Source organism: Euleptes europaea, chromosome 1 (assembly GCF_029931775.1).
Source record: "Euleptes europaea isolate rEulEur1 chromosome 1, rEulEur1.hap1, whole genome shotgun sequence".
Lineage (NCBI taxonomy): Eukaryota > Metazoa > Chordata > Lepidosauria > Squamata > Sphaerodactylidae > Euleptes > Euleptes europaea.
The window spans coordinates 9349779-9420248 of record NC_079312.1 but is presented as its reverse complement, the minus strand read 5'-3'; the positions used below and the strand labels follow the sequence as shown (position 1 = coordinate 9420248).

At 46.2% G+C, this 70470-nt stretch overlaps 4 protein-coding genes across 4 annotated transcripts; all 4 read right to left on the bottom strand.

The window, feature by feature from the left end:
• Positions 1–13021: 13021 nt before the first annotated feature.
• On the bottom strand, positions 13022–18149 carry LOC130486019 (zinc finger protein 232-like). Its single transcript, XM_056859220.1, has 4 exons — positions 17806–18149; positions 15463–16300; positions 14646–14772; positions 13022–13847 (listed from the first exon to the last, which is right to left on the bottom strand). Exons 1-4 carry the CDS (start codon positions 18147–18149, stop codon positions 13024–13026), a joined length of 2133 nt encoding a protein of 710 aa, XP_056715198.1. The 3' UTR covers positions 13022–13023.
• A 6487-nt stretch (positions 18150–24636) lies between these two features.
• Positions 24637–30298, bottom strand: LOC130485924 (zinc finger protein 397-like). Its single transcript, XM_056859101.1, has 4 exons — positions 29558–30298; positions 28689–28815; positions 27510–27770; positions 24637–25787 (listed from the first exon to the last, which is right to left on the bottom strand). The coding sequence occupies exons 1-4, from the start codon at positions 30296–30298 to the stop codon at positions 24637–24639; spliced, it is 2280 nt and encodes a 759-aa protein (XP_056715079.1).
• A 7552-nt stretch (positions 30299–37850) lies between these two features.
• Positions 37851–39153, bottom strand: LOC130485819 (zinc finger protein OZF-like). Its single transcript, XM_056859000.1, has one exon. It carries the CDS (start codon positions 39151–39153, stop codon positions 37876–37878), a length of 1278 nt encoding a protein of 425 aa, XP_056714978.1. The 3' UTR covers positions 37851–37875.
• Positions 39154–57282: 18129 nt separating this feature from the next.
• On the bottom strand, positions 57283–64560 carry LOC130485683 (zinc finger protein 501-like). The gene is made up of 4 exons (XM_056858936.1): positions 63729–64560; positions 61862–61997; positions 58360–58409; positions 57283–57288 (listed from the first exon to the last, which is right to left on the bottom strand). Exons 1-4 carry the CDS (start codon positions 64548–64550, stop codon positions 57283–57285), a joined length of 1014 nt encoding a protein of 337 aa, XP_056714914.1. The 5' UTR covers positions 64551–64560.
• Between the last annotated feature and the right edge of the window lie 5910 nt (positions 64561–70470).

Genomic DNA, 70470 nt, shown 5'->3' with positions numbered 1-70470 from the left:
TAGTTCCTCCTCTTGTGGCAACCATTTTGTGGTTGCCCCATCACTCTGTGGCAGAATTCCCAGTACCCACAGGTTCAAGAAGGTTGGGGATCCCTGCTCTAACAACTAATTTTGGAGTAGTAGTTATCCCCACATAGCCATATATAAAAAAACTGCTTATATCTCGTTTTTCCTCTTGGTTCATTTTTATCCCACTTTTCACCCAATGAGAACCCCAGAGTGCTTCCATGTCAGAGTTGGCAGCATCTGAAATTGCATCTCCCAATTCCTATTCCGATGCTCTAACCACTACACATTGCTGTGAGGATAAAATGGGATAGGGGGAAATGGAGAACTGTATATGCCATGCTGAGCTCCTTGGAAGAAAGGCAAGGGAGGAAAAGTGTTAGATACCTAGCATATAATTCCAAAACAAACTGTATTTATAAAAGAGGCATAATCCAAGTTCACATTTTGACAGAGTGATGGATAAACAACAGAAGTGGTTGAAACATTTCATACCCTCCTGGGTATGCTCTGCTTTCTATTCAGGTTTTCTCACAGGGAAGGCAGAATACATCAGGCCTGATTTATTGCAGAGAGGCAGAGTGTTTATATGATTTCTCCGTTGTAAACCTGTGTTATAAGATGTCATCCATGATTGCTTTGAATGGGGAAAGTTTCGTTTTTAGGACTTCTCTCTGTTGTGAATACTTTGATGTGAACTAAGCTCTGTGTTCTTGCAGAACCTCATTCCACATTCTAAACAACTGAATGCCTTTCTCGCATCATGGATTCTCCGATGCGCATTGAGCCCTGACTGTTCACCAAAGGTCATGCTACAGTCTAAGCAGTTATATGGTTTATCACTGGAATGGATTCTTTTGTGTGAATTGAGATGTGTGCTCTGACTGAAGCGCCTCCCACATACAAAACAGTTATAAGGTTTCTCTCCGGTATGCATTCGTTGGTGGGAAATGAGGCTTACTTTCTGCCGGAAGCTCTTTCCACACTCTGAGCACACATAGGGTTTCTCCCCTGTGTGAATTCTTTGATGTGTAACAAGGTACGATTTTGAACTGAAGCTCTTGTTGCACTCTGAGCATTTGTATGGTTTCTCCCCAGTGTGTAGCATGTTGTGTTTAAGGAGGCTTGCTTGATCTTTAAAACTCTTGCTGCAGTTCAAGCATTTAAATGGTCTCTCCTTTTTATGGGTTCTCTGGTGTGTGATAAGATTTGTGCTCCGGCTGAAACTCTTTCCACACTCGAAACATGTGTAAGGTTTCTCACCTGTGTGAATTCTCCGGTGTAAAGTGAGGCAAGTGTTCTGTCTGAAGCTTTTCCCACACTCCAAGCATTTGAATGGTTTCTCTCCAGTGTGGATCGTTTGGTGTGTAGCCAGGTTGGTGCTGGCGGCAAAGCTCTTCCCACATTCGAAGCATTTAAACGGTTTCTCTTCTGTGTGGATTCTTCGGTGGGAAGAGAGGCCTGTGCTTCTACTGAAGCTCTTTCCGCACTCCAGGCATTTATATGGTTTCTCCCCTGTGTGGATTCTTTGATGGGAAGTAAGGCTGGAGCTTTGATTGAAACTATTTCCACACTCAAGACATTTATATGGTTTCTCCCCAGTGTGAATTCTAAAATGCTGAGCAAGGTTCCTTTGATAACGAAAACTTTTATTACACTCTGAGCATTTATACGGTCTCTCGCCTGTGTGGGTTCTTAAGTGCTGAACAAGATTCCTCTGATAGCAAAAGCTTTTGGTACAGCCAGAACATTGATAAGGTCTCTCCCCTGTGTGGATTCTTTCGTGTGTTTTAAGGTTTGATTCATAGCTAAAAGTTTTCCCACAGATGAGGCACTGGTTCCTTTTCTTTTCTTGCTGTATTTTTTGATGGACCAGCATTTTATGGGAATTCCTACCCCAGAGGGCAACAGACTTCTTCCTCCCTTTCTGTTTCCCTCTCTCCCCCTTTCTTTTCTGCTTCTTTGATCCGATTTCAATCCGAACATTCTCTTCCGACTCTAGGCATTTGAGTCCTTCTGCAGACAGCTCTCCTGGTTCGTTTTCACTCTTCCAAACAAATTCTGTTGGAATAAAACAAATTACCCGATAAGAACCCAAGGGGAAACAATAACCAGTTAAATAAATTATTGATAGGAACCCTACTGAATTTCACAATGTGAGAGCGTGTTGTGTTATGTGTCTTGAATCACTTCAAATTTATGGTGACTCTATGAATTAATGACCTCAAAAAAATCATATCAGTAACAGCCTTGCTCAGGTCTTGCAAACTGAAGGCTGTGGCTTCCTTGACTGAGTCAATCCATCTCATGTTGGGTCTTCCTCTTTTCCTGATGCCTTCAACTTTTCCTAGCGTTATTATATTTTCCAATGAGTCTCGTCTTCTCATAATGTGACTAAAGCACAATAGCCTCAGTTCAGTCATCTGAGCTTCTAGGGAGAGTTCAGGCTTGATTTGATCCAGCTCACTTGAAAAAAAGTCACATTTAATTTTGGTTTCTCCCTTGTATGAATCTGAACTGTATGTCTTTATTTACACACCATTTTCTGTTTCCTTGACAATTCCCTCCCATTAAATATATGCCATTAACATTATTTTTGTGTCAACAGCATATCGTATAAAATGGTATAAAAGTACCAGGATGGGGAATGGATTGGGAACATGCAGCAATGAAAATAGAAAAAATACCCCTCAACGACAACATGAAAAACCAAAAAGAAATTTAAAAGAATATATCCATCTATCCCTGGCTGATTAGCAGATGCCTGTTTTTCCATCCAGAGCTGCGGTCCAGAAAGTTTCTGCAGCATATCACTACAAGAGTGGCCATTCTGGGTGGGGGCAAAGAGGGGCTCTAAGCTGTGAGCTACTAAAACATCAAGCAGAGGGTGGAAGAGGATGTGTGGCCTTTTCCCAGTTGCTAGCAATTGGTTCCCAGTTCTCAAAAAAAAAAGCACAGCTGGTTGATAAAGATTACACTTTGTTTCTTTACCCTTTACAATACAAGAAGGGAGACAGAAGGACCACACTATTTGGTGCTTCCTACTATTCTGTAGGCAGAAACGTTTTCTTTGCAGGCAAAGGGTAATGTGTGAAACTGACCCTTTTTATTTACAACCTTGAGGTCTTCAGTGATTTGCCCCTTTCCTTCCCCACTCCCACTTCCAAACCATTTTCAAATCCTACTGCTTCTCCCATCTTTGTTTGGTGTGTTTTAGTTGTGGCCAAGAAAGAGGAGCTCTCAGGGATATCCCTGAGAGCTCCTCTTTCTTGGCCACAACTAAAACACACCAAACAAAGAGAGTTCCATGGCAACTTGAAAACTAGCCAGTGTGGTGTAGTGGTTAAGAGCAGTGGACTCTAATCTGGAGAACCGGGTTTGATTCCCCATTCCTCTACATGAAGCCTGATGGGTGACCTTGGGCTAGTCATAGTTCTCTCAGAACTCTCTCAGCCTCATCTATCTCACAAGGTGTCTGTTGTGGGGAGGGGAAGAGAAGGTGATTGTAAGCCGCTTTGAGTCTCCTTAAAGGTAGAGAAAGATGGGGTATAAAAACCAACTCTTCTTCTTCTACTACTATGGCATCAGCTTTCATGGAGTCAAATTCTGCAGGGGTCCCAGAACCTTCGGACAACAGAGGGCTTGGCTACCAACCTAGGAACTTACCTGTCGACATCTCCCCTTCCTTGGAGCATGGGACAAAAAAATCATCCTCTTCTTCCAGCCAGGAGACAAGGTCTGGTTTGTGGATCTGAGACCTTTCTGGAAAGGAAAGAATCTGTTATTTCTGGGTCACCTAACTAGAAGAGACCCTAGATCTGTGCCAGGCCAGCAGGAGAGGATGTGGAGTGACAAAGCACAGCAGTTGCAACCAAGACACACCACCCAGCCACCCACTTGCCTATCCTGTCAACAACAATGGGAGCAATTCATACCTTTGGCATTTATGAAATAAGGACAAAGAGATCCTTACCCAGAGAGGCCACGTTCCCATAGTTCTCCAGCATGACTTCCCGGTAGAGAGCTCTTTGGCCTGGATCCAGCAGGGCCCACTCTGCCTCGGTGAAATACACAGCCACCTCCTCAAAGGAAAATGAATGCTGAAAGAAACAGAAACATTCAAGCATGATGGATTGAGCTACATTTTGTGGCTTGGTGGCCCCTAGTGATAGATCTTTGGGTTCTACAATTCCTCTGCTTCCATTCAGTGTTTCTTTAGTTTTTAAAAATTGATCTCCCCCTCTCCAGTTTGGTCTGTTACATATAATTTCTACTCTCTTCATAGTCTATTTCGTGAAGTACATCCTGGGATGTGCCTCAATTAATGTATTCATCTTTGGGGTGTCATGGGACTCTTTGTTGGAGCCAAATGACACATAATTTTTTTAATCAAATCCAGTTTGGGGAATTTGACCCGACTTGTTTTCACAGCACCAGTGGAGGAATGTTTTTTAAAGAAACACAGTGGACCTATTCTGCTCAGCACCAGAACTTTGAGGCAGGGAGGCTCCAGCCCCCCCGCACCATTTTTCCAAGCTGAAACAGCCCCACCAGGGAATTATTTGCCCCAGTTTAGAGCAGCACAGGCATGATATCCCCGGCCCTGACTCGTTACAAAACATAACATCTAGTTTGGCTCTCGGTGTAGCTGAGATGGGGATGGAAGGAAGGAGAAAGGGGAAAGACTGAACTAGGGGTATATACCAGGAATTGAAATTTGGCTGAATGGGGTCAGGTGTTATAATAATAAGTGGCACCAAGTTGCAACTGACTTACAGTAACCCCTAATGGGGTATTCAAGTCAAAGGATTAGCAGAGGTAGTTTGCTATTGCCTTCCTCTTCAGAGCTTGGAGGGTAAGTAGTGACAACCCTGGTCAGTACTTGGATGGGAGACCACCAAGGAAGACCAGGGTTGTTACACAGAGGCAGACAACAGGAAACCATATCTGCTCATTTCATGCCTGCAAAACCCCATGAAGGGGGCGCCAAAACTCAGTTGTGACTTGACAGAACTTAAAATATTATTATTATTATTATTATTATTATTATTATTATTCTACTACATTGACACATATATTATTATTATTATATAATAATATATACTACTACTACACTGACATATATATTAAAAATATACATTTTTAAAGGAAATGCGATTTGTTCTTATCTTGGAAGACAAAAGCATCTTCTGGCATCATTCATTTATTGTAGCCAAGAGCCTAGTCCATAAGAAAGTGGACAGAATTAACCACCTCAGTTCACAGTCAAGGACAAAGAGGCAAGAGGGCCATCAGTCTCAGTCTGTAGCTCCCTGTCTCTGTCCAGATTTCAGCCTTTGCTCCACCATGGGCACACAACCACATAAAAATTTAAGAGACCTGGATCAGACTGGTGGTCCATCTAGTCCAGCATCCTGTCTCAGTGGCCAATCAATTCTTCTGGAGAGTCAACAGACAGGGCATAGAAGCTGAGGCCTTCCCCTGATGTTTCCTCCTAGCATTGGACATAAGAGGCCGAGGCTTTCCCCTGATGTTGCCTTCTGGCGCAAGGCATTAGGGTTCCAAGCTACAAATGGGGAAACACCTGGAGATTTGGGGGGTGGAGCCTGGAGAGGGAAGGATTTGGGGAGGGGAGGGACTTCAATGGGATAAAATGCCATAGAGTCTACCTTCTGAAGCAGCCATTTTCTCCAGGTGAACTGAGCTCTGTTGCCTGAAGATCAGTTGAAATAACGGGAGATCTCCAGCCACCACCTGGGACTGGCAACCCTACGGGGCATGGATACTAAGGCCTTTCCCTGATGTTGCCTCCTAGCACTTGGTTTTGAGGTTTTCTGCCTCTAAATATTAACATTTCTAGTAGCCACCATGGCGAGTAGCCACCATGAATCTAATTCCCTACAATGAATTGAGTCTCACCTCTTTCTCCTGTCTCTGGGCCTCTCGCTGTCTCAGCAGGAACTCCTCTGCCAGGACCACTGCCTGGGACAGGGTCTTGGGTCCACATTCTTTGACCCAGCTCTGGATCTCAGATGGAAGGCTGTTCAGGAACTTCTCCAGGATCATCTGCTCCAGGATCTCCTCCTTCATGGATCTCTCACCCATCATCCACTGGTGACAAAGTTCCTGGAGCCCGCTTGCAGTCCCTCTCGGGCCCTTGTGATTTTCCTCCATGGTGCTCCCTTGCAAGATTGCTGCCTTTGCTTTCCCATGATCCTCTCTGCCTCTGGCCTCTTGGCTACTAAAGGCCCACTCAGCTTCTCCACTGAGGGCCGGCTCGAGTTGGCTCACCCACCCTTCCTGGGGCCACTGGCAGGCCTTGGCCACTTGCTCGAAGGAAGCCAGAAAGGTTTTTGCATCATCCCAGGGGGTCAACTCCTTTGGCAGTTTTGAAACTTTCCCATCTGGTGCAGGGAACTCAGTCTTTAGAGGGTGCAAAAGTGGGGTCTCACCTGGTTCTTGTTCCAGCTCTTCCTGGAGTTTCCTTTGCAGAAATTCTTGGATCTTGCCAGTCTGGAGGCCCTGAAGGACGTTCCTTGGTCCTTCGGACTCCTCCCCAATGACCAGGCCTACCAGGTGTTGCCCCTCCATCTTCTTCCTTGAGGAAACACACCAAAACAGTGTTGCGCTATCTAATGAATTGCAGCCACTTAAACTGGCATTGTAAACTTTTGTCAGGGGTGAGGGACAGACTGCGTGTGCTAAGTGTCGTCAAGTCGCTTCCGACTCATGGCAACCCTATGAATCAATGTCCTCCACAAAGTCCTATCGTTAACAGCCTTGCTCAGGTCTTGCAAACTGAGGGCCGTGGCTTCGAGGGAGAGATGACACCAGGAAAAAGTGAAAAGAGTCCTTTGATATGGTGGTTCCCCTTTGTAGAAATACCAGCCAAATGTCAAATAGCTGCAGAAGAAGAAGAGTTGGTTAGCCTACCTCACTTTTCTCTACTTTTAAGGAGTATCAAAGTGACTTACGATCACCTTCCCCTCCCCACAGCAGACACCTTGTGAGGTAGGTGGGGTTGAGAGAGTTCTGAATAAGCTGTGACTGGCCCAAGTTCACCCAGTTGGCTTCATGAAGGGGAGCAGGGAATCCAACCCAGCTCTCCAGATTAGAGTCCACTGGCAGGGTCAAGGGTTCTACCCACTTAGCTCATGGCGTGCACCATCCTAAGTAGAGTTTCACTCTTCTGTGCTAATTGAAGCAAATGGGCTTCGAAGGGTGTGACTCTATTTAGGATGGCTGTGAAATTCTCGCAGGCGCCAAGGAGATACCACAATACAGAAAGAGAGCCGAAGGGGTGAGGGGCAGGGGTTTCTCTCTCGGGGGCTCTGGCGTGGGGCAGTTTCAAATGGGTAGCCGTGTTGGTCAGTGGGGCAAGAGCAAGATGTGGGGCAGTAGATCTGCTGCCTTGTAGGTCTGCCTCTTCCCCTCTAGGGCTGTACTAATTGTCTATTTGGCAATTATCTTACAAAAATGCCGGGGCTGCTCCATCCAGAGGAAACCAGCCTGTGCAATTTCTCGCTGCTCAAGGAGCACGGAACAATACGAATCTGTCCAGAGCATAAAGGGGGTGGTGGATGAACGGGTGTGTCTCCGGGCAGTATTTTCCCCTCTGTTACTGCTTACCAGGGAAATCTCATTTGCAATGGGAGTATTTCAGGAGGGCAAATAGCAAAGCCTTTCTTTTGCCTAGGGGATTCCTCTTGAGATCCAGGCTTTCTCTGCATCTGCCAAAAAGCAGGCGCTCAGAGCGGACGGGGCGCTCAGATGGGGAGCCCCCCAATTGGACCAGCTTCCCCCTCCCCCACCAAGTGCAAAGCCTGACATCCTATAAGCAGACCTTCCAATTTCTTCACCTGCTTGAAGGGTTGCCAATTCTGCTATGGGCAATTCCAGGAGATTTGGGGTGGTGCCTGGGGAGAGAGTCAAGTGGGGATGTCACACCAAAGAGCCCTCCTCTGAAGCTGCCATTTCCTCCAGGGGAACAGACCTCTGTAGGCTGGAAATGAGTTGTAATTCCAGGGGAACAGAAGTGACTCTCTGAATCCCAGCGCCAGGGGACAGTATCAGGAGACCGTCTTGGCCTCTGTGCCCTGTGGTTGGCCCTCTAGGTAGGGCAACTGGTTGGCCACTGTGTGAGGCAGGATGCTGGACTAGATGGGCCACTGGTCTGATCCAGCTGGCATCTTCTAATCTACTTGCTCTGAAGCGAGACCTGCAGTTGCCTTGAGCAGAGAAGGGGGCACGGTGGGACAATGCAAGCTCCTTGGGGCAGAGACCTGTCCTCTTAACTCCACCCTGTCCAGCTCCATCAGCATAGATTGTGCGATACCAGTGGTTATTTTCGGATTGTGGGAAGAGCTGGAGGAGAGGGAACGCAGGTCCTGCTGGGGACAGGACGATGGCTCTCTTTTAAGTATTTGAAGGGCTGTCACTTAGAGGAGGGCAGGGAGCTGTTCCTGTTGGCAGCAGAGGATAGGACAGGCAATGGGTTTAAATTGCGGGAGGAAAGGTACCAGCTGGATATTAGGGGAAATTTTTTTTACAGTAAGAGTTGTTCCACGGTGGAATCAGCTCCCTAGGGAAGTGGTGAGCTCCCCCTCACTGGCAATCTTTAAGCAGAGGATGGACAAGCACTTGTCAGGGATGCTCTAGGCTGATTCTGCATTGAGAAGGGGGTTGCACTAGATGGCCCATATAGCCCCTTCCAACTCTATAAGGGGGAATGTGGGGGCTTCCATCTCCCCCAATTTCTGCCTCCCCAATGCTCTCCACCATTGGAGAACCCCCCCCCCACTCCCCGCATGCTCCAAGCACCTCCCCATTCAGATCTAGAAGGCTAGTAGGGCCTGCTAAAAGCATCCCCTTATTGTTACTTGGGGATCCCTTCCCCATACCTGCAATTTCAATCTCCTTAGGCAAGCCGCTCTCCAGCCTCCCTTTCTGCCGCTGCAGAAAAATGCCAAGCCGACCCACCCTCCCCTTGGCAGAAAGTGGGGGGTGGGGGGCCTCAGCAGTCCATTCTCTAGGAAACGAGACTCTGTGGATTTAACCCTCCGTTTTGCACAATGCAAATGGAAAGACTGAGGACGTTCCTTTGGATCTCTGCAGGGAAAGTCCCAGCCAGACGGCTGGAGGAGGGAGTTCAGGGAGCAGACATACCCAGTGCCGGATTTACATATAAGCTAAACAAGCTATAGCTTAGGGCCCCACTCTCTTGGGCCCCCCAAAAAAATTTAAAGGAAAAAAAACCTGGATGTACATTTCCAAAATATAAGATAAAAAAAACAAATAAAATAAAACCTACATACAGCAACAGTGTTTGCATTATTAAGTTGGTTATGAATAAAAATCATTTAAAGTTAGAGCTTAATAATTATTTCACTATTAATATACTTCTTCTTAATTGTATTTCAGTTCAACAACTACTTTGCTAAAATATATATTTTGTTGTGTGCAAATGGCTTTAGATACCTATTAGGTCCATAAATTACCATATAGCGTATATTCAACACACAAAAAACAGCGACAATTTGTTGTTGACAAAGGACAGCTGGACACATAAAGGGCCCCATTACCTTCAATAGCTTAGGGCCTCATCAAACCTAAATCCGGCCCTGGACATACCGTATTGGAAAGCCAATAGCTAGCAAAGACGGTAGGCTGATGGTCCATACGTGGAATCCCAGTGAGGTTGCCAACTCTGGCTTGGGAAATCCCTGGATATTTGAGGACAGTGCCCAGGGAAGGCGCTCAGAGGGGATGTTATGCCATAGTGTCCACCCTCCAAAGTTGCCATTTCCTCCAGGGGAACTGATCTTTGTAGTCTGGAGATCAGCTGTAATTCTGGGAGAGCCCCAGGGCCCTCCTGGAGTCTGGAAAGCCTAAATCCCGGCCTTCCGACCCTGCAAATCTCTGCAGTTTTGGAAAGTGATAACCATCCCCGCTCGGGGGAAAAAATGACACCTCGTTAATGGAGGGCCAGTAGCCACCATCAGATCACTGAAAATAGCTTTTAATTTAGGAAGAAGGAACAGTGTTTTGGGGAGGTGTAAACGCGTTGTAGGTAGGGGTGCCAACTTTGAGTTAGGAAATTCTTGGGAGATTTGGGGGTGGAATCTGGGATGGGTGTGGTTTGGGGAAGGGAGGAACCTCAGCCGGGCATAATGCCATAGAGTCCACCCTCCAAAGCAGCCATTTTCACCAGGGGAACTGATCTGTGTAGTCTGGAGATCAGTGGTGAGTATGAGAGATCTCCAGACCCCCATCTGGAGGCTGGCAACCCTAGCTGTAGGTAAAGCACCAGAGGCCAACCACAGGAGAAAGTCTTCTGATAGTGCATAACCACCTCTCTCCACCCATCAGAGCTTGTAACCCACTGAATTCCCAGTGGAAAGACTGGCTAAAAATAATGTAAATAAATACACGTAAACATAAGAACATAAGAAAGGCCCTGCTGGATCAGACCATCAAGTCCAGCAGTCTGTTCCCACAGGGGCCAACCAGGTGCCTCTAGGAAAACACTAAAAAGTGCCGCAGCACCATCCTGCCTGTGTTCCACCGCACCCAAAATAATAGGCATGCTCCTCTGATACTAGAGAGCATAGGTATGCAGCATGACTAGCATCCATTCTAACTAACAGCCATAAATACCCCTCTCCTCCATAAATATGTCCACTCCCCTCTTAAAGCCCTCCAAGCTGGCAGCCATCACCACATCCTGGGGCAGGGAGTTCCACAATTTAACTATGCGTTGTGTGAAAAAATACTTCCTTTTATCTGTTTTGAATCTCTCACCCTCCAGCTTTAGCAGATGACCCCGTGTTCTAGTAGTATGGTTCCCTTTCAACACAGGAAGGGAACAGAGTAACAGATAGGCACACTTTTTGGTTAGAAGGGAGTTTTTTTTTTTTTTTAAACTGCCAGCTGACATGAGATGTCATGTCATCTTGGGTGCGCCAGCTCTCTCGGGGGATCTGTTCCCTCCTGAATTAGGTTCTCCTCTTGTTCACGTACACTGTCTTTGTATATCTGAAAATAAATCTGGTATCACAAAGACATCCTAAGTCTCCAGTGTTCTTCTATACACAGGAAAGGGGGCTATGAAATTCTCTCCCCAGACATTCTTTCTGCTCAGAAGGAGGAACATGTGTAAAGATTTATTTTATTTTGCTTCATTTATACTCCACTTTACTCCCCAATGGGGACCCAGAGTGGCTTGCGGCATTCTCCCTCTGTTTTGTCCTCACAACAACCTTGTGAGGTAAGTTAGGCTGAAAGTGCATGACTGGCCCAAGGGCACCCAGTGAGCTTCAGTGGCATTCAGTTAAGATTCGAATCTGAGTCTCCCAGATCCTTGTCCAACACCCTATCTGGATCTCAAGATAGATAATATGCCACTTCTGTCATACTCATACTCTCTTGTGAACACCCCGTTGACTGAATTCTCAAGAGCTACCCGCTCCGAACCAAGTCTGCCAACTTGAGCCCAATCTGGAATGGTGCATAAGTGCAGCTGCCCTTTATTTATTACAATTTTACCCCATCTGTCTGAGGAACTACTTACATGGCTCCGTCTGCTTCTGTTTTGTCCTCACAACAACCCTGTGTGGTAGGCTACGCTGAGAAGGAAAACTGGCTCAAAGGCATCTGCTGAGTTTTGCAGCCAAGTGGGGATTTGAACCAGGGTCTCCCTGATCTGAGTCCAATACTCTAATCACCACAACATGCTGGCTGTCATTTATCCCAGTGAGTGTGGCAGAGGAAAGCATTATGGGCAATGGTGAGGTAAAGATCCTCCTGTTTCTATACTGGGAAACCCAGGCTTCCCTTGACAGGTTACGTGGAGTGTGTGTCTGGTACAGGTTTCTGTGCAGCCAGTACCTACTTAAGTGTCCCTGCGATGTATAGGCCTTCAATTACACACACACACACCTCTCTCTCTTTCTCTCCCCAACCTTACATGGCAACTTGATGGTGGAAAGTGCTGTCAAGTCACAGTTGACTTACTGAGACCCCGTAAGGTTTTCAAGGCAAGAGACATTGGGAGGTGCTTTGCCATTTGCCTGCCTCCGTATGGGCTGAGCGAGTTCTGAGAGAACTGTGACTGGCCCAAGATCACCCAGCAGGCTTCATGTGCAAGAGTGGGGAAATCGAACCTGGTTCTCCAGATTAGTCTGCTGCTCTTAATCACTACGCCATGAATTGACATTAACAAATACATTTAAAACAGGAAAATGTGAGCACATCTTGGTCACTGGTGATTCTTTCCCTTTGTTTACAGCTTGAGTATGTACAAAAACTCACTGGATCAGACCCAATTCCTCCCATACCCAGGTTCCCACCAGAGGCCAGCCAAAGGGAAGTCTGCCAGCTTGTCTCAAGAACGGTCAGCGTTTGCCATATTCGATCTGGCTGATGACCTGTAGGAACAGAACTCCGAAAATCACAAATCTGTTCACAACTGAGGCCTGCCCAGTGGGATTTCTGACCTACAACCACGTCCGCACCTGGCGTCACTGTTGATGTGGGTAGAGATTTCCAGCCCTATACAATGCACATCTTGCCTGGCTTAGAGTTTGTGTGTGTATTTACATAATAAAACACTGAATCCATCGTTTTCTCAAGTACCGGAACGTCCTCTCCTCTGGACACAGCGGTTACTGGGGGAAGGGGGGGAGAAAGAGTTGTGAATTTCCTGACTCTTGAGGCCCTTTCCAGTTCTATGTTTCTACGATACCTTCTGGGCGAATGGGTCAGCAAACTCAGAGGGCAGGACCCACATCAGGTGAACGGTCTTGATCTGTTGAAGAACAGGAGGAAGGAAACACAAACAGGACATCAATACAAGTGATGAATCCTGTATGAGGGCTGTTCTTTCCCAATCCCCCAAAAGCTCTTTTAACTACGAGGTGAAAAATTGCATGGATTCAGACAGAGGGCAGCGGCTTCTCTTTCCTTCCTCTTCTGTTTCACAGGTTTTTCGAAGGAAGTGTTTCCCTCAGAGCAGGATCCTCAGGTGCTGACCTTGTCATCACTGTGAACACTCTGGTGTCGAATGAGGTGAGCTTTCCGGATAAAATCTCGCCCGCAGGCCAGACATTTGTAAGGCTTCACCCCGGCATGGATCCGCTTGTGGTTGATCAGGCCAGAGCCAGAGTGGAAGCGGCTCCCACACTGGGAGCACTTGTAGGGCTTCTCCCCCGTGTGGGTTCTCTCGTGGATAGTGAGAAGGGAGTTGCGGCTGAAGCACTTCCCACAGGATGGGCACTTGAAGGGCTTTTCCCCCGTGTGGCTTCTCTTGTGGACGAGGAGGTGCGAACTCTGGCTGAAGGTCTTCCCGCAGAAAGAGCACTTGTACGGCTTTTCCCCTGCGTGGCTTCGCTGGTGGTAAATAAGGCCTTGGCGTGAGTGGAAACTGCTTCCGCACTGTGTACATTTGTAGGGTTTCTCCACATCATGGGTCCTCTGGTGGAAATTCAGGTGGGAACTCTGGCTGAAGGTTTTGCCGCAGGTGGAACATTTATTGTAGAGCTTCTCCTGACTGGGGATGCTGTCTCCTTTGGAAAGGGCCGAGTTTTCCACTGAGGCCCCACTTGGGTTTTGCGTCTGCAGCGACGAAGTTTCACTGAGCATCTTCTGGTTTGTCATGGAAGAAATGGAGACCAGCAGTCTGTTTCTGACATGGTTCCCTGGCTGAATCTTTGGTCTGTGCTGATTCTGAGAAACGGTTCCCGGCTCAGGACCATGCAAACTGCTCCCAGTAGTTCTTCTTTGGCATGCCAAGGCTGCTTCCATTTGGCCAGGTCTTTCCTGCCAATCATTCACTTGGCTGTAATCTGCAGAATGAAAAGGAAGAAAAGGAATCTTGATGCAAGTCAGTAATGAGAGAGGGGCCGTGGCTCAGCAACAGAGCATCTGCTTGGCATGCGGAAGGTCCCAGGTTCAATCTCTGGCATCCCCAGCTGAAAAAAAGGAGGGAGACCCAGGGTCAAACTTAGTAAAAGATAGGTTCATTTAAGGAGGGGGCAACGGTTAGTGGTAGAGCATCTGCTTGGCATGCAGAAGGTCCCAGGTTCAACCTCCAGCATCTCCAGTTAAAAGCATAAGGCAGGCCAAGGGTATAGCTCAAGAAAAGGCAGGTTCATTTAGGGTCAGTGGTAGATAATCTGCTTGGCATGCAGTAGGTCCTAGGCTCAATCCCGAGCATCTCCAGTTACAGGACCTCAGGTGCTGGTAAGGACCCTTCTGTGCCTAAGATTCCAGAGTAGACAATCCACATCCACTCTTCTGGTTTAAAAACAGAGGCTAGTGCATAAACCTGCCCAATATTACACCATTGCTGACTCGAGCAAGAGCCTAGGGGTTATACTGGATTAATGCTGGAGATTCCTCTACAAAAAGCCCTTTCTTCCAATTCATGGCCTGAAAGATGACCCTCTACTTTGACATAGCCAATCTGAACACTTGAATCCGCATCACAGTAACATTGGGACTAGATTACTGGTCTCCCCTCGAAGTCAACTGGGCGACTCCAGTTGGTGTACAATGCCGTGGCTCAGTTATTACCGGGAGGTAGGCAAAGCATGCATATTACTCCCATTCTGCCATCAATCCATTGGCTGCCCATCAGTTACCTAAGAGGCTGCCATCGCTGTCTCTCTCCTCCTTGGCTTCCCTGCAGGGCTGGCCCTGGCTGGGATCCAACGGAGCAGTCTCCGCCTCTGGAAAGCGCCCGGCTCCCTCCTCCAATGGCATCAGCTCCTGAAAACAGCCATGAAGGTCCATTTTTAGCAAGAGGAGGACAAAACGCCAGCCTCTACAAATCAAAATAATCGACCATAAATATAGGCTTGATTGATGCAATGTGCTCCACTTTAGCCTAGAACCTTCTACACTGCACAAGTTTATTGAATTTATGGCTTCATTGTCTTATACTGTAAGTTTTTAAATTGGGTTTGAGAGATTTTCCATTTTGTTTTCATGTGTTTTCGTTTACTAATTGTTCTGTACTTTTTCACTCATTAGAGACCTATATTCCGATGACAGCTATACAGTAAGTCCCATGTAACCCGGTTGTAAACAAGTTATATGTAATAATTGTGTGATATTTGTATTAGTTATACTTCTGCTTGTTTTTGAATTCCAAGGTTACAGTCTGAAGAAGAAATACCAAAATGGGATACTAGCTGGCAGACCCTGTCACTGTTGTCATTTTGTGCTATATTATCTATACTTTTGTTTTTACTTATAGACTGCAATACATGTTTTGCTTATAGACTGCAATTTTGTTGTACCTTTGTTACTACTATTTTGTATAATTTTGTAGTAGCTACAAGTTGTTAGATAAACACCTTGCAACCTCTATTGCTCAGCATTTTTTTCCTGTCACCTGGAGGTTGGCAACCGCATTTACTCCATGGCATTCCCTGTGCATCACAAAATCCAACTTACCTGATGCTCCCACCTCTCAGTTTCTTGTTTCCTCTGCAGGAACTCCTCAGCCAGGGCCACCGCCTGGGAACAGGTATCTGGTCCACTTTCCCTCACCCAGCTCTGGATCTCAGATGGCAGGATAGTCAGGAACTGCTCCAGGATCAGCAGCTCCAGGATCTGCTCCTTGGTGTGCCGCTCAACCTTCAGCCACCGACAGCAGAGCTCCTGGAGACGGCTGTGAGCCCCTCTCGGCCCGTCGGCCTCCTGGTAGCAGTAACGCCGGAAGTGCTGGCGCTGCTTCTCCCTGCTGAGGGCATCCCCTCGCAAGATGGCTGCCTTCACCTTCCCGTAGTCTCCCTTGTCCCCCACATTCAAGCCACTGAAGGCCCACTCAGCCTGCCCACTGAGTGCCGGCAGGAGGCGGGCCACCCACTCTCCTCTGGGCCACTGGCATGCTTCGGCCACTTGCTCGAAGGAGGCCAAGAAAGCCTTGGCATCGTCCCAGGGTGTTGGCTCCTCTGGCAGTTGCGGGATTCCCCATCCTGAGTGAGGGGACTCTACTTCCTTCAGGAACTGCTGCCACTGAGCCTCCCAACACTGGAGTAGGCCTTCACTGGGTTCCTGTTTCACCTTTTGCTGAGCTGGTGTCCTTTTGGAGAATTTCCTGAGGCTCCCAGTTTGGAGGACATGAGGGGTCTTGCCTGGTCCTTCCAACACGTCCACTGGTTTGAGGACTAGCATTTCATCCATTTCCAAGCCAGCGATGCCTTCGTAGCCTCTCACGGTCTCTCTCAGCTCAGGAGGAAAATACAGGAGAGGCCATGGGACTTGGAGGCCGGAGCAGTAGTCTTTCTCCCTGGTGGAAAGAGATGGGAAAGAGAACAGAAGGGAATGAACGTCAGAAAACATGAACACACGAAGCTGCCTTATCCAGAGTCAAGGTTGTCAACTTTCAGGTGGGCCCTGGAGATCTCCTTTCCTAAAACCCACTACCAAGATTCCCAGTTCAACTGGTGACTGAACCTGGGACCTTCATCATATAAAGTGGGTGCTCAACCATGGAGTTCTCCAAAGTTCTGATCTTCTGCCTTACCAACCCACACCCTCTCAAGCGCATACAGCTTGAAAACGCCTGGTTCCTACTCCCACAAGGTTCATTCACTTTTTCCAGCTTGTGTTGATGGGAACTCCTGGCTCCTGCTTACCATATCCCAACCTTAGAGCATGTGGCAAAGACACCCACCCCACTGAGCTTACTGGATAAAGGGTTGGGATAGGGTTGCTAGTTGTGGCTTAGGAAATTCCTGGAGATTTGGGGATGGAGCCTGGGGAAGGTGGTTTGAAAACGTTATAAAAAATACTGTTCGCACTTTCTATGTATTCCCACCGATGTATTAAGAGTTTGAAAACGTTATAAAAAATACTGTTCGCACTTTCTATGTATTCCCACGGATATATTAAGAGTTTGAAAACGTTATAAAAAATACTGCTCGCGCTTTGTTTGGCCCCTTTAGCTGTGAAGTCTTCTTCCAACCATTTAGAAGCCGTGGCATCCAAAAACCCTTTTAAAGCGATGTTTTTTTACAACATTTTCAAACTCTTAATACATCGCTGGGAATACAAAGTGCGGTAACCCCCAGATAGAAAGAACGAGCGCGCCCTATTAACCACTACCAAGATTATCTTTCACAGCCTCTGAAGAAGTGAGCTGTGGCTCACGAAAGCTCATACCCTACCATGGAGATGGCGAAACTTACTGCTTATATTAATCAGACTGACAATGTACAATTTTGGGGGGAGTGGGAGGTGTGGAGAATTTATTGTGAAAAATATTTTTCAATGGGTCATTTTAAAGGATACTCTTTGACTTAATCCCTCACATTTATTTGGTATAGTGAAAATATTAGGATGATTACAGCTATATTAATTAGATAAAATTAGATACTTATAAAGCAACTGAGCAGGGGGATTAAACTGTTAGCGGAAGTACATACAATTTAATTATGGACAGAAGAGAGTGAAGGGGAAGTCAATTATGTTTTGTTATTTTTTAGATTAGGAACTTTTATAGATTCAACTTTATATTGTTAAGTATTAACGGAAAGTGATTTATGATGTATAAAATGAGAAAACAATAAAAAATTTATTAAAAAAGAAAGAAAAGAAAGAAATTGGTTCTCGTAGGTTATCTGGGCTGTATACATAAAAGAAAGAAAGCTCATACCCTACCAGAAAATATTTTTGCTACTGGACTCTGGCCCTTTTCTACGATTATCTTTAAAAGCAAGGGGAGAAAAGGGGAGGTTTTGACAGCAGGAATTCTGAGCCTTCCCTGCAAACTCCCGGGGGGGGGGGGGTTGCTGGCGTCTCGCGGCCGCTTCGCGTTGCTTGGACGGGCAGAGCCCCAAGCGCCAAGGACGCGCGGCTGCGGCGGCTGCAGCACGGCTTTGCAGCGACCCCCGGGCTCTGCAGGCTGCAAATCCCGAGGGCTGCTGCGGTCGTTCCGCGCGGCCGCGGCGCGCTGTGGCCTCGGCCCGCCCAACAATGCAAAGCAGCCGCCTGCAAGCCGCTTGCAGCAAAGCCCCGGGGGTTGCTGCAAAGCCCCGGGGGTTGCTGCAAAGCCGCTTTGCAGCTGCGGGCGCTTGGCGCGCGCTGTTTGCACCTGCCCCCGCCCCGAGGGCGAAGCAGCGGCGGCTTTGCAGCATCCCCCTGGGTTGCGGGGCGGCCCTTCTGTTTGGGCTTGCTGAGCCGGACAGCCAGTGAAAATACTGGCCCGTCCGGGTGAATGCTGGTCACCCTACATGATGTCGCAGTTAGGACCCATCTCACTTTTTTATATATATATAAATTTTTATTATAATTTTTTTATAATAATAAAAAAAAGAAGAAGAAAACAGGAGGAAAAAAATCATAATATACATAGTTGGACCCATCTCCCTGACACATTACCTTTCTACGCGCAGGGAATCTGGCAGGAGTACCAACCTTCAGTACGCAGTCCAGACACAGGCCGATCACCTCTTTTTTTATATATATATAATTTTTTTTAATTCTTTTCTTCATTTAGAATAACAACGTATACATCCTCATCTATTCCTAAAAGTTAATAAAAATAATATCAAACTATTAATAATAGTAATTGAAACTTATAATGACTCCCCCCTCACTCCCTTCCATCTAAAAATAAATTGTATATACTTTGGCTAACCAGATTAATCCTCGTATTATTTAATTAATGTATAGGTATCGTGGTAAAAATGTATTAATCAACTACCTTAATATGACCATGGGACAAAATATATATAAAGATTAAATCAAAGAATATCCTTTAAATGGACCCATTACAAATTGATCACCTCTGACCAGCTGGAGGTGGTGCAAACTTTCGCCTTGATCCAGTTTCCCCTCCTCCTTTTTAACTCACCCAATTTCCTAGAATCAGGATTGTCCCCCTGCAGCCCCAACGCAAAACTCTGTATAATAGCAGCAGAATAAGTGCCCCAAAAATACAGTCCAAAATGGGAAAAATCCAATTTCCGGCAGGAGTGGGGGGAAAGATTGCAGAACAGGAAGAGGGGGTTTCACGGTTTACATCCCGGATGGGCTCTGACTACTTCCCATCTCCCCTCTCAAGGAATTAAGTCCTCCGTGGAGATCTATAGGTTTAACCACTGAAAGCCCAATCAGCGGAAAACTCACACATTAACAAAATAAAATTGTTTCACATCTTATTGCCAACATTTGTACAACCCTTTATTTCGCAAATGGCCTCTCCAAGAGACCTGCTGGAGGTGGCTCATCAAGTAAAAACGACACGACCAAACCAAACAACATAAGTACCACCGATATTAAACAATTCAGGTGTTCAAAAGGTGTGCGTGATATTGTTGTGATCCTTCCAAAGAGCCCTATCGGTAGAAATTCATCAGACAATTCGCTCTATATAGACTCTTATTTTTATTTTAGCATATATTTTATGGTTTATTTTAACATAGATTTTAAATCAGTGCATACAGATGGCAGAAGAAGTAGATTTAATGGAGAGATGTAAGGCTGCCAACTTTTAAACATTTTTTACTGATGCCTCAAATAGCTGCTTAATCTGCAGAATCTGGAGGAGAGGTTTATCAGTGGCTATTAGTGATGGTGACTAAAGAGAGCCTCCACCTTCAGAGGCAGTCAACCTCTGAATACCATTACCCAGAGGCAACATCAGAGAAAGGTCTCGGGTTCTATGCCCTGCTTGTTGGCCCTGGAGAGCAGCTGGTTGGCCGCTGTGTGAAACAGGATGCTGGACTAGTTGGGACCACCGGTCTGATCCAACAAGGCTCTTCTTATGTTCTTATGTGGTGGGAATGGTGATCATGTGTTACTATTGAATATTTCTCCAAGGAACTCAGCAGAGTGTCTATAGTCCCTCCTCCTCCGCTTTATCCTCACAACAGCCCTGAGAGGAAAGCCAGGCTGAGAGTGACTGGCCCAAGGTCGCCCAGTTAGTTTCTTGACTGAGTGGGAATTTGAACCCAGGCCCTTCCTCAGCTCAATAGCTCTAACCACTACCCCACACTGGTGCCACTGTCAACTCCATTGAGATTACGGATTCCCACCTCATAGATTCATGGATCATTTGGCCAACTAGATTCCTGAAGAAGCCAATTCACACATAATTCACACAGCCAATGTGATGCAACAGTTGGGAGTGTTGGGCTAGGACAGTGGTTCCCAACCTTTTTTTGACCAGGGACCACTAGGACTTTTTTGTTCGGTGCAGGGACCCCAAGGTTCAAAATAAAAAAATCAGAGAATTTGAAAATAAACTTTAATCATAACTGTTAGTTAAACATTAAACTTAGAATAATATTTGAATATATATTTTTATAATAGAGAACTTTTAATTGAAAATATTAATTTATTATGGGTTTAGAACTTTGTTTCGCGGACCTTAATTTAGTTCTCGCGGACCCCTGGGGGTCCACGGACCCCTGGTTGGGAACCAGTGGGCTAGGATGTGGGAGAAACCCAAGTTCGAATCCCCACTCTGCCATGGAAGCTTGGGCCTGTCATACCCTCTTCAGCCTAACCTCCCTCACAGGGTTGTTGTGAGAATAAAGCAGAGAAAAGAATGATGTAAACTACTTTGGATCCCTGGGGGAGAGAAAAGCAGGGTATGACAGAAGTAAATAAATAAACTTTTTGATATGGTGAAAGCAACATGTCAATCTCACATGGTCAGTTCATACGGACTTGACCTCCCCACACACCTGGCTACTGCTGGGGATGACTGCATCAGGAAAGGGCTACCCCCCCCCAAAAAAAGGTTACTCTTAACCCCAGTGTTGACAGATTTCACATCTAAAATCTGTTAGGTTTGAGAATGGCTATCTCAGCTTCCAAAACAGAAACCAAAGCAGGCTTCATTCCTGTCAGTAATGTCACTAGACCCCATCACCATAGAAGGCATCAGAAGCCTACAGGGTCACCCATGACCACCTTTGCAAAGTGAAACCTCAACAGACCCTAGGCCTGATTTGCTACAACTACCCCCAAAGTCCAAACCATCAAAAAATCCAGTTCAAACCAGGTTTGGGTGCTGTTTCTTGAAATGTGTAATAAATTCTACTTTGTGCCCCCCGTGAAGGCACGTTCATATGAAATATTCATTGTGTGAAAATGAATTTAAAGGAATTAACTAATGGCATAGTCTAAGATCTCTGAGGCATGTTTTCAAAGTCCTGTCCGTCAGTCTAGGTTTAGGATCAAAAATTTCAGACTATCTTTCGCAAAGCCAGTCTCACAAAGCCACTGAGGATATATTCCATACCTGAATCCAAAAGGGCTTTTATTAAGTCATCCAAACAATACTTTGAACCATGTCAGAACATTAAATGTAATGGTCTTTTTGTTAACTAAATGGGGGCATCCACCAACTCAAATAGGAACTGTGCAAGATTCACAGATCCCCTGTACCCACAACACACTATTTCCCATCCAGACCTAATAACGCTATAAGAATCCATAGAGACCTGATGTTTATTTGCTCATTGTAATCTGCTCACAGACATGCTCAGCTCTGACAGAGACAATCACTATGGAACACACACAATAAGAGATCCTCTCCTTTATGGAAGGAGGAATTAGTCGTCTTCTTTGAAGGAGCCGCCTGCACATACATAAAAAAGCATGTTTTTTTTAAAAAAAATCCTGCTACCCTGTTCATAGGTGATTAAAAAGGTTCATAGGACCTTTCTAATCAATCCAAAGTTTGGTAATCAATTAATCTAAAGCATCTTGAGTTTGGCTCAAGGAACTGGCCCAAGAAACCTGCCCCTGTCTTGTTAGATTGGTTTCTCCCTGTGCCATGCCTGTTTCAAAAAAGTTTCATTGCCAGTTCAGAAAGGAAATTTCCCCCACTTTCCTTTTTTGGGTCTAAATTTAGATTATTTGATTTTTACATCATTTGATTATTTGATTTTTACCCAGCCCTTTCCTGACTAAAGTCAGGCTCAGGATGGCTATAACTTGCTAAGTTAGAATAGGAAAAAACCTGTGGTTTGAAGACCTGTTGCAGGATCTAAATTAGCATTTGCAGTTCACCCAGGACAACCACACTGAGTCCCAATTAAAGTAATCTCAGTGAATTCATCATTTTTGGAAAGCAACTCTAAGTAAGGTTTGAGTCTGATAGCACCTTAAAGACCAACAGGATTTCCAGAGCATCAAGTTTCAAGAGTCAAAGCTCCCTTCGTCATCTGAAAGCTTGTATTTATACAGCAAAAGCTTATGTTTGTGGGTTAACTACCATCAAGTCGCTTCCGACTCAGGGCAACTCTATGAATCAATGTCCTCCAAAACATCCTATCGTTAGTTAACAACCTTGCTCAGGTCTTGCAAACTGAGGGCCATGGATTCCTCTACAGAGTCAATCCATCTCATGTTAGGTCTTCCTCTTTTCCTGCTGCCTTCAACTTTTCCTAGCATTATTTCATTACTTCCTAACATTATTTCATACAGGTGGGTATTTCATAATGTGACCAAAGTACGATAGCCCAGTTTAGTCATTTTAGCTTCTAGGGACAGTTCAAAAGTTTACACCCCGGAAATCTTGTTGGTCATTAAGGTTTTACCGCACTTGAATCTTGCTCTTCTACTGCAGACCAACACAGCTACCCACCTGTAAAAATTCTAAGCAGAGTTGCATCCTTCCAAGCCTCTGGCCTCTTTTTTAGGATTGCAAGGTCATCCGTTAATTTAACAAGAGGTGAAGAAGTTGGTTTTTATATCCGTCTTTTTTCTACCATACGGAGTCTCAAAGCAACTTACAATCGCCTTACCTTCCCCTCCCCACAACAGACACTTTGTGAGGCAGGTGGGGCTGAGTTTTTTGAGAGAAGTGTGATTAGCCCAAGGTCACCCAGCAGGCTGCATGTGGAGGAGTGGGGAATCAAACCTGGTTCTCCAGATAAGGGTTGTCCAGATTAAGAGTTGGGTGCTCTTAACCACTACACCACACCTGCTCTGCAGAATCGGTAATCAAATAAAGCAGTCACTCTAAACGGGGAGGGGAGGATTTGTTCTTTTCTGCATCCCTGTGACATGGCAGACGTCTTCTTAGAAGAGACATTCTCCCATGCAAAAAAAAAAAAGTGGGGGGGTGGATGGATCTCCAAAGAGATAGCCTGCCACCCTTACCTTTCAAAAGTGCTTGGATTCAATCTATTCATTTTTCTCTAAATAATCTGCTGCCCAACTGAGGGCTCTTTTAATTAATCAGGTGGTCTCAGGAAATTGGAAATCAGTGCTGAAATACCGACCGATGTGGTTTCTCTTCTGTTCTCATTTGAAAGGAATTCTGAAAAAAGTTTTCAAGGATCATTGTAGTTCCCTACAAGTTTTCTGCTTCCTAATCTCCTGCACTATGTGGGCATATAGATTTCCATAAAAACAAGAGACACCCTGTTTTGGAAAGGACTCACATGATGTTGCTGTGATGCGCACCACCTTCTCTTGAGGATCAAACTCAGGAGCATCAAATTCTAGTCGTATGAAGCAGAAGGAAGACGCACAGTGCTCGCTGACCAGTGTCTGCAAGGTCAAGACACACCCTCTGTCTTGCCATAATTTTGCAGTGTAAAAATGAACATAAAATCATTTTTGTTTCAAAAAATCAAGTGCTATGAGATAATTTAAATGCATAACCCAGGGGTCTCCAACCTTTTTGACCCTGTGTGCTTGTTTGGAATTCTGACACAGCCATAAAATGGCTGCTACAAGAGGTGGAGGCAGCTCCAAAATGGTTGCTCCAGCTCACCTTCAGTCACACAGTGAAGATTCCTTGTGCTATGGTGGCAGCTACTGCCAAAGCAACATTTTTAAAAGTCTGTATGGCCAATCAAATCTTCACTGGCCCATCAGAAACCTTGCTGGGGGAAAAAAGACCCAACTAGCCCCATCCACTTTCTAATAACACCTGGCGGGCACCAGAAAAGAGTCAGTGGGTCCCACTGCATCCACAGACACAACGTTGGGGACACTGACTGGAAACAGTGCTTTGCCCAAACAAGTCACCTGAAGCATTGGGAGGGGGTGAAAAATGACCAGGAAATCAGCATTTGCTGTGAGCACACGTTAGTGGAAGAGGAAAAGCAGAGGGAAGATGGAAACACTGGCAGTGATTTTGATGGAAATGCCTGGATATGGCCAGAAGACTAACGTTTCTTTTCCAACACACAAACCTTGCCTTTTTTATTTGGGCTTTGATTTTTTTTAAAAACCTTTTGCTCAGCAAGTGTAAGTGAATTTTACATACAAATTTACAAGCCCAGTGGCTGGCAGATACCATTTTACAAAAGGCATTCTTCTTCTTTCTTGCATGTTTGGGGAATACCTCTCCCAGAGGCACTGTGACAATTGGCGAAAGACAAGGAACCAATGCTTCTTCTTTTTTTTGTCCTTCTGTAAACGAATGCTGACCTGGATGGCCCTGGCACATTAGATCTCGGAAGGTTGACCTTGGCCAGCATTTGAATGGCAAACCAACTCTGAATGTCTCTTGCCTTGAAAACTTCACATAGTCGCCATAAGTCAGCTGCAATTTTATGGCACTTTGCACCACCGCCAAACAGATGGGGCTTTAATTAATCAACTCATGTGATTAATCAACTAGGGTTTCTTCAAGCGGGATACGGTGCCAGTTCATGCGGTTTCCACTATGTGGGTTTTTTCATGTCTAACAAGATGCGAATTCAGACTGAAGCTTTCCCCGCATGTCGCGCACTGAAACAGTTTCTCCCCCAGGTGCAAGCGACTGTGCATGATCAGGAGCCGTTTCCGACTGAAGCTCTTCCCGCACGTCGAGCAACGGTACTGTTTTTCCCCAGTGTGGGTTCTCTGGTGGGAGGTCAGGCCTGCGCTCCAGCTGAAGGTCTTCCCGCATTCGAAGCACTGATACGGTTTCTCCCCGGTGTGGGTCCTTTGGTGCGAAGACAGCTCCGAGTTCCGCCGGAAGGTCTTCCCGCAGTCTGGGCATTTGTACGGCTTGTCCCGCCCGTGGATCCGTTCATGCTGAATCAAGTACGACATGCAACTGAACTTCTTCCCGCAGATGGGGCACTGATAGTGCTTCTCGCCCGTGTGGCTCCTCTTGTGCTGAATCAGCTGGGCGTTGCGGCCAAAGCTCTTCCCGCATGCCAAGCACTTGAACGGCTTCTCTTTGGTGTGGATCCTCTCATGGAAAATCAGGTGGGACCTCTGGCGGAAGGTCTTGGCACAAGCGGAACACTTGTACGGCCTCTCTCCAGTGTGGGTCCTTTTGTGCAAAATCAAATTGGAATTGCAAGTGAACCTCTTCCCGCAGACAGGGCATTTGTACGGCCTGTCCCCTGTGTGCATTCTCTTATGCCGGAGGAGGTAGGAATTGCAGCTGAAGCTCTTCCCGCACACAGCACACTTGTACGGCTTCTCCCCCGTGTGGATCCTTTCATGAACAATGAGGTACGAGTTGCAGCTGAAGCTTTTCCCGCAGACGGAACAACTAAAGGGTTTCTCCCCCGTGTGGATTCTCTCATGCCGGATAAGGTGGGACTTGTCCCGAAAGGTTTTCAGGCAGGAAGAGCATTGGTGGGGCTTCTTTTTCCCAGCGTGCATCTGCTGGTGTCTCGTCAGGTTGTCTTTACGGCTGAGGCTTTTCCCGCACTCCGTGCACTGGTACGGCGTCTTCTGGGCTCTTTCCCGATGGAGGAGGGAAAAGTCTCTCGAGCTCTCCGGATACATCTCATACCAGCTTATTTGCTCCAGGCTTTCTCGTTGAGCGTCATTCTCTTCAAAGGTTCTCATCTGCCTGTACTCTGTTGGGAGGGAGAAGAGAACGGACCCTCATGAGGGACACAGGAACACAGGAAGCTGCCTTACACTGAATCAGATGTTTTGGTCCATCAGAGTCTGTATTGTCTACTCAGACTGGCAGCAGCTCTTCAGGCTCTCAGGCAGAGGTCTTTCCTATCACCCACTGCCTGTTCCCTTTCACTGGAAATGCCGGGGATTGAAAGTGGGATCTTCTGCTTGCCAAGCTGGTGGTCTACCACAGAGCCATGGCCTCTCCTGGACTCTGCCTCATATCAGATCTGATCATTTGCCCACTGAACCTAGGAATCTCTATTCTGACCTTTAGTTCCCATTTTTCAGTCTCACATATGGAAAGATCTTTTTCCAGCATCTGCTGCCTTAGACACTATAGCTAAAGTAGGGCACACATGGTACTCTCTCTGCCATTTATTTGTCTATTTCATTTCTTTATTTTATTTCTTTATACCCATAGTGGGGACCCAAAGTGGCTTACATTGTCCTCCCCTTGTTCATTTTATCCTCACAACATCCCTATGAGGTAGGCTAGGCTGAGTCTGTGATTGTCACCCACACAAGGACATTCAGTGAGCTTCAATGGCAGAGAGGATTTGAACCTAGATCTCCCAGATCGTAGTCTGACAATGTAACCACTACACTGCACTGGCTCTCACAACAACTCTGTAGGGTGAGTTGGATGAGAGAATAACTGGCCTAAGGCCATTCAGTGAGTGTCATGGCTGAGTGGGGATTTGAACCCGGGTCACACTGCTCCTAGATGGACACTGACTCCAGGTGTTTTGTTAAGTTAGACCATGCTTGGTGCCAAAGAGATTTCCGATTGCACCAAGGACAGAGAAGTGAGGAATGACTATTCTTCCTTCGAAAACAAACACCATCAGTAATTTGGAACTGAATTACTACTTTGTGGGTGTTTGTCAGTCTGACAATTTTTTTCCTGAATCCAGGGTAACTAAATTTTACATCCCTTTCGGAAATCACAGAACAGGATGTAATTTTTTTTTAAGTGAATTCATTTCACTAACAGTATCTTTGTGCCCCAGTCACCAGCATAACTAACAACATACTGTGTGTTTACCCCGATTTCTATTTATAGTATCTCCTACCCTATCAATTGTTGTATAGGTGTCTTTATTTATTTAAAATATTTATTAGCTTTTCTTCCTTACAGAACTCAAGGCAGCTTATAATATAGATAAAATACATAATATAAAATACTTAAAAACTTAATTTTTAAATCACAATTTAGAACTGCTAGTAACTGAATCAAATGTGGTCCTATATAAAACCATCTTCAACGGCTTCCAAAAGATAGACAGTGAGGGGGTAAGGCGTACCTCCCTGGAGAGGTTGTTCCTCAACAGTGGGACTGCTACTGAAAAGGCCCTCTCTCATGTACCCACCAAACAAGCATCTTTGATTGATGGAACAGTCAGGAGAGCCTCTCCCTGTGATCATAGGCAGGAGCATATGGAAGAAGACAGTTTTTCAGATACCCTGGTCACAAACCATGTAGTTAGAATATTAACTAACAATGAGTAGAAATCAAAGAATCTCCACTAATGGGGAACCACAGACTAAATCTCTCTCCTCTTTTATATCCCAGTGTAAAACACCTATCATGTGTGGTGCCCTGAGAGAAGTTTCCCCAAAGTTTTGACAGAAGATTTCCCCCACCAACACTGCCTACCTGCTTTTCCTCTTACCATTGTGAATTTTTTGCTGAACTATGGATTCACCAGCCATCCTGTGACTTTCCATACAAGGATCCAATTGACATACTCTCTTCTCTGAATGGCTTTCCTGGAACTCCCGTCTGTGGCACTTCTGAGGGAAGCTTTCCTGCTTGCTATAGGGAGAGATATTCTCCTCTGCTCTTCCTATAGATGTCCCATAGGGTCTCCCTGGCTCTGAGCCATCCGAGGTATATTTTTGCTCAGCGCTTATGTTTAGGTAGCCTTTCACAGCTGCGGTAAAGAAAACACATACCTGCGTCAAAGAAGAGCCAACATTTAGGGTTGAAAATGCATGATGTTACAAACAAGGTGAGTGAAATGAGAAACAGTTTAATGAGATGTATGGAAGGTTCCAGAACTTAATGGTCCCACGAAGGAAAGAAAATAATGAAGACTTAAAAACTGTTTTGAATCGGGTGGAGAACTTGATAGGTTTTTCCCCACAAACTTGTTTGGACAGCTTAAAGAAAACCCTTAAATTCTCTCTTTTTAAATGATTAGCAAATGTTCCTTATAATGTATCTCTTAGAGTAAAACAAAACCTTTTCCTACAATCTACAATAACATTGCTCCTTTCCACCTGATTCATCTGACATTTGCATAGCTCGCACACCTCAAAGAGATTCTGTGGGTCAAACTTCATACTGACAGGGCAAATTGTATGGATTTGACAAGGAACAGTTGTGCTTTATGGAGGAAAAGTCCTGAAAGGGCATTCCAGTCAACTCCAGGTTAGGAAATTCCTGGAGATGGAGCCAGAGGAGGGTGAGGTTTGGGGAGGGGAGAGATATCAGCAGATACCACAGAGTCCATCCTCCAACACAGCCCTTTTCTCCAGAGTAACTGATATCTGTAGTATGGAGATGAGTTGTAATTCTGGGAGATCTCCAGGCCCCATCCTTGAGGCTAGCAACCCTACTCCAATTTCACAAGACAGACATTCCTGTAGCTCTGTGTTGTTTTCCAGCCATCCCAAGGCATCGATTTGGAACATTCGAACTTGATGTCTTTCTTTGCTGGTTCCAGTCATTAATCCCGTGTCTGTCTGCTTCCTGTGACCACCTCTCGGACCCAGACAAGATGACCAAAGATTTCTAATGTTTGTTCCTCCAAGGATCATCTGAGATTTTAGGCCCCAGTAATCCTTACCAAGCAAGCTGGCCTCCTCGTCATCTTCCTTCTTGGTTTCCAAGCACAGTTGCTTCTGGCCAGAATGACCCGGAGCCTGGCCCACCTCAGAAAAACTCACAGCTGCTTCTGCAAGTAGAGTCAGTACCTAAATAGAAGAGAGAAACCATTTTAAGGATGACGGATGTGGCTAGGAGGCCCTGTTGCAGGTAAAGACTCACCTACTCTGATGGGGCCTTGCTGATGATGTAGTGAGGTCACTGGTGCCATGATGGTGGGGTGACTGGAAGTGACATCACAGTACCATGAGTGCGCTAGCATTTGGCAAAATCTCTATAGTTTTAACCACAGTTTTCGCCAGAATCCCTGGTGCTGTGATGATGTCACTTCCGGCTGCCCCAGAAGTGATGTCATCATGACCCTGGCGATGCCAGTGGCTGCACTCCCCATTTTCCCCCGCCACCCAATTGATCAGTGGCAGTGGGGTTGCCAACCTTCAGGTGGGGCCTGGCTATTTCCTGGAATTATAACTGATCTCCTGAGTATAGAGATCAGTTCCCCTAGAGAAAATGGCTGCTTTGGAGGGTCAACTCAATTGCATTTTCCCCACTGAGGTCACTTCCCCCCTAGGCTCCACCCTCAAATCTCCAGGATTTTGCCAACCCTGAGGTGGCACCTGAGGTAGAAGGAAGGGGCGGTGGAGGACAAAAGGCTGCCCTCTGAAGTGGGAGATCTGGCAAGCCTGGTTGACATTGAACAGGGAGAAATTGCGTAGGGGGAGACTCTAGACATAGGCCGTTGCTAGGAGGCCCCTCCACAGGGATGGAGAGAGACCCCCCTTCCCCTTACAAGTGGCCTTCTCAGGATCACTCGCGTAAAGCCCCTATCACCTGTTTTTCCATTCTCTCTGCATCTCTCTGCAGGAAATCCTCAGCCAAGACCACTGCCTGGGAGCAGGTCTCCGGGCTGTGTTCCCGCACCCGGCTCTGGATCTCTGCTGGGAGGATGCTCAGGAACTGCTCCAGGATCAACATCTCCAGGATTTCCTCCTTGGTGTGCCTCTCGACTTTCAGCCAGCCGTGGCAAAGCTCCCGGAGCTGGAGCCATGTCCCTCTTGGCCCCTCGGCCTCCTGGTAGCGAAAACGCCGGAAGTGTTGGCGCTGCTTCTCCCTCTTCAGGGCATCGCCTTTCAAGATGGCTGCCTTCACCGTCCCGTAATCCTCTCTGTCTCTGACCTTCAGCCGGCGAAAGGCCTGCTCAGCTTCCCCGCAGAGAGCCGGCAGGAGCCGGGTCGCCCATTCTTCTCTAGGCCACCGGCAGGCTTCGGCCACTAGCTCAAAGGTGGCCAGAAAGGCCTTTGGGTTGCCCCACGGCGTGGTGGGCTCCTCTGGCGCCCGTGGGATGGGCCAGTGTGGCTGAGGGGACTCCACCGTCTTCAGGAACTCCTGCCACTGGGCCTCCCAGTGCTGAAGTAGCCCTTCACACGGCTCCTGTTTCACCGGCTGCGCTCCGGGGCTCTTGCGCAGGCCTTCTCCGAGACCTCCACCCTGGAGGACACGGGGATCCTTCCCGGCACTCTCCAGCCCTTCCCCTTGTAGACGCCGCGCTGGGGCTTGCGGCTCCATTTTCATGCTGGCTCTCCTCAAAGGGATGGTCTCTTGTGGGATCAGAGGCGCACGATTAAAAAGATGCGAGGGATGCGGTAGCCATCTGAGACAGCATGGGGGGACGTCTCCCTGTGAGGAATGAGGGGGGACATAACACAATCAGAACATTGGTCCTGGCAACACAGATCAAAAGTAGCGCTGAGAGGGAAGACCCGGGGCAACCTATCTGAGAAGGGGACCCATAGTTTAGTTAGAAGAGCACAGGCTTGGTACCCGGAAGGTACCAGGTTCAATCTCCACCTTCTCCAGTTTCCGTTCAGTTTTGTTCTGAAAGGATTTCAGACCCTGGAGGGCCCCCGTCAGCCATAGCTGATGATACCAGGCTAGATAGATCGATGATCCTTTATTTTTTTTAAGACAGCTTTAGGAGCCCATCTGAGGGGAAGAGGCCTCTCCTCTATTGGCAAGCTTATTTCTTGTTGGCCAGACCAAAACAGGAGCTGCGGGGGAGAATGACCTGCGCAACGTTCCCTTTTCCCTGGAAAAAAAATCCAGTTATGATCTCCTCAACTGGGAAATGAGAACGGTTTGCCCTTCCAGCAGTCTTAAACCAATGGGGACCCAAAGAAGCTTTCATCCTACTCCTCTTCTCCATTTTATCCTCACAACAACCCTGCGAGGTAGAGTAGGCTGAGAGTATGTGACTGGCCCAACGGTACCCAGCGAGATTCCACAGCAGAACAGGGATTCTAACTGGTTCTCCAAAGTCCTACTCCAACTCCCTAGCTACTACACCGCACTGTCTGTCTCTCTTTTTTTTTTAACTAGTTCTTTTTATTCAGGTTTTTGATATATGTTACTTATTGTTTTTATCCCGTACATTTCATATTTCCTTTTAACCCCTTCCACCCCCCTCCCTTCCCCCTCCTTCTCCTTGTAGTTTTTAATCTTTTAGTCCCAGCCACAGGCACAAAGTCTGAATCTTCCACTGAGTCTTTTCTTCCTTCTGTTGATATCCACTCCAGGTAGGTCTTCCATCTCCTCCCGATTTCTGCAATCTTGTCTTCCCATGTAGTCTTCTGGCGCAGCCTCTCGACTATACCCGACTGTATAAATTCAAACAAATAATTGCCACACTGTCTCTTTTAATCCAGCGGTTGTCAACGCATCTTGTGGCAGCGAGTTCCGCACGCTCGGGCGAGAAGAGGAATTCTTTTGTTGGCTTTGAATCAACCCAGCAGGATGAAAGAGGCAGGAAAATGCGTCCCTGTGATGCCATGTGTAATTGCGCATCTTCCCCCTGCCCTCCTGGTGGTTGAGAACCGCTTTGCTTTAAGTCACTGGTTCCCAACCAGGGGTCCATGGACCCCCAGGGGTCCGCGAGAACTAAATTAAGGTCCGCGAAACAAAGTTATAAACCCATAATAAATTAATATTTTCAATTAAAAGTTCTCTATCATAAAAATATATATTCAAATATTATTCTAAGTTTAATGTTTAACGAACAGTTATGATTGAAGTTTATTTTCAAATTCTCTGAATTTTTATTTTGAGCCTTGGGGTCCCTGCACCGAACAAAAAAGTCCTAGTGGTCCCTGGTCAAAAAAAGGTTGAGAACCACTGGACTGTATAAATTCAAACAAATAATTGCCGCACTGTCTCTTTTAATCCAGCGGTTGTCAACGCATCTCGTGGCGGTGAGTTCCGCACGCTCGGGCGAGAAGAGGAATTCTTTTGTTGGCTTCGAATCAACCCAGCAGGATGAAAAAGGCAGGAAAATGCGTCCCTGTGATCCCATGCGTAACTGTGCATCTTCCCCCTGCCCTCCTGGTGGGTGAGAACCGCTTTGCTTTAAGTGAAAGAGGAGAGGAGCTTGTCCCCATTCTGACCCTGCCGCCCCCCTCCCGACAAAAGGGGGGGCCTCCAAGCCCCCCACCCCACCCCTCCCCACCGAAAGGACCAGCCTGCAAAACAAACCCGCTCCGATTTTGCAGAAGGCAGCGGCGGAAGCCCCGCAGAGCGGTGCAATGGCTACATCGCGAGCTGCAAGGAAACAAATACCAACCACAACACATGCACGCATCCCCCCACCCCTTTCAACTCACCCAAAGACCCCAGATCCACGTTTCTCCCCAGAGATTTCACTACATTGAAAAAAAAAAAGGGAAAAATCACACACAGGCATAGACACTTTCCGGGGGAGGAGACAAAACAGGAAAAGGGGGGGGGATTTGTCATGGAGAGAGAAGCAGAGGGCAGAATCCCACGCCTCTGGTTTCCTGTGCAATGGGGCGGGGGTCTCCTTTGCAGAGGCTATTGAGGAATGCGTCTGCATGCATGCTCAAGGAGGCGGCCTTTGCCTTCATTTGCACCCTCGGCGATTTGCATCGGATTTACGTCTAAGCGAAACAAGCTATAGCTTAGGGGGCCCCAAAAAAAATTAAAAGAAAAAACAACAACTGGATGTACATTTCCAAAATATAAGATATATATATATATAAAAAAAAAAACCTACACACAGCAACAGTGTTTTGTGTTGTGTAGGCTCCTATGATGTAAGTAATGGGCCCCGCCTGCTAGCCTGCGTCAGTGTTGTTGTTGACCAAGGACAGCTGGACATATAAAGGGCCCCATTACCTTCAATAGCTTAGGGCCTCATCAAACCTAAAACCGGCCCTGACCCTCGCTTTAGGCTGGGATCTGCTAGCAATCTGCTTGGCGATCTGCTTGCAATCCGAGCCGTGTTAGGAACTCCTGTTCACTTCATCCCTGAATTGTTCGCTCAGGTTGAGACTGGTTGTGATCTGTCTGTTTTCACCTCCCGGTTGCCAGTGCGGTCCTATGCATTGACGAAGCAATTTCTATGGGCTTAGGCTGGACTGCCCCTGCGCAGGACTGCATGAACGAATGCGTGTGGGTTGGGAGCATGAGCTGCGGCTGGGGTTACCCTCCAAGTGGTGCCTGGAGATCTCCTACTATTACAACTGATCTCCAGACGACCACGTTCAATTCCCCTGGAGAAATAGAGGCAGCTTTGGAGGGTGGACTGTCTGTATGGCATTATGTGCTGTTGAGACCCCCTCCCAAATGCCACCCTCCCCAGGCTCACTGGGTGACCTTGTGCAATCTGTTCCATAACATACACGTGCCTACACCACACCTTGCCTACCTCACAGGGTTGTTGTGAGGATGAACTGCTGCGTGGAGGAGAGGAGAGTGATGTAACCCGTTTTGGGTCCCCGTTGGGGAGAAAGGTGGGATACAAGCTAAGCAAATAAATAAATAAAACCCAGAGGACTCTAAATTCATGCCAGCAGAGCAGAGAAATTCACAGTGCCATCCTAAGCTGAGTCACACCCTATTAAGGTTGCCAGGTCCCTCTTCGCCACTGGCAGGAGGTTTTGGGGGCTGAGCCTGTGAAGGGCGGGGTTTGGGGAGGGGAGGGACTTCAATGCCATAGAGTCCAACAGCCAAAGCAGCCTTTTTCTCCAGGTGAACTGATCTCTATCAGCTGGAGATCAGTTGTAATAGCAGGAGATCTCCAGCTAGTACCTAGAGGGTGGCAACCCTATATTAAGCCCATTGACTTTGAAGGTAGTAATTCTGTTCAGGATGGTACCAGAAGACTGCTTTACAGGCTGGATGCTTGGCTACCCAAAGAAGCTAGTGCTTAAGAGGGCTTATGGTGCTCACAACAGATAACAAATATTCCTGCATCCCTATCCATAAAGTTTCAATCATCAGCTTGGAAACAAAGCATAACAGTATTAGGAAGATCTCGTCAAAAAGGTACTCCTGGAACCATGCTGAGAAAACTGACAGGAATGTAGCAGAGCTCAGAACTGATTTTGTGTTTCCATTTTATCAGCACCTGCCAGAAGAAAGGCACCTGCCGGCCATATCTTGGCATTGTAAATGGTCTCTCCCTTGCATTGACAGAAAGGGATTCCATGACCCACAGTGTGTCCTCCGTGATACAAACCCTCTCCACAGCCAATGGAGTGCCACTCCCCAGATACCCTTTGTGCAAAATGATCAGGCAAGAAACACAAAAGGCTGCCAAACTGTAATTCATAACTTGGTATTATCTCCAATGGAATTGTGATAGAAAGTGCTGGTCGCGTCACAAGCTGATATATGGCCACCCTGTAGAGTTTTCAAGGCAAGAGAGGAACTAAGGTGGTTTGCCATTGCCTTCCTCTACATAGCAAACCTGGGTTTCCTTGGTGGTTTCCAGTCCAAGTACTAACCAGGGGCTAGACTCTGCTTGCCCTCCAAGGCCTTATGAGATCAGGCTGGCCTGGGTCATCTAGGTTAGGGCTTGATAGAATTATCGTTATAGAAATCCAAACAATTCTTTCATACTGGGCTGCTTCCCTACGGAGGCAATCCTTTGTGGAGCCTTCAAGGCTAAAACAGAGACTCCACACAGCAGTTTTCTTTGATCTTTCCATGTCTCTGCCCCCTGCAGCCACCATCTCCCTGTTTATTAGAGGGTTTGGGGGGCTTTTAAATTTAAAAAAGAAGGAATTGCTAGTTGCTGTAATATTTTGATGATTTACTTAAAAAAACAACACTGGGAACTAGTACGTCTCCAGCTGTTTTCATTGTGGAGTTATCAGAGGAAAGGTGCAGCCTGCAATCTTTCCGAAAAAATTATACCAAATCAGGGTTTGGGAAAGCAAAGATAGGGAAAACAATGAAATGGAATAAGTAATTGGTGTCATTGAGTGGATGCTCCCCAAAACAGCTCTGCTATCCAGAAGCCAAGGTGGAGCAACATACCTGTATGAAAGCAGCCCTGCTAATAAGCAGTCCAGTAGCTCACAATAAAAGGAGAGGCATGCGTTTTGGCACCTGGTGATATCTCCTTACACAGCTCTGCAAGAAAGGCCATGAGATGGCAGGATTTGCCTATTTCTTTATTTACACTGACAAACCAGTCAAAAAGAAGAGTCACAATGTATGTCGAGTGTATGGTCTGGATTCCAGTTTCTTTAGGTCCAATGTAAATGAACTGGCAATATAGAAACTCTGGGAGTCGAAATACCACTCTTGTACAACCAGGAAGAATGAACTCTAGGGGTTCCCCCCCCCCACACCCTCCCTCCTCTTATCTGAGCAAATGATGTGTTTTGTAATTAAATGCACTTTCCCCACAAGGGTTGCCAACTCCAGGTTGGGACTTTCCTGGAGATCTGGGGGTGGAGCCTGGGGAAGGCAGGGGGTATAATACCATACAGTCTACCTTCCAAAGCAGACATTTTCCCCAGGGAAAGTGATCCTTGTAGTCTAGAGATCAGTTGTCATTCTGGTAGGATTTCCAGGCCCCACCTATGGGGTTGGCAACCCTCCTCCCCACCCAAGTGACTATTATGTAAATGTTCTCAGAGAAGTTACTTTTTCATTCTTTGCCCTCCCACACCTCATTAAGCAGTAAACTGCGACAAAAAGTATCTCCCCAACGACCTCCCTAAATCCTGTTCGTTTATTTCAGTTTTAATCCCAAAGTCCTTTGGGAGGTCAACAGTAGTTTGGGTATGTTGATGTATAGACTAAAATTACTTCAATTATTGTTAACTCCAGTTGGGTGGGGGGAGAGAAAGTCTTACAGCATTACCAGAAGGTATCCAGACTCAGATGTCGACGGGTCTCCTTCCAGGGGAAGGGAATTCAACTCAAAGGATGCAACCGACAACTCTCTTTATGTTCCCTTGCTGTTTGAACATGGCACCTGGAGTTGTACAGTCGAAATGGCAGTCAAGGATGACTTGAGGAAGAGTCTAGCAGTGCACAGAAACACGAGCCACGGCTCTGGGAAGACCTCTATGTTATTGAGAAGGAATTCGTTCGGACAGTTTGAAGCAGAACGGATTGTGCAGAGGACTGATTGGCTAGAACAGGGGTGGGGAACCTTTTTTCTGCCAAGGGCCATTTGGATATTTATAACATCATTTGCGGGCCATACAAAATTATCAGCTTAAAAATTAGCCTGCTACATTTGGTCAAACATTTAGCCAAGAGGCACAACCGGAGATGGCTCAAAGTGTCTGCCAGGTAGAGCGACTTGCTTTTGAGCTCTGCAGTCCCCAGCTGGGCCCAAGAGATTCAGGCAGGGCAGCATCCTTCTGAGCTAGAGATAAGCCAGGACCCATGGAGGGCCAGACCAAATGATTTGGTGGGCCTTATACGGCCCCCGGGCCTGACGTTCCCCACCCCTGGGCTAGAACCTATGTTGTCATAGAACACCCTGCCCGCCCCCGTCTCTGGAGCAGTTTTTGAAAGAAAGAAAAAAGGGGGGGATATAACTGGAAGCATGGGGAAATTATGGAGTTAAGTACATGTGTGGTTTGAGAGGGCTGCCTGTTTCATCCCGTTCTGCTGTTCTTATAAGCCAGGGGTCTCCCATGTGGTGCCTGTGGGCACCAAGGTCATTTATGCATGGGAGTTTTACCCGAGGTTTGTTGCTCGCTGGACCCACACTTTCCTGTTGGGAATCTCTGCACCAGCAGCCTCCAAGATCAAATCAAGTACCCCGCTCCCCCTTAAATGCTGCTTTGTAATTGGCTTACTTGTAGTGCTTACTGTGAGAGAAAATTGTCCCCAAACCCAATTGCCACATAAAAAAGCATTTTAAAAACAAGAACATAAAAAACGGAGTAATCTGAAAGGGGGGGGGGGGAGAAATCCAAGCCTCGGTTTAAAAAGGATTTTCTTTTGCTCAGAAAAAGCTCTCAGGAAACAGGAAGCAGGAAGTATTTCAATCCCCGCCTCTGGACATGCTGCTTTGTAATTGGCTGTGAGCAAAACCAAGCTTGTGTGCCCCTCACTTTGCCTTATGCATGGGGATTTCACCCCGGCTTTGCTCAGGGAAGATGGAAGAGTTGGGTTAACAGAGGAGTGGGGAGACCTGGACATTGCAAGGGTTGGCAGTGAGGTCAACTTTGAAGGACAAAAAACTCATGCATAATTCCAAGGAACAACCAAGACAGGCTGTGGGCAAGCGTGAGTGAAAGTACCCATGCATAAACAACCCTAGTTGCCTGCCAATACATTTCCTGGGACCCAGAAAGTGGGCTGGCCCAGATGGGGCTTTTGCCCATCAAGACCTGATCGGCTTTGCTGATTTTTTTTTTTTAAACATCGCTTCAGCAGCTGCTGCTGCCACAGCACAAGGTTCTTCATTGCATGACTGAAGGTAAGCTGTGTGCATGCAAGAAAACACTTTCAAATAACACATTTAAAAAGTCATCCTGGTAAACAGCGTTTCCTCCTGAAATGTTGAAGACTTACTATTATAGTTTTGCGTAATCTCACTCCCTGACATTTTGTGGTTGGCTCCGCCTCTTATGATAGCCATTTTGTAGTCATGCCCACCAACGTGGGTCCCTATCATTGTTTGCCAAGATCTCAGGACACGACTCTTTCCCACTTCAGCTCTCTGAGATCCTGTCTCTGTCAGAGATGGAAACTTGGACCAGATTAATGCAAAGTATGCATTGTTCCACCAAACTATATGATACACACCCCCATTATGGAGTAACGAGTGACTTGTGGAAAAAAACTTATCTCAGACTGTGGGCCATTAGATCCCATACAGATTATTTGATGATTAAGGTGAACACTTCCATGTGGTTTTTTTCATGTTTCACCAGGTGTTTTTGACGATGGAAACCTTTTCCGCAGGCAGAACAGTGGTATGGTTTTTCTCCTGTGTGGGTCCTGTGGTGTATGACAAGGTCTGCGTTGCGGGCAAAGCACTTCCCACAGACAGAGCACTTGTGCGGTTTCTCCCCAGAATGAGTTTTTCCGTGTAAAATTAGGTATGACTTGCAAGTGAAGCCCTTCCCGCACGTTGGACATTCGTAAGGTTTTTCCCCGGTGTGGATTCTTTCGTGAACAATCAGGTGTGACTTTGAACCGAAGCACTTCCCGCAGGTCGAACACTTAAAGGGTCGCTCCCCAGTGTGGATGCGCTCGTGGATGATAAGGTGCGAATTACAACTGAAGCGCTTCCCACAGACGGAGCACTTATAGGGGTTGTCTCCCGTGTGGGATCTCTCATGCGCAATGCGGTGGGAGCTCTGAGTAAAGGTTTTCCCACAGAAAGAGCATTTGTACGGCTTCTCCCCCGTGTGCTTCCTTTCGTGCCTCGTGATCTCTGAATTACTGCTGAAACTCTTCCCGCAAACGGCGCAGTCGAACGGCCTCCCTTCTGCATGGTTTCTCTCATGCAGCGTCAAGAGCGAATTGTGAGGGAAGCCCTTCCCACAGTGCGAACATCTGTAGCTATTCTCTCTGGTGTGGACCTTCCTGTGATGAACGAGACCTATGCGCGTGCGGAAGTGTTTCCCGCACTGTGTGCACTCGTATGGTTTCTCCCCGGTGTGGGTTCTCCCGTGCTCGATGAGGCGTGAGCTCTGACTGAAGGCCTTCCCACAGAACGAGCACTTATGCGGCTTCTCTTCTTTATGGAGCCGCTGATGTCTCATAAGGTGGTCCTTGCGACTCAGGCGTTTCCCACAGTCCGCGCACTGAAAGGGTGTATCCTGATTATAGACTCTTCTCTGTTTAGGAGGAGCTGGGCCTTCTTTGAAATCCTCGTCTGCCCTGGGGCATGTCTCTCCTTTGTGATCTAGGAGGGTTTCATCGAAGGTCTTGTCGATCCCACCAAGCATGGACTTGCTCATTCTTTTCCTTGGGTAGCTTTTTGGCTGCTTCTTTGGACTGTCTCTTGAGTGGTTCCTTTGCTGCTTTCTCCGAGCGCACGGATTCGGAGAGGTTTTTCCCTCCTTCTGGAAGACGTTCTCTGTCATCCTTCTTTGGGAAGGCCCAACCGGTTGGACTTGCTCAGGACTTTCCTTTGTTGTGTCCGTCATGGCTGCTTCCCCATAAACCGCTGGAATGGCAAAAAGAAAAAGAAATCAGAAATGAGGGATGGCCTCGGCTGGGAATAGGGTTGCCAACTCTGAGTTGGGATATTCCTGGATATTTGGGGGTGGAGCCTGGGGAGGGTGGAGTTTGAGGAGGGGAGGGGCCTCAGCAGGGATATGAAGCCATAGAGCAGTGGTTCTCAACCTTTTTCCGACTGTGGCCCCCTTCCGACCTTGTTTCCTTCCTGTGGCCCCCCAGTCATACGGGGAGAAAGGTAGCTATTTACATGTTTTGTTTGTAAATAGCCAGGAAAAAAAGAAGCATAAACAGCCACACAAAATGCACACATGCAGTTCTTATTGGGAAACTGAAATTTGCAAAGAATACCCCACAAAAAGGGAATACAACACGCTAATAAACAACCATGTTCACATACAAGGGAGAACAAAGCCTCTCCCACTGTTTTCTTCACTTCTCTGTTTTCTTTTTTCTTTTCTGTTTTCTTTTCTCCGTCACTTCTCTGTTCTCTTCACATCTCACTTCCCTCTGTGGCCCCCTAGTCTCGTGCCGTGGCCCCCCATTTACGCAATTTTCACCTGTGGCCCCCTTGGAATATCCTGGGGTGGCCGGGGGGCCATATGGCCCCAGGTTGAGAACCACTAGCATAGAGTCACATCCTCCAAAGCTGCCATTTCCTTCTCCAGGGAAACTGATCTCTGTAATCAGGAAATCAGTTGTAATTCCAGGTGAACTCCAGGCCCCATAAAGACAACTACATAAAGTTGATTCTGTGTTTATTTTAAAGAACTCCCCTGTTCCTTTGCAAGCTTAACCTCTGGGACTGCTGTATAAAGGAGAGTGAAATGGAAACCCTTTCCTCCCCCGAGGTTTTTTCTTCCTGGGTACAGTCACCGCAAGCTGCTTTTGCTCTTTCTCACCCCCATGTGAAAAACAGCCAGGGTTGAAATTGGTTGATGGATGATTTCTAAATATGTCCGAGTACCAACAAAATGGAAATTAGCATTCATATCAAGGAACTACCTGATGATTGCATTTTGAGAAACTCAGGGCAAAATTGAAACAATACACAAAATTCTATATCATTTCCCCCCACGTTATTTGTTCTAAGTACATGACCGGGCTAGTCAGTGTGTTGGAGTGGTTAGTTTGTCAGTCTAGGATCCGGAGACCCAGGTTCGAATCCCCATTCTGCCATGGAAGCTTGCTGGGGATCCTGGGCAAATAATTCTTTCTTAGCCTGATCTACCTCACAGGATTGTTGTGAGGATAAAATGGAAGGAAAGATAACAATGTTAGCCACCTTGGGTCCCCACGGAGGAGAAAGGCGGGGTGTAAATGAAGTAAGTAAATAAAATCTAGATCAGAAAAGCCAGGTAGGGTCAAAGGATTAAACTTACAACACTTCTGCTGTGTTCTGATACAAAAGTCACTTCTATGCTGCTATAGACTAAAAAGAAAAAATATTGGGAGATTTGATCAGGCCTAGGAAACTTGACCTTGATGCACCAGGTTAGCCTGATCTCGTGTGGCCTCAGAAGCTAAGCAGGGTCACCTTGGTTAGTACTTGGATAGGCGACTACCAAAGAAGTCCAGGTCTGCTATGCAGAGGTAGGCAATGGGAAACCACCTCTGTTAGTCTCTTCTCTTGAAAACTTTATGGGCTTACCATGTTGGTTGCAACTTGGCAGCACTTTACACATACGCGAGACTTAAGTGTCCTGCATACTAAGGAGGAAGGGAGTTCTTACCCAAAGATGCAATGTTTGCATAATTCTCCTGCATGACTTCCCAATGTAGAGCCCTTTGGTCCGGATCCAGCAGGGCCCACTCTTCCTCAGTGAAGCGCACAGCTACCTCCTCAAAGGTTACTTGCACCTGAAAGAAGAAAATATCCCGCTTCAAAAATAAAATGAATAGATTTTTTTAATATGTTGAAAAACTGCCGTGGAGAGGAGGCGAGAAGTGGATTGGTGACGGCATTGCTGCATGGCCAATCAGTGCTGGACGCAGTGCCACAAAAAGAAGAGCAAGTTTCCACTCAACCCCACCTAGGGGAATGATTGCACACCTGGCCAAAATACAGGTTTTGTGCGGCTTCAGCAGCAGGCTCTGGATTCTCCTGATACAGGAGCAGAGTCTGCTTCTGAAGCTGGGTTCTAGTTAGGGTTGCCAACTCAGCGTAGTGAACTTCCTGAAGATTTGGGGGGTTTTGGAGCCTGGGAGGATGGAGTTTGGAGAAGCGAGAGAACTTAGTGGAGCATAATGCCATAGAACGCATCTTCCAAAGCAGCCATTTCCTCCAAAGGAACTGATTTCTCTGAAGATCAGTTATAATTCTGAAAGATCTCCAGGCCCACCTGGACGTTGGCAACATTAGCTCTAGTTAATATTTGAAGACAGGCAGGAGAGACTCCAGAAATGACATCAAGAAACATTCATTTCTTTCCTGGAGATGGTGACAACGCATCACAGATGATGTGAAGTTGCCTTATGTTTATGTTTTTGATTTTATGCTTACGACCATGTGGTTACAACAATAAACTTATCTAAGTTGCCTTAGCCAAAGTCAGGCTTTTGCCTACCTTATTCCTTGTTATCTTTTCCTACTGGCAATGGATCTCAGAAGAAAGCAGAGAAAGGTGTTTCCTGACATCTGCTACCTGAGATACTTCAGCTGGATATTTCTGGAAGGATGGACTTGGAGACCTTCTGTCTGCAAACCCTGAGCTCCACCACTGAACTATGGCCCCTCTCCACCCACAGGCCATGTTCAACGTTCTCACCTGTCGTTCTAGAACCATCATGAAATCCTCTGCAGCAGCCACAGCTTGGGCACAGTTTTCTGGTCCACATTCCCTGACCCAGCTCTGCATTTCCTCTGGGAGGACAGCCAGGAATTGCTCCAAGATCAACAGGTCCAGGATCTCCTCCTTGGTGCGTCCCTCCGGTTTCAGCCATGCGTGGCAGAGGTCACGGAGCTGGGTGTAAGCCCTCTGCGGCCCTTCGGACTCATGGAAGCAGAACCACCGGAAGTGCTGGCGTCGGATCTCCGTTTCAACAGCTGCACCTGGAGGAATGGCGATGTTGACCACTGTCCCTCTGGTATCCAGACTGCCAACATTTCCTACGACACAAGTGGGACTCCCTACCTGGTTCACACCCTTTGCTCCTGATGCTTTCTCACACGTCTCCATTTTGAGATGCTGCTGGTGGTCCAGAGCAGCCCAAAGCTGGACTCCCAAGGACGTCGTTGCCTCCTTCTCTTCAGGCATCTCTCCTGCTTGGACTGGTCTTGCCTCTCCTTCTAGGAGACTCTAAAAATCCATGCCATTCTCTGTATAGCCGGGAAAAATCATTGTGCCTCCAAAAAGGTGCCACAGCTAGCCTTGCAGTATCCCGTACTAGCAATGCCAAGGAAGTGTGCCCACAAGCATTTCCAGAAGATGCTTCTTGTGAGTGGCGGCTCCTTCCTGTGGGGGAAACTGAAAGTAGGGAAGGTATAGAGATTTGAACGTCAATTCAGTTGCTGTCTATTGCTCTGCCAGAGAGTGGGAAATGAAATAATTTCTAACACACATTGATAGAATAATAATATTTAGCATTTGGTACAGCTTTCTTTGCCCTGACCTGTATGCCCAGGCTAGCCTGATCTTGTCAGATCTTGGAAGCTAAGCAGGGTTGGCCCTGGTTTGTATTTGGATGGGAGACTACCAAAGAACCCCAAGGTCGCTATGCAGAGGCAGGCAATGGCATATCACCTCTGGTTGTCTCGCCTTGCAAACCCTGAAGGGTTGCCATAAGTCAGCTATGACTTGACAGCTCTTTCCACCCCCACCACAGCTTTCTTGATAGAAGCTAAAATGACCAAATTGAAATCATAGTACGTTGGCCATATAATGAAAAGACAAGACTCACTGGAAAAGACAATAATGCTAGGAAAAGCAGGAGGCATTAAGATAAGAGAAAAGCCACCTAGAGATGGATTGACTCAATAAAGGCCCTCAGTTTGCAAGATCTGAGCAAGGCTGTTAATGATTGGATATGCTGGAAGTAATTAATTCATAGGGTTGCCATAAGTCAAAAGTGACTTGATGGCACATAACACATGTATAGCTTTCAGTATTCTAAGAGGCAGGTAAGGAGGTGGGGAAGATACTGCTAGCAGCAGCTGAATAAAATCTTTTGAAGTTTGTTCTCCTTTCCACACATGGGTACTAAGGTTGTTGGAGGTGCCAGGAGACATGAGCCCTTGGGTGTGAGACGAAGGGCTCGTCTTGTCTTTCGGGTCAGCCTGAGGATCACAGCCTCAACCTGAGCAAAAGATCAGGTGGCAAAGAGAGGAGACCTTTTTTGGTACTCAGAAGCCTTCTCCTTCTTTTCCTGTTGTTTCTGGGTTTCTTTGCTTTTGTTTCGTATTTTTCTGTCTTCTGCCAGCTTCCTGTGTGCAATAACCACATGCAGATGAATTACTCTATTCAGGAAAGGAGCAAGAACGTATTCAGAAAACCCTTATTGCGTGGCCAGAAAAGGCTGTGGGTGTTTTCTTTCATTTGTTTTAAAAAGCGCAATAAAGGAGGTTCTGACTGTCCTTCCTCACTACCACGTGCCAGTAGTTCTACCCACAGAAACCCATAAGAAGCTGTCTTAGAGTTGTCAATCTCCAGGTGGGGTTCGGAGATCTCCCGCTATTGATCTCCAGACTAGAGAGTCCAGTTCCCCTGGAGAAAATGGATGCTTTGGAGGGTGGGACTCTGCAGCATTGTGCCCTGCTGAGAACCCTCCTCTCCCCAAAGCCCACCCTCCCCAGGCTCCACCCCCAAAATCTCCAGGTATTTCCCCACCCACGGCTGGCAACCCTAAGCTGTTTCATAGAGGGCCGGATCAGACCCTTTGTCCAGCATGGTCCCTGGCAGGGAATTCTCTCTTAACCCTCCCACTTGAAGCCCTTTATTAAAACCAGAGATGCTCAGGATTGAGCATGGGACCTTCTCTGTATAATGCATGGGCTCTTGCTGCTGGCCCTGGGGGCTCCTGTTTCTTGCCCAAATGCTCTCCCCTCCCCACAACTCACCTTCTCCTGCAGCCGTCCTCCCCTTTCCTTTTGGCTGCCGATTGTTAAATGGCGTCTGCAGAGCCCAAAAGAGTTCCCGTGGCTGCCGCCTACTGGAAACGGACTTGCTGTCTGACACTCATTTCTCACAGACGGCCTATATTCCACAGGAAAACCCCACACTTGGACCGAAAGGACATTTCCTATACCCCTCTCCCTTTCTGCTAAAAGGGGCTTCTTGAAAGCATCACCACTCTTAGTGAATTATGAACCTGAGTGCATGAAAAAAAGGACTTCTCATGCTGAGCAGCGCATGAAGAAAAGGGGCAGCACGTGAATCTCTGTAAGGAGAATTCTGTAATGCGCAGCGCGGGAATCTCTGTAAGGAAAATCTTCCGTTTTGTACTAGACTAACTGCAATTTTAAGCAGAGTTCCACCGAGTCCATTGAAGTCAGTGGGTTTAGAAGAGTGCAGCCCAGTTGGCAGTCCCACAGCACAATTTGAATTATTCAGGAGGGCTTTTTGCACAACAAGTAGGGCTGCACCGTAACAGTGTGGTTCAGAAAGAAGCTTGGGGCAAAGGTTGTACTATCCGTTGCTCTAAGTCAGTGGTTCCCAACCTTTTTTTGACCAGGGACCACTAGGACTTTTTTGTTCGGTGCAGGGACCCCAAGGTTCAAAATAAAAATTCTGAGAATTTGAAAATAAACCTTAATCATAACTGTTAGTTAAACATTAAACTTAGAATCATATTTGAATATATATTTTTATAATAGAGAACTTTTAATTGAAAATATTTATTTATTATGGCTTCATAACTTTGTTTCTCGGACCTTAATTTAGTTCTCGCGGACCCCTGGGGGTCCATGGACCCCTGGTTGGGAACCAGTGCTCTAAGTACTTCCTACTATGTAATTTCTGCTTTCAATTAACTGGTCACAATTAATACTTATGATGTGCTTCGCCTCTGGCTGGTTTCCAGATTTCTGCACGTTACATCCTATTGCATCGGCTATTGGAGGTCTCTCTCTGTTGACTGTATGGTCTTCTTCTGTGTAAATCTGCCCTGAGCCCCAGTGTGAAAGGTAGACTATAAATAATGTAAATAAATAAAATTACCTACAGTGATGCCGTTTGCAGCAAACGAAAAAGACACACTCTGTTTCCCCACTACAAGTGTTAACGACACAGAACTTCGTTCTTGGATCTTCACAGAAATGTAACAGGCTAATGCTTGCATTTCATGGACTTTGGACCCCACTGTTTTGTGTATATGTGCATTTCTCCTTACATCTAATAGCCAAGAGGTGTCTTCCGTACAGAATAATAATTTAAAAAACCCACAAAAGGCCAACCACAGCTACTGTTTAGCAATCTGGAAACCCAGGGCACTGCCAAGCTTTGTAAGAATAAGATCTGCCTGGAATAAACATGGAGAGCTGGATTTCAAAATCATGTATCTGCCAGTTGAGATAGACACCTCATGCATCTGGCAACTTGAATATTAGGACAGGCCATGTGGTATAATGGTAGAATATCCAGGTAAGGTTCAGGCTGCCTGTTCGAATCCCTGCTTGTCATGCTCACTAGGTGACATTGGGCCAATAACACACACTCTCGGTCTACCTCTCAGGGCAGTTGTGAGGGTAAAATAGGAGAAACACAATTTCATGGTTCCTGGAGAACAGCCAGGTTAAATATGTGATAGTCCTGCTAGTTTTGAAAGTGCCACAAAGTTGTGTTGCCTCAGAGCCAGACTTCCGTCCCAATCATTTCAGTGGCCCTGGGTCTAGTCATTCAGATTTGTCTCAAAAAAGACTGGCAAGGTCACTCACCATCTCATAATACATTGTTTTATCTGTAACTGGGTTTCCTTACTCACTATGACCCCTAATAGCACTATGGGACTATTTGGAAATTTAGCCTGTTTTTATCAGATGTAACCTTGTACCGATTATCAGCTAATGTTCATTATTCAGCCTCCTCCATTGCTTTGCTCATCTGTCCGAACCTTTGCTTTTTCCCATCATCCCTTTTATGTGACTGGAGTAATTCTGCAAAGGAGTGCACTGCAAAGCACCCAAGCCATATGCTTGTGGGGCTCCCCCCCACACAAAAAAAGCTTAAGAGACACACTGCATTGACCCATATCCCCAATGATACTGCAACGAAAAAAGGAATCCAATTTGATCATGGTTCCAGTCCTCAATAAATGCAAATTGCACGTTGCAGGCTGACGCATTTACTCCACCATGACAGTACTTCTTGCGCTTTCTGGAGGTGCAACATTTATCCTATTCACAAGGTGCGAAAAACCCCTCGCTCTGATCTGCAACCCTGCACCCTTCTTCGCTTACCCGCAGCCACTCGCCTTTGGAGGTTTCTCGCACTGAAAAATGCAGCCGAGCCCAGCAGGGAAAAAATTCAAAAAGCAGCAAAGGGCGGTCTTACAAAAGGAAGAGGCGGATTAACCATTCATGTTCAAAATATTGTCGAAGGCTTTCATGGTCAGAGTTCATTGGTTCTTGTAGGTTATCCGGGCTGTGTGACCGTGGTCTTGGTATTTTCTTTCCTGACGTTTCGCCAGCAGCTGTGGCAGGCATCTTCAGAGGAGTAACATTGTCCTATGATTAGCACATTACCTTTGATACTTTTTGCAGGACAATGATTCAGCTCAAACCCAACCGCTTTCTGACTATATATTACTCTTCCTACACACTTGACACTGAGAGACACTGTCCTTCAGTGTTACTCCTCTGAAGATGCCTGCCACAGCTGCTGGCGAAACGTCAGGAAAGAAAATACCAAGACCACGGTCACACAGCCCGGATAACCTACAAGAACCATTCATGTTCATTTTGCAAAACTTAACAGCGCCACAATTGCACTTTGGAGAGTCGCCCGAGCAATCGGTACTGCGCTTGGGTTGCCTGTTAAGAGAGCGCGGAATTACGGTTGCCAACTCGTGCTTGGGAAATCCCTGGAGATTTGGGGGTGGAGCCTAGGGAGAGCAAAGTTTGGGGAGGGACCTCAGTGGGCATAATGCCCTGGAGCAGGTGTCCCCAAACCTTTTGAGCCTGTGGGCACATCTGGAAGTCGGACAGGGCATGGTGGGCGCAGCAAAAAATGGGTCCCGCAAAATGGCTGCCACAGAAGGCATAGGCAGCTGCAAAATTAGTGCCACAGCTTAACTTCAGTAACACTGCGCAGATCTTTGTGTTGTGGTGGCAGCTGCTGCCAAAGCACTGTTTTTTTTAAAAAAAATCTGCATAGCTAATCAAATCTCCAATAGTCAATCAGATGCCTTGCTGGGCAAAAGCTTTGCGGGCACCGGAAAGGGTGTCGACAGATGCCATGGCACCGATGGGCACCACACTGGGGACCCCTGCCATAGAGTCCACCCTCCAAAGCAGCCATGCTAAGATGGCATCTGTCACTTATGCTTTTTGGAGACAATCATACTGGAAATGTTTTAAAGGGGGGGAATCTAGCTGTCTGGTAAATCCAGGAAACCTTCAATCAATTCAGCATTGCCATCTGCAGGCCTGAAGCCAGACAGGGGACATAAATACATGGGGGTGGGGGGGGAGATTGCCAAGGCCCCCTCACCCTAAACCCTGGGATTCACTGGGAGGGGCCTGATATCATGGGGTGGAACCTGGTGATGTCACATTAAACGTGAGTACTACTAGGACTCAATCCACACACTACTAGGGACAGCCAGCTGCAGAGAGACTTTCTGCAATGCAATGTAAAATACAGTTGAGCTGTTATTGCCTCTTGTCTCTAGTTTACACATTTGGTGGTCCCCATGAGCAGTCATGCATAGAAGTCTTAGAAGGGGCCACAGTTCTGTAATACAGCACGCCACAGCCCTTCTGAGAAAAGCAATTGGTTTATAATCCCACAATAAACCCTTTGTGGATTTAAATTAGTGTGATCTGGATGTCCCAGGTTAACCTGATCTCATCAGAACTCAGAAAGCTAAGCAGAGTCAGCCCTGGATAGTACTTGGATGGGAGGCCGCCAAGGAAGTCCAGGGTCACTACGCAGAGGCAGGCAATGGCAAACCACCTCTAAATGTCTCTTGCCTTGAAAACTGTATGGGGTTGCCATCAGTTGGATGTGACTGGCAACTAATCAGCAGCTTACTTACTAAAATGAGTGAATTTTTCAAAGGTTTTGTAGTCCGCCTTGAAGAGTGCCAGCATGGTGTAGTGGTTAAGGTGTGGGACTAGGATCTGGGAAACTCAGGCTTGAATCCCCACTCTGCCATGGAAACTTGCTGGGTGACCTTGGGCCAGTCACATACTCTCAGCCTCGTTGGCAAGTATTTGGATTCACCATAAGTCACTTGTGGGAGGGAAGGCAGTATGGTATATAGCCTGATCTCATTAGATCTCGGAAGCTAAGCAGGGTCAGCCCTGGTTAGTATTTGGTTAGGAGACCACCAAGGAATACCAGGGTCACTATGCAGAGGAAGGCAATGGCAAACCACTTCTGTTAGTCTCTTGCCTTGAAAACCCCATAAGGGGTCACCATGAGTTGGATGCGATTTAATGGCAGTTTACACACACACACACACACACACACACACACACACACACACACGTCAGCTGTGACTTGACGGCAAAAAAAAAGGAAAGGGGCTTGAATGTGGTTATTCATTGGTGAGTGAACGGCGTTCTGCGCATCTCATATGCTCGTATTCTTTCACACAGGCAAGTTACAGCAAAGTGGCTTGCAATAAAAGGGTAATACCTTGTACTAAACAAGGAATTCTTTTTTCTGCTCTCCCCTCCCCCTGGGCCCACCTATTTCTGAGACAAATATCTCACTGCGCAGGAGGCTGTGATGGGCAGCCTCTAGTTCAGGGGTGGGGAACGTCAGGAACCTTTTTTCTGCCTTGCAGAAGAGTCCTTAGCTATGGAGCTGCTAGGGCCGCCCAAGAAACTGTGTTAACCCTTTCCCACCTGGGCCATGGAGAAACGTATTCCCTCTGTACTACAAGAGGGCTGGGGGTGGAAGTGGTGACAGTGGAGGGGTTAAAGGGGGCAGGGCCAGAATGCGCAATGGGGGGAGTTCTTAGCCTGTGTGTCCTCATTTCATCCCTGCAGGCGGAGGTAGCAGGAGCCGGCTGTAGAATCCGACCCCGACCATGCGGAGCAGGAGCAACTCCGGCTGGACGGCTACGCCCGGCTGGTGCAACAGACCATCCTGTGCCACCAGGTGGGCGAGTGCGCCACTGGTTGGATACCTGCCTACTTGCCCGCGCTGGGGCAGCCGCCTGCTTGGGGCTTTGTCAGCTAATTTTTAAGCTGATAATTTTGTATGGCCAGCGAATGATGTTATAAATATCCAAATGGCCATTGGCGGGAAAAAAGGTTCCCCACCCCTGCTCTAGTTCCACCCTCCAGGTAACATAGCAATTCCTAGCCTACAGGGGGAGTAGGCAGATAGCAGCATCAACCAACTGGGTGGAGGAGAGTTACATGGAAGGAAAATCTGTCCTCTCCTTGAGGAAACAACATAGAAACAGGGAAAAAATACCAGGAGAACAATTAGGTAGTTAAAAGTTCTCAGACATCTATAGTATAGGTGCATAGGGCTGAGGAGCCAATGACAAGGCAAGAATACAGCAGGTAACCTGTGTTATCTTAGGGGAATAGTGGGTTAGTGATTCATGAGGGGACAGAGGCAAATATCCCAAGGCACAATCTAACCCTATTTCACACCTCTCTCTGCCTGTCATTTGTGTTAAGCTGAGGGTGTGTGAAATTGTCACTGTTCTAAAGCAGAGCTTCTGCCATCCCTTGCTGTAAATAACCAATAACTTGTTGCATTCCCTGTGACGGGTAAGGGTGAGGAACCGAGAAAGCACCTGGCTGTCACAGAGGCAACTCCAAAATGGTATAAATCTCCACACCAGTTTTTCTGTCCAACTTTCTTACTTGTCACTGTGGAAATTGAAAATAAAAGAAGCAAAGAGCCCAGCACACAGCGGATGAGAATTAATCTGGATAGGAAGGGGATATTTTTTTTTAAATAAAGCTAATAATTATGAGAAGCCCTGTGGCAAGGGGGTAAGCTGCAGTACTGCAGTCCAAGCTCTGCTCACGACCTGAGTTCGATTCCGATGGAAGTCGGTTTCAGGTAGCCGGCTCAAGGTCGACTCAGCCTTCCGCCCTTCCAAGGTCAGTAAAATGAGTACCCAGCTTGCTGGGGGTAAAGGGAAGATGACTGGGGAAGGCACTGGCAAATCATCCCGTAAACACAGTCTTCCTGGTAAACGTCGGGATGTGACGTCACCCCATGGGTCAGGAATGACCTGGTGCTTGCACAGGGGACCTTTATCTTTACCTTTTTTAATAATTATGAGGGGGCATGACGTATTTCTCAGATGGCACTCCCTCATATGTCCCATGGTAGCTACAGGCCTGTAAACCTTTAGACAGCTTGTCCAATTCCTGATTTACAAGGAGTTCATATGATTGAGTGTTCCTCCATAAAATAAAAATAATCTGCATGCAGAAAACTTGATCTCTGTCTGTGTGAGGCCATTAGTCCTCAGAAACTGCATCTAACAAGGGAAACAACAAGGAACCTGAATAAATCTAGCTTCATTATTCTCCAGCACCTCATATAAAAAGCAATTCCTTCACTGTGCTACCACAGGAAGGAGGTGGCATTGCCTCATTTGGTTTTTTTAGTCTTTGGTATGTTTTGGCTGGATGGATCCACTTCCTATTGGTCATAATCCTTACAATATTATCAATACGAATTCAAAAAAAGCTCATTACTTTATTCCCCTTTAAATTTTAAACAGAAGGATGTAGTGAGTGCATTTTCTTAAGGCTGTATCTTGCAGGGGGGGCACAGAATATCAATATCGGAAAAAATAAAAATCAACAAACTGGAGATCAAGGCTGATGTTGACCATCCGCAAGATTTCTTAATTCTGGCTATTATTCTACACCATGAAATCCACACAATTCTTTTTGCATGGGAAATAAAACAAAAATCTAAATTCAATTAAATTAAAATAACCCATGATTAAAACTTACACACTTTCTAACTCCCAAGGGGTCCACTAAATGACTAATTTCCGTGCAGAAGATTTTGAACAGTTTTTCTCCCCTATGGGTTCTTTTCTGTCTCACAGTAAACATATTCTCACAGAATCTTCTCCCAAAGGGTAAGACTACAGGTATTATGTACTGTAAATTCCACAATAAGGTGCAACTGGCATATGAAGACTCCTGGATTATTCAGGTTGTTTTCATCTCTGATGCATGAATCCGTTCATGGTTAATGAGGCCCGTATCCGAATAGAATCTTTTCCCACACCGCACACACTCGAAGGGTTTCTTGCCAGTGTGTGTCCCTTCGTGCATTGCGTGGAGCCAGTGATGGGTGAACGACTGTTCGCAGATTGAGCATTTATACGGCTTTTCGCCGTTCCCCCGTTTCTCCCTGATGTGGGATCTCTCGTGGGTGATGAACTGTGACTTCCAGTTGAAGCTCTTCCCACAGTACAAGCACTTGTAGGGTTTCCGGTCAGCGTGGGATCTTTCATGCAGGACAAGAAGCCAGTTCCGGCTGAAGCTGATCCCACAGAAAGAGCATTTGTACGAATTCCGTCCAGTGTGGGTTCTCTCGTGTGCAACCCGCTGACAGTGCTGGCTGAAGGCTTTGGGGCAGTGGGAGCATTGATAGAGTATCTCCATGTGTATCCTTTCATGGAGAACGAGCTGAGACCTCTGACTGAAGGTTTTACTGCAGGAACAGCATTTATGCAGGCCATTCCCTGGTGGGATCTGCTGGTTCCTCACAAGGGGGTCTCTGTGACCAAGGCCTTTCTCAGTACACTGAAGTAGACTTTGGTCACATATAAGATGGCCTGAATCTACTCTGAGCACTTCTGTGGACTCCGGCTGTGTATTTGGTTTCTGCTGGTGTGGGGTTTCATTGACAGCCTTCTCATTCTGTAGACAAGAAACAGATGCACGTTTTTGGTTCCTACAGCGGTTTCTTCGCCTTCTCTTTGGTTGGTGTTGGTACTTAGCAGCTCCTGCCTGTTCCTGATCCTGGGAAATGTCCTCTTGTGTTGTCTGTTGGGGCAGAGCTTGCATGGGACTTTCCGGTTGATTATTTCCCCTTTCACTCTCGTTCCCTTGCCTGGGACCTGCTGGAAAGAATGAGAAACGAATCCTAACACAAGAGTTTGCACTGACCACTAGATAGATAACAGGAGAAGGCCAGCTTGGCTGGGAGCACGCTGGAAAAACACCTTCACAACTTAACGGCACATGATGGGCTTTTCTCCTTTGTTTTTGTTTTTTAAAAACAAAGGCGGAACTTTGCCACCAAGCCTTATGGGCAATTTTTTAAAAATTTTTTTTATTGTTTTCATAGAAGATGGATTACATTATTTCATTATTACAACAAAAAAAAAGAAGGAAAATAGTAATACTCAGTTTACCCATTACCTTCACTTTGTAACCCTCCATCTCCCATCACCCCCCTTCACCCATGAACGACTCCTGTTGATTAATCTCTAAGATTTATACTTTAACTTAACTTACCCTGTATTTATTTATTTTGCTTACAACCCCCTCATCATTTTTGTAAAATCGACTGCTTTATCTTCCTTTTTAATATCTTTCAGGAATAAACCTAGTAAACAAGTTTCTGGTTTCTTCTTTATCTTACTCTGTATCAGATTCCCCATTTCCGTAATAACACTTTTCCAAAAAAAAATATTTTTTCCGCACGTCCACCAGGCATGATAGAAGGTACCTTTCGTCTCTTTACATCTCCAACATTTATCTGAAATTGTATTATCCATCTTTGCCACTAATACAGGAGTGGTGTATCCTCTATAAAACATTTTATACATATTTTCTTTTATGCTACTGGCTATTGTAAATTTATATTCTTGCGTCCAGAGTCTTTCCCATTCTTCCATTTCTATATTATGACCCAGATCTCTTGCCCGTTTGAACTCTTTCCTCTTCTGAATTATATTCTAATATTAGTTGGTACAACCTAGAAATTTGTCCTTTGTTTCCCGTATCTAATATCTTTTCTAGCTTTGTTTTTTAATCTGCAAATCCTAATATTTGATCTTTTTTGAAGACATCATTTAGTTGATAACATTTGAACCAGTTTGTTATTCCACACTCTTCCTTATTTTTTAGTTTCCATTGTACTTTATCTTTTTGTATATATTTCCTATATGTCTTGCTATCTTGATCCATGTTTGGTTTTCTTCTTGTAATCGCTTCTAAAGGGCAGAGCCAGCCCGGAGTTTTAGATTCAAAACCTCTTCTATATCTTTTCCACACTTGTTGTAGACTAACTCTTATAATATGATGATTAAAGTCTTTGTTTATTTTATCTTTGTCATACCATAAGTATGCGTGCCACCCATATCTTAAATTAGCACCCTCCAAATCCAACAATCTAGAATTTCCTAAATAATCCAATCTTTTAACCAGTCAAAGCAGGCTGCTTCATAATAGTATCTTAGATCCGGAAATGTCATACCACCTCTTTCTTTATTATCCGTCAAATTTCTATAGGCAGTTCTATGTCTGTTATGACCCCAAATAAATCTAACCAGTTCTTTTTTCCACTGTTGAAATTTTTTTGTTCCTTTTAAAACTGGTAGATTCTGAAACAAAACATGGGCAATTTTAAACCTCTGTGACAGAGAAATGGCTATATCCCAAAAAGCATGAACCAGAAATCTCACATGGAAGAAGAGAAGAAGAAGAGTTGGTTTTTATACCCCAATTTTCTCTACCTTTAAGGAGGCTCAACCCGACTTACAACTGCCTTCCCTTCCTCTCCCCACAACAGACACTTTGTGAGGTAGGTGGGGCTGAGAGAGTCCTGAGAGAACTGTGACTAGCCCAAGGTCACCCGGCAGGCTTCATGTAGAGGAGTGGCAAAACTAACCCTGTTCACCAGATTAGAGTCCACTGCTCTTAACCACTACAACATGCTGGACACAGAATTTAAGGAGATTTGTAACAAACCTCATACTGGCAGTACTTGGGATTCCAGCACAAATGGGTTTTCTTTAAATATATCCAATGTAGCTGTCAGCCAGGAGAGAAGCAGCCACCTCAGAGACTTCCAAGCACTGAGGAATCGAGGAACAGGAATTCCTTACCCTGAAAATTCACATCTATGTCATCAACCTCTTCCTTCACATCCTGGCCCAGAGGCTTCTTCCCAGTGTCAGGTGGAGTCTGCTCAGCCTCTGGGCAATTCACAAGTGGTGTTGGCTCCTGAAAGAACAATGAAACCGCTCTTCAGGGTTAGCACTAAGAGTAGGAGCACCCAACCTTGCCATGTCTGCGGGCGCTTTTGGTATTTTGCATACAAGTGGTGTTTGTGTGTGTGTGTGTGAATGTGTGTGTGTAAAGTGCCTTCAAGTCGCAGCCAACTTATGGCAACCCCTTATGAGGTTTTCAAGGCAAAAGACAAACAGGCGTGGTTTGCCAGTGCCTTCCTCTGCATAGCAACCCTGGTATTCCTTGGTGGTCTCCTGTCCAAATACTAACCAGGGCTGACCCTGTTTAGCTTTCGAGATCTGATGAGATCGAGCTATACCATGCTGCCATTCCTCCCACAACTGGCGGGTTCCATTGGGCCATTGGGCCATGGGGCCAATCAGAAAATGTTGGCCAGTTCCAATTCAAGTGTCCCCTTATAATGGAGGCACCTTTTTCCAAATAGGTGATGGAAAAGGGTTGTGAACAGGCCTTGAGGAAAACCTCCTGTCCCTTGAATGAAGGCTGAATGTGTGGAAATGGGCAGGTGAAGCTTTTCATGGTTAGAACTTTTCAGAGTTAGCACTAAGAGCAGGAGTCCCCAACCTTGCCGTGTCTGCAGGCACTTTGGGTGTTTTGTGTACAAATGGCAGGTGTGTGTGTGTGTTAAGTCCCGTCAAGTCGCTTCCGACTCATGGCGACCCTATGAATGAAAGTCCTCCAAAATGTCCTATCTTTGACAGCCTTGCTCAGATCTTGCAAACTGAAGGTTGTGGCTTCCTTTATTGAGTCAATCCATCTCTTGTAGGGTCTTCCTCTTTTTCTGCTGCCCTCAACTTTTCCTAGCTTTTCCTAACAAATGGCAGGTACCAGCCATAAAATGGCTGCCATAGGGCCAATCAGAAAATGTTGGGCAGCCTTATAATGGAGACAGCTGCCCTCCTCAGGCTCCGCCCCAAAAACCTCCCGCCAGTTGCAAAGAGGAACCTGGCAACCCTATTTATGGTTCAGGCAGACACACTTCTTGCGTGTCTAATGAAAATGGCAAAATGCTATTGGGAGCCATTTTTAAAGGCTGCCAAGACATCACAACTGCCAGCATGGAAAGAACCCCTCTCTTCCGCCTTGTTCATAACCCAGCACCTCCCTCAAATGGGACTGTAATGCCAAGAGTAGGCAATGTCCCCTGTGTCAAGAAATGGGATATGGCCCCAAACATACTTGTTGTTTCTATGGATCTCAAACTATGAAGTATTTAGCAAAAAAAAATAAATGTTTAGGACATACTGGACACCACAGCGCCTTTTTAGTAAAGGACAGGGTAAAGCGTCTAACTGCTGGCATTCTAACATCATGCATTTCTTAAAGATAAGTTTGGGGCGTGTCCAATCATTCGGCCGTGGGAGGAAATCATTACCCATATCAATTTTGTATTAGAGTATTAATCGATCTTTGAGGATACTTGTGTACTTTAAAACTATTGGCCTGACTCCTAGAGGCTGATGGATGGTCAACCCTCCATGCCCTTACTGTTGCTAAAAGACTTATATATTATGTAGTTATTTATTTAGATCTATAGGCCACCCTTTCCTGGCCAAGGCCAAGCTCAGAGCGGCTTGTAACACTGGAGAGATGAATGCCCACCTCATGTATGGCATATAAACAACAACTGCGTATGGACATATTTTTAGATATTTGGAAACCTTTGATGCTTACGTGTAGACTTGCCACCATTGTTTTTCTTCTATGTTTGTAATTTTAAAAAAAAATTTAAAAATAAAGATGACTGATTTTGAGACTGATCCACCCTTACCTGCAGCTTCCATCTCGCAGCCTCTTCTTGCCTCTGCAGGAAAACCTCGGCCAGGATCACCGCTTGGGCACAGGTCTCAGGGCCACGTTCCCTGACCCACTTCTGGATGTCTAGTGGCAGGACGCTCAGCAGCTGCTCCAGGATCAGCAGCTCCAGGATCTGGGCCTTGGAGCATTTCTCCACCCTGAGCCACTGATGGCAAAGTTTCTGGAGCCGTCTGTAAGCCCCTCGCGGCCCCTCGGACTGCTGGTAGCAGAAACGTCGGAAGTGTTGGCGGCGCTTCTCCGACCTCATAGCGGCTCCTCGCAAGATGGCCACCTTTACCTTCCTGTAATCTGCCCGGTCTCTGGCCTCCAGCTTGTTGAAGGCCTGCTCAGCTTCTCCGCTGAGGGCTGGCAAGAGCCGGGACACCCACTCCTCTTTGGGCCACCCGCAGGCTTCGGCCACTTGCTCAAAGGAGGCCAGAAGGGCCTTGGCGTCGTCCCATGGGGAAGGCTCTCCTGGCAGCTGCGGGGCTCCCCAGCCCGAGTGGGAGGACTCTAGTTTCCTCAAGAACTCTTGCCACTGGGCTTCCCAAGTCCAGTATGATTCCACCCTTGACTGCTCATCCCCATGGTGCATCTGAAGGAATTCCCCGATACTCCCAGCTTCAACAATGCAAGGCCCGTCTCCTGTTTGGGCGTCCTCCGGATCAGGTGCCTCTGTTTTTATCTGTTGATATGGCCATTCCTCCAGCATAGCTGGGCCCTGGAGAGTGTGCCGTGAGATTCTCAGTTCCTCCGCAGCCCCGTTCCCCCAGGCAGCTCAGAGATACACACTCCCGAACGTTCACAGCAGAAGAACAAACGTTGACAACGGGCACAGTACACAGACTGCCCCCACGAAAACACTTGTTTTTCAGTACAGCGTTTGGCATTTGCACACTAAACTAGTGATCCAAAGCAGGCAGTCCACAACCTGAAAGCATCATTCCTGGAAAAATAAAAAGGGGAGGACAGCTACATCATTGAACACGCACACACAAAAAAGGAACCATCTCGCATCACAGGCCAAATGGCCCAGAATGTTTTCCGTCATAGTGTCATCATCTAGGTGGCTCTCCCATCCCCTCTTTATCTTCACCATTAGACATAGGGCAGGGTGGGAAACTGACAAGCCGCTTTTTCATTGCTGAGGGTACCCCGCACAGCCTCCTAAGACTCTCTGGAATCTATGGTTGTTTTAATCTAGACCTTCCCTTCAGTTACCAGGGTGCTCTAAAAGTAGAGCGTCTATAGGCTTCGGATGTTTTTTACAACTTTTTCAAACTCTTAATACTTCGCTGGGAATACGAGGTGCGGTAACCCCCACAACATGTGCTTGCGATTTCAATGTCAAGCAACTAATCCACCTGCTTATGGGGCTCCCTCCAATCCCATACTCTGCATCGCCCCAAAGACACTGCAACGAAAAAAGGAAAACAAATCTGATCGCTGTCCCAGTTCTCGATATAGGCAGATTATTCACAGTGGGAAGCCACGGCCTTCAGTTTGCAGGATCTGAGCCGGGCGGTCAAAGATAGGGCATTTTGGAGGACTTCCATTCATGGGGTCGCCATGAGTCGGAAGCGACTTGACGGCACTTAGCACACACACACAGCCGTGTTAGTCTGTCTGCAGTAGTAGAAAAGAGCAAGAGTCCAGTAGCACCCTGAAGACTAACAAAAATATTTTCTGGCAGGGGATGAGCTTTCGTGAGCCACAGCTCACTTCTTCAGATACAAATGCAGATATTGTATTGAAGAAGTGAGCTGTGGCTCACGAAAGCTCATCCCCTGCCAGAAAATATTTCTGTTAGTCTTTAAGGTTGCTACTGGACTCTTGCTCTTTTCCACTACTATAGGCAGATTGTATGTCGAAGGCTGCTGCGTGCAAATCTATGCGCATGCGTTACTATCTTCATTCATTTTTTTTTCCCCTCCACCAAGGGATTTCTTCCTCCTCCTCCTCCTCCTCCTCCTCGTGGAGAATCCCTCCCTCCGTCCCGCATCCCCTCTTCACTTACCCGCACCCATTCGCCTTTGCACTGCAAAGTTCTCGCGCTGCAAACCTGAGCTGCAGCCACACACCATTAAAAAACACAAAGCAACATATATATTTTTTTGGAAGGAAGGAAGAGGCGGTCCCAGTTTTCCTCCCGCTCTCGCAGCGCGAAGTCTCGTGCACGCCAGCTCTTCTGCAAAGCTTCAATGCAACGCGTCTGCAAAACTTGCTCCCCGCTCCTGCAATGGGCAGAAGGAAGCCTTCGGGGTGATGCTCGGGTTGATTTCCCTGGAGGGAGACTTTTGAATCCGTCTTTGCAACTGGGGGTTCATCACCTTGGAAGGCGCAAAAAGAGAGCTTTTTTTATAGAGGGGTCTTGGAGAGGGGGTCTTGGGGGGAGAATACTGCAGGAAGGCCAGTTTTCCTAAAGCAGTGGTGCCCAACCTTTTTTTGACCAGGGACCCCTAGGACTTTTTTGTTCGGTGCAGGGACCCCAAGGTCCAAAACAAAAATTCAGAGAATTTGAAAATAAACTTTAATCATAACTGTTATGATTAAACATTAAGCTTAGAATAATATTTGAATATATATATTTTATAATAGAGAACTTTTAATTGAAAATTAGGGGTTTATAACTTTGTTTCCCGGACCTTAATTTAGCTCTCGCGGGCCCCTGGGGGTCCACGGACCCCTGGTTGGGAACCAGTTTTCCTAAAGGGAACTGGGTTCTTGTGCGGTCTGATCAGGAGTCCTGATAATTCAACTGATTAATGATGAAAGGATGAAGTATTTAACAATTAAAGCCCATAGGATGAAATGATGCAATGAATTGTAACGAATTAGAAAACAAATACAGAGGGGATTATATAGATATTAATTTGATAGAGAAGAGAAGTCAGAAAAAGTCCATTTTGATTAGGCTGATTAGTTTGAAACTGTTTTGTTTTATGTAACTCTGAAGATGACAATATTGAAATTGTATGTGACTTAATAAGAAAATAAATTAAAAAAAAAAGATCAGGAGTCCTGTTGAGCTGGAAAACTTGCACTATGTTTTATGGCATTTTGGTTGGCCCCAATAAAAGATACATGGATTTTGTTCCTTATTATCATTGCCACTGAAAAGTGTAAGCAGCCCCCCCCCCCCGTATACCGCATTGTTTATTAGGTATGTTTTTTGTTTTTCTAGTTCTACCCCGCCCTTTCCCAGCATGAGCGGCTAACAACAGCGTAAATTTACAATTTATCAATACCAAAAAAATGGATAGAAATCTTAAAAGCTAACCAATTTAAAAATGACACCCAAATGACAGTCCTATATACACAGTGGGTGGCCGTGTTAGTCTGTCTGCAGTAGTAGAAAAGAGCAAGAGTCCAGTAGCACCTTAAAGACTAACAAAAATATTTTCTGGCAGGGTATGAGCTTTCGTGAGCCACAGCTCACTTCTTCAGGTATCTGTTTAAACTGTATATAGGATTGACAAAAATATTTTCTGGCAGGGTATGAGCTTTCGTGAGCCGCAGCTGGCTCACGAAAGCTCATGCCCTGCCAGAAAATATTTTTGTCACTCCAATATACAGTTTAAACTAATCTAAAGGAGGGAATCATCACTAACATGGGCTGTTAGCTCCAGGGAGTACAAAAAGCGAAGATCCCAATAACAGATTGTCTTGATTTTGTTCTCTGTGTGATCCAGTTTTCTGGCATATCAGCCGCTTTGGGTCCCCAAAGGGGATAAGGTAGGGATAGAAATAAAGTAAATAAATAAATAAAACCCGGACTCATAGAAGGCGGATTAAACTAATTTCAATTCCTCCGAAGTCCAAAGGCACGGGCTTCAGTTAAGCCGCCTAGGGAATGGATGCTGTATAGACATCCTGACTTTGTAGAGTGGGTGAGAAAAACTCCCTGATGGCAATTCTAGCAAGCTGCTCATCTAAGTTTCTTCCGAAAGTTTCTTCTGGAAGTTTCTTCTGGAAGAAACTTCCAGAAGAAACTTAGATGAACAGCTTGCTAGAATTGCCAACTCCACGCTGGGAAATTCCTGGAGAGGGTGGCACTTGGGGAGGGCAGAGTTTGGAGAGGGGAGAGACCTCAGTGGTATATAATGCCATAGAGTCCACCTTCTAAAGCAGCCACTTTCTCCCGGGGAAATGATGAGTCTAGTCTGGAGATCAGTTGCAATTTTGGGAGATCTCAAGGCCCCACTTGGAGGTTGGCAGTTAGGCTGGCCAGCTGTGGCCTAGGAAAATTCCTGGAAATTCGGGAGGGGATCCTGGAGAGGATGGGGTTTAGTGCATAACGCAGCAGAGTCCACCTTCCAAAGCAGCTGTTTTCTCCAGGGGAAGGGGAACTGATTTCTGTCCCCTAGAAATCAGCTGTAATTCTGGGACAGCTCCAGGTCCCACCTGGAGATTAGCAACCATAGTACCTTTACAAGCCATGCCTCTTTTTTAGTGAGCCCAGGCTCTTCCTCCCAAACTGCCTCCATGGATGTTTCCCCCCTACTTCGTTCATGGCTGAGCACCTCCCCAACTGGAACAGCTTTCCCCACTTCCTCCTCCTTTTCCTGCCTTGCATTTCCCCCTAACTCTTCCCTATCACTCTGGGACTCCTCTTCACCGAAATGCACTTGGAAAACACCCAGATCTTTGGGGAGGGGGGTCAAAGGCCCCTGGGAAGGGGTTTTGCAGAAAGAAGCCTTTCCAGTCATCCAGATTCTTTGGCTTTAACTGTTTAATTGATCCTTGGCGAGCCGAAGTAGGATCTGCGAGACCCAGGTTCGAATCCCCCCACCAGATTCTTTGGCTTTAACTCTTTCACTCTTGGCGAGTCAAAGTAGGATCTGCGAGACCCAAGTTCGAATCCCCCCATTCTGCCATGGAAGATCACTGAATCACCCTAGGCAACCCATGCACTCTCAACCCATACACTCTCAACAACCTACCTCACAGGTAAAAGGAGGGTAAAAAGGAGAAGAGAAGGATGTCAGCCACTTGAGTCAAAATAAACAACTTGGGTCAAAATAAATAACATCTACCACATAACAGCTTGCAGGGTTGGGCCTGCTTTCCAGGACTCCTCTCAGGGACCACATGCCAGATCTGTCTTGGCAACAGTTTTTATAAGATAGTAGAAACAGATGATTGTATACCAATTTGTACATTTTACAGGGAAATTAAATTCAAGGAGCAGGTTTTTAAAGGCAGGGAAATTCCCCCAAAGGGGTCCGATATACACATGCGTAAAATCCTCTTTCCCAAACCCTGATCTCCGTGCCCCCGCCTCCAGAGCTGAGGCAGGTGGTAACCAGAGACAGGGCTTTATCGGTGGTGGCACCTCACCATTGGAATGTCCTTCCCCTTGAGGTTTGAGTGGTGCCAACCTTACTATCCTTTAGGTGCCTGGCTTTTAACTGAAGAGTACCAGAGGGGTGGAGCCACCAAAAGAGCAGGCCTAAGGATCAGCCAAGGTCTTTGTAGGGCAGAGGGAAAGTGGCTGAGGAGGACATGTTGGCTCTTACTCTCCAGGTTCCAAGGAGCAGGGTCAGGAGAGAGGTGGAGGTGGACCGGTGTGAAGGACACTTCCTCCTCTCTCAGCTTGAGCATGGTGGGAGGGTACACAGCATTTCCTGCTGACATGGCCACAGGCATAGGTGGCTGTAAAAGGGGATTAGACAGATTTATGGAGGAAAGGTCTATCAGTGGCTATTAGTCATGGTGACTAAAGGGAGCCTCCATGTTCAGAGACAGTTATCTTCTGAATACTAGTGCCAGGAGGCAACATCAGGGGAAGGCCTTGGCCTCTATGCCCTGTTGCTGGCCCCCAAGATTAACTGGTTGGCCACTGTATGCTGGACTAGATGGACCACTGGTCTGATCCAGCAGGGGTCTTCTGATGTTCCTATGACTAGCATCTGCCAGACTCAGGTAGGGCCTTTATATTAAGATTCCAAATTTCTTCAGGGACCTAAGAAACATGTCACACACACAAAGGTAGGATCCAATAATTTACTTTCACTAAGTGAGGAGACTTTCTCCACTGGAGGAAAAGTCTTTCTGTTGCAGGAAGAACTGCTACTTAGTGGAAAGGAGCCACTGAAATAAACCCACTGATTGTTACCCAGTTCCACCCGGGCTATGTAAAGCAGACTAAAAATTGACACCTTTGGGTAAGCATCTCGCCCGTGTAGGTTTGTAGCTGGAGTCACAGAGGGCTGGCAGGCCTTTCTATCTGAAATCATGGCTCAAAGCGGCTAACACAGACATTAAACAACTGTCCACCCACCTGAGAGAGGGGCTGTGACTCATATTTGCAGTATCTGCTTGGCATGCAGAAGGCCCCAGGTTCAATCCCCGGCATCTCCACTGGAAAGGATGATCTAACAGGCAATCTGAAAGACCTCCAGCAGAGATCCTGGAAAGTGACTGCCAGTCAAAGTAGAAAAGACTCATTTTGATAGACCAAGAGTCTGACTCAACATAAAACAGCTTTATGAGTTCATGTGTAGAACAGACTGGGAATACCAGCACCCTTCATTTTTACAGACTTCTTCAAAACTACCACTAAATCGCCACTAATGAGAATGTGACAAGTAACTGAATACCACCTACATCATCTGGGTGCACCGTTCAACAGAATTTCTGAAACTCCTAGTTTCTCTCTTGCAATGCAATAGCAAAGATACACCTTTCAAGATAGTTTCAGGTGGGTAGCCGTCTTGGTCTGCAGTAGAACAGTTAGATTTGAATCCAGTAGCACCTTAGAGACCAACAAGATTTCCAGAGTAGAAGCTTTTGAGAGTCAAAGATCCCTTCTGTGTTATCTGTCGAAGGGAGCGTTGACTTTTGCAAGCTTATACATACCCTGGAAATCTTGTTGGTCTCTAAGATGCTCCAGGACTCAGTACCCTTCAAGATCATTCATTGTCAGGAGATCTTTACAAATGTTCCAAGTTAAACAACTTTCAAACACAGAGAGAACAATGCAACACTGTGGAATGCCAAAGACATATTCAAGATTGCTTCCAATTATGAATTTTAAGGAACTCCTTCCCCCAAAATCACATTAAGTTGCAACATAAAGTCAGGGTGGTTTACAGGGTGATAAGAGAGATCCTAAGAGTATTTTGAAGTGCTTACTTTGGCAAATAAAGAACCTGATGTATGAAAGAGCTTTTAACATCTTGTTTTTAAAGTAATATGATTTCTATGATACTTTTTTTTTAAGTAAGTGGTGAGGTTCTCCATAATTTTGTAGACATTTCAAGTTGTATTCATAAGCTTTTGTGTGAATTCTTTGATGGAAAGATCTGTTCTCCACCCGATATTCTTGTAATTTCTAGGAGTCATGGATTCTCCTCTTTGTGTGTTCTCTGATGGGAAGTTTGCCTGTTCCTCTTGCTGAAAATCTTTCCGCACTCTGGACACTGATATGCTTTCTTCCCCTGTGTGGATTCTTTGATGTGAACTTAGGGTTGAGCTCCAAGTGAAGCTCATTCCACACTCTGAGCACTGATACGGTTTCTCCCCCGTGTGGATTCTCTGATGTCTGGTAAGGGTCGTGCTCAGGTTGAAGCTTTTTCCGCACTCTGAACATTTATATGGTTTCTCCCCTGTGTGGATTCTCTGATGTCTGGTAAGGGCAGGGCCTTGACAAAAACTCTTTCCGCAATCGAAGCATTTATAGAGTTGTTCCCCTGTGTGCATTTTTTTATGCGCTATAAGGTTTGTATTACGAGTGAAGGTCTTCCCACACACCAGGCATTTAAATGGTTTATCTCCTGTGTGGACTCTCTGATGCCTTGCAAGGTCCCATCCTGTACTGCAGCTCTTTCCACACTCCAGGCATTTATGTGGCTCCTCCCCTGTGTGGATTCTTTGATGGTAAATCAGTGTTTTTCTCCATGTGAAGTTTTCCCCACATTCCAGGCATTCATATGGTTTCTCCCCTGTGTGGATTCTTAGATGGGAGATAAGATTTATTCTGTCTCTGAAGCTCTTTCTGCATTCCAGGCAAGCATACGGTTTCTCTCCCGTATGGATTCCCTGGTGTCTAATCAGTTTATCCTTTCGTCTGAAGCTCATCCCACACTCGGAGCATTTAAAAGGCTTCTCCCCTGTGTGGATTGTCCAGTGAAGATTGAGGCTGGATTTCCGTGTGAAGCATTTCTCACATACAGGGCACTTAGTCTTTTCATTCCTTGTGGACATTTTTCCTTGGATTGGGATGTCTTTGCAGCTGCTACGGTGAGGAGCAGGTGCATTCCTGGTCTTCTGTTTCACTTCATTTTTCCTTCTGTGCCCTGCTTCTTCCTTACATCTGGCTGTCTCCAACAATGTCCCCAATGGGTCTCCCTGATGCCCAATTGCCCATCTGTCTCCTGCTAGGACAAAGGCAGAAAAAAACAACTGGTAAGAAACAGAAGGAGAAATTGAGCCTGAAATTAAGAAATTGTCCCAATTAGCTACTGTGATGGACAAACCATAATACATATCATTTTGATTCATTCTTTTATAAACAACTGAGAATTAGACAGACTGATCACACCAGACATTAAAAACATGTTTATCATTTCAGCAGGAAAACTCAGAAGTAATGATGGGTAGCTCTAGGAATCAATGGAAAGTCTATAGTTTTACTACAGAGTTTTTGAAAATTCCTAGAGCTCCCCACCATCATTTCATTGTGCTACAATGCACCACCCCCCATGTCCCCCAACCCTCAAACTTCTGTTGGTGCCAGGCATGGCCTGGAAACCCTACTTACAGCAGTCTGCCTAACATCAACAGCAGTCTGTGCTTTTTCTATCATGGCTCCCCCCACTATGGAATGGGCTGCCTGAGAAGGGGGGAAGCCATTTCTAGAGGTGATGCTTCAAGGATATTTTATTCCTTAGGGTTTATAATGGGGTGTCCATTGCAGGCATTTTTAAGGGGGGAACAGGTTTATTTGGGGAGTTTACATTTTAAATCTCAGTTTGTAAGCCACTGTGAGCCACGGGGAAAGGAGAGAAATATTTAAAATCAATAAACCAATACTGCGATATAGCAGTCAACCACTCAAACGTCTACCTCTAGATCTCTTTCCTCTTTCAGAGCCCTGGGTAAACAGAGGTTCCCCTTCTTTGCACAAAGAGATGAGATTGGGATTAGGAATCAGAGCTCCCTCTGAGGAGAAAAGGAAAAAAGTATAAGAAAAGCTTTGGATGCCTAACTGCAAAAATATCCTGAGATTCTAAGCCAGCCTTTCTTGCTAAAGCTTGTCTCACCCCCACTCTGTGTCAGCAGAAGTAGCAAAAACAAGGTTTTATCTACTTATTTCTGATTTATTTCCTATTTTATTTAATCTAGTTTTGTTTATTGACTTTTATTATTTATTTATTTATTTATTTTGCTGTCAAGTCACAGCTAAATTATGGCAACCCTGTAGGGTTTACTAGGCAAGAGACATTCAGAGGTGGTTTCCCTTAGCCTGCCTCCACATCACAACCCTGGTAATTCCCATCCAAATACTTGCCAGGGTCAAGGCTGAGAGTGTGTGAGTAGCCCAGGGTCACCCAGCACATTTCCATGGCAGAGTGAGGATTCAAACCCAGGTTTCTCAGATTCTAGTCCGACACTTTAACCACTACACCACACTGGCTCTCATTTATTTACTGCATTTATACCCTACTTTTCTCCACAGTGAGGATCCAAAGCAGCTTATATCGTTCTTTTCTCCTCCATTTTATCCTCAGAACAACCCTGTGAGGTGGGTCAGGCTGAGAACGTATGTGACTGGCCCAAAGTCACCAAGTGAGTTTCTGTGTGAGAGCAGAGATTTGAACGTTGTTCTCACACTGTAACCACTACACAACTCTGGCTCCCTAGGTATTTTAACTCTTTCTCATAAATATACAAGTGTGTTTGTGTTGGGGGGTGGAAGATATTTTGTCTGGACAGTGCTGAAAAACAGCATCCGCTTGCACACTTTGGCTTGACGTGCCCCCCTTCCCACCTGCCAATGGAGAAGAAGCCAAGAGTGTACTTCACAGGAAGGGAAAAGACCAGATATTAATATTACTTTGTAACATTTGTACAATTATTTTTTAAAAATTGATTTAAAATGCTTTTATTATTTCTGTTATGTAACACCCATGCCATGCAAAGTAGGTTATATACATAACCCTGAATCACCTCTCTCGCCAGTTGACAACACCTCCAGCCAGCGAGGTGTAGTGGTTAAAAGCGGTGGTTTGGAGCGGTGGATTCTAATCTGGTGAGCTGGGTTGGTTAACCTACTCCTACACATGAAGCCTGCTGGGTGACCTTGGGCTAGTCACAGTACTCTTAAAGTTGGCATATAAAAACCAACTCCTCCTTCTTCTCCATCTTCACCTCCATCATCATCTTGTCTGGATTGCACGTGAGTTTCTTTGCCCCCATGGTGTCCTCTGCTGATTTCAGGCCCGGGTTCAAGCCCTCCCCTGATTTTAGCAACCCAGGGAAATAGGACACCTCACCCCGACCGGTCACGTTGGCAAAATTCTCCAGCATCACTTCCCAATGGAGGTCTCTCTGGCTCGGATCCAGCAGCGCCCACTCCTCCTCAGTGAAATGCACAGACACCTCTTCGAAAGTCACCAGGCCCTGAAAGAAGAAGCAGCAGATGATGAGAGGGAGAGCATCTTGACTATCTTCTAGGCATGGAGTAGAGGTCACTGGGGGTGAGTGGGGGAGGTAGTTATGAATTTCCTGCATTGTGCAGGGGTTTGGACTAGATGACCCTGGTGGTCCCCTCCAACTCTATGATTCTAAGAACACATTTGCTCCTCACAGACCATCATTCTGTCATCAGAATAACCAGAGTCCAGGGTCACCAGGCCCTGAAAGAAGAAGAAAACATTTGCTCCTCACAGACCATCATTCTTTCTTTTTGTAAATTAAAATGCAACAGTACATAGTAACAACCAGTATATTCACCCCATTGCTTTTCATTATATAAAACTTTTAAACCTCACAGTCCCTGTTCTTGGGCTCCTGAGATGGTCATCAAACATAGGCTAACTGGGGTTTCTTCTGGCAAAAGACATTTACACATGAACAAATTAAGTTGCCTTCTAGTGAATCAGACCATTGATCCCTCTAGGTCAGCCTTGTCTACTCAGACTGGCAGCGACTTTCCAGGATCTCAGGATGAGGTCTTTTCTATTGCCTGCTACCTCAGTCCTTCTGATTGGAGATGCCAGGAACTGAACCTGGACCTTCTACATGTCAAGGAGATGTACCACAACCCAACCATGGTCCCCTCTCTAAAGGAACCTGCCTTTTACTGAGTTAGATCCTTGGCTTACCTCATCCTTTTAACTGGAGATGCCAGGGATTTAACCTGAGATTGTCTGCCTGCCAAGCAGAGGCTTTGCCATTAAGCCAAGCCCCTCCTTTAAACACAACACAACCTGCAGGACATCTTTTATGAGGACCAACCTAATGGCACATAACAGTGTGCAAACTTCCAAGTTCTCCAAAACTCTTTTTCAGACTGGTTGTTCCAATAAAAATTTAAAAAATTGGAAAAGGAAGATGCTTCACGACATTATGGACATGGTGGAAGATCCTGGTATAGCAGAAAGCCTTTCTGCCATAGTAAAAGTGATTCTTACCCACACACACATAGCAGACCTTATAGTCCCTATGCTGTTCTGAGAGAAAAATGAACAAACATCATTCAAACTAAACTACATGAGTCAACGGAAACCCTGTGACAATCAAACTTTTTTCACAGGGCCCCTCACTAAGCTTGCTGCCAGGTGAGAAGCTGTTCTTAAAGATCCCGGGATTACCTGATCTGGCAGAGAAGGTGACGGGGGTTGTCCGTCACAAGAGCCGTTCATAGTGTTCACACAGTCAGCTTTGATAAAAATGAAAGGGAAGAGACAGATGATCCTATGTCTGTGGGAGACTTTTTTTAAAGATCTCAGGCTTACCTCATCTGGCAGAGAAGTGGCATCTGGTAGACCACCAAGAACAGACGACTTCACTGGTATTGCTGGTGCCACGTCCCTGGCTGTGAGGGACAGAAAGAAGGTGGGGAGATACGTTAATACACATTGTCTACTTAAGTATATATATTAAATCCACACCAAAAAAAACTCTCCCCATTTTCATAACTGGGCACTCTCAAGGTCAAAACAGAGCCCTGAAGGATCACACTGAAGGTCTGCCTAGTCCCACATCCTTTTTCTTTCCATGACTAACCAGACGCTCCTGAGAAGGCCTCAAGCCATGCATCAGTGCTACCTCCCTCTTGCAATATTGTCCTCCCACAACTAGTATTCAAAGGTACACTGAATTTTTCCTTATACAAAAACAGCTTCAACCCTCTGATGATTTTGGTTGGCCTTTTCTGCCCCTGTTCCAGATCTATGATGTCCTCTTTGAGGTGGGGTGACTGAAAGTATATCTGGATTCCTCTAAAGCCATGAAAATGCAGGGTGTTTTTTAAACCACATCATTTAAAAGCTTTATCATTGACCCTGCACACTGAATTGACATTTTCATGTACCTTGGAAACATTGAGACCAGCTTTAGGATGCTTCTGGTTGCCGCGGTTTTCACTGTGGGTTTGTTCCCCGTTTTTACACTGTGTAAGTATCTTACTGTGTAAGTATCTTAAACATTTTTATTTTTACAATAACTGACTGTACGAATGATCAGATCCTTGGAACAGAAATGTCTAGGATTAATCAATTAATTATAAGTAGACTGACCTGGATTGCCCAGGCTAGCCTGATCACGTCAGATTTTGGAAGCTAAGCAAGGTCAGAAGTACAGGGTTGCTCCGCGGAGACAGGCAATAGGAAACCACCCTTGAACGTCTCTTGACTTGAGACATAAGTCTCAAGTTGCCAAAGAAATTTGTGACTTGAGGACACTTTTCACCACAAGACTTAAGAGAACATACCAACTGGCCATGCATAACACAAACACACAGAGAGAAAACAAACTGACACATACCCTATTGTCGAAGGCTTTCACGGTCAGAGTTCATTGGTTCTTGTAGGTTATCCGGGCTGTGTGACCGTGGTCTTGGTATTTTCTTTCCTGACGTTTCGCCAGCAGCTGTGGCAGGCATCTTCAGAGGAGTAACACTGAAGGACAGGAGTAACACTGAAGAACAGAGACCCTGTCCTTCAGTGTTACTCCTCTGAAGATGCCTGCCACAGCTGCTGGCGAAACGTCAGGAAAGAAAATACCAGGACCACGGTCACACAGCCCGGATAACCTACAAGAACCAACATACCCTATTAATCCTTACCCAGTGAGGTGGTGCCTCGGTCACCCTTCTGTACAACCCTCCTGGAGAGTGGCCTCCGCTGGGTGTCTGGTGGAGCCGTCTCTGTTCTCCAGGATTTGCTGACTACTCTCACGGAAGGGCCTTGCTCCTGAAACAAAAAGCAGGGTGCCCATGCAGGGAATGGGGAGAAGGATTAGGAAAGAAATGGCAGGAGATTGGGGTCATCACTCCAGAAAGGAGAACAAAATTGGGCAACTGAGGAAGAATTATAAAGATCTCCTTGCTCACCTGTTTTGTTTTGTTTTTTTGCCGTTTAGAGAAAACTGCTCTCACCTGATCTTGTTTCTTGGTCTCTGCCTGGCTCAGGAGGAAGCCTTCCACCAGGGCCACCGCCTGGGAAGTGGTCTCTGGCCCACATTCCCAGACCCAGCTCTGCATCTCTGGGGGCAGGATGGCCAGGAACTGCTCCAGGATCACCAGGTCCAGCATCTCCTTCTTGCTGTGCTTTTCTGGCTTCAGCCACTGGCAGCAAAGATGGTGCAGTCGGCTGCAAACCTCTCGGGGACCCTCGGCCTCCTGGTAGCCAAACTGCCTGAAGTGCCGGAACTGGATATGTGTGGGTTCCTCTGCCAGAAACCTCCGTCCGGTTCTTTCCCAGAATACTCCCTGGCTTCCACGCTCAATGACTTCAGGGCTTTCCCCAGCTTCCGGAGCTTGTCCCTTCATCTTCAGTCCCTTGAAAAAGGCCTCCCACCTCTTTGTCCTTCTGCTTTCATCTTTCTTCAGACAAGGCATGCCTTAAAAATTCGTTGGGCTTTGAGGAAGGCCTGCAAAATCAGCACATTGTTCTGCTTG

Bases quoted from the DNA above. Each gene is read 5' to 3' on its own strand.
- LOC130486019 (XM_056859220.1), bottom strand. From the start codon at position 18,149: ATGCTGCAAAGCCGCCGCTGCTTCGCCCTCGGGGCGGGGGCAGGTGCA. The intron at 16,301-17,805 runs GCAACCCCCCCC...TCTTTCCACCAG, and splicing joins GAAGCGGCCGCGAGACGCCA to GGAGAAAGACTACTGCTCCG. The intron at 13,848-14,645 runs GTAACTGATGGG...TTCATTCTGCAG, and splicing joins CAGCGATGGCAGCCTCTTAG to ATTACAGCCAAGTGAATGAT.
- LOC130485924 (XM_056859101.1), bottom strand. From the start codon at position 30,298: ATGAAAATGGAGCCGCAAGCCCCAGCGCGGCGTCTACAAGGGGAAGGG. The intron at 28,816-29,557 runs GTGATAGGGGCT...TCTTCTATTTAG, and splicing joins CAGAGAGAATGGAAAAACAG to GTACTGACTCTACTTGCAGA. The intron at 27,771-28,688 runs GTAAGGATTACT...TCTTTACCGCAG, and splicing joins CGAGGAGGCCAGCTTGCTTG to CTGTGAAAGGCTACCTAAAC.
- LOC130485819 (XM_056859000.1), bottom strand. From the start codon at position 39,153: ATGACGGACACAACAAAGGAAAGTCCTGAGCAAGTCCAACCGGTTGGG.
- LOC130485683 (XM_056858936.1), bottom strand. From the start codon at position 64,550: ATGTCCACAAGGAATGAAAAGACTAAGTGCCCTGTATGTGAGAAATGC. The intron at 61,998-63,728 runs GCAAACTTCCCA...CCCCTTTTACAG, and splicing joins ATTTTCAGCAAGAGGAACAG to CCACCTATGCCTGTGGCCAT. The intron at 58,410-61,861 runs GTAAGAGCCAAC...GTGTGGCTGCAG, and splicing joins TGCTCCTTGGAACCTGGAGA to CTCAGGTTTGCAGCGCGAGA.